This window comes from Oncorhynchus kisutch, linkage group LG10 (assembly GCF_002021735.2).
Source record: "Oncorhynchus kisutch isolate 150728-3 linkage group LG10, Okis_V2, whole genome shotgun sequence".
NCBI classification, from domain to species: domain Eukaryota; kingdom Metazoa; phylum Chordata; class Actinopteri; order Salmoniformes; family Salmonidae; genus Oncorhynchus; species Oncorhynchus kisutch.
In genome coordinates, this window is record NC_034183.2 from 19,444,384 (window position 1) to 19,507,297 (window position 62,914).

Consider the following 62,914-nt stretch of genomic DNA (forward strand, 5'->3'; position numbering starts at 1 on the left):
CCGCAGTGGAGAAGGTGAAAAGCTTAAAGTTCCTCATCGTACACATAACTGACCATCTGAAATGGTCCACCCACACAGACAGTGTGGTGAAGAAGGCGCTGTTGCGCCTTTTCAACCTCAGGAGGCTGAAGAGATTTGGCTTGGTCCCTGAGACCCTTACAGATGAACCATTGAGAGCTGTATCACCGCCTGGTATTGCAACTGCACCGCCCCACAACCGCAGGGCTCTCCGGAGAGTGATGCAGTCTGCCTAACGCATCACTGGGGGCACACTGCCTGCCCTCTACAGCACCCAATGTCATCAAAGGAAGGCCAAAAAGATCATCAAGGACATTAACCACCCGAGCCACGGCCTGTTCACCCTGCTATCATCCAGAAGGCGAGGTCAGTACAGGTGCGTCAAAGCTGGGACCGAGAGACTGAAAAGCTGCTTCTATCTCAAGGCCATCAGACTGTTAAATAGCCATCATTAGCCAGCTACCAACCGGTTACTCAACCCTGCACCTTAGAGGCTGCTGTCCTATATACATAGACATGGAATCACTGGTCACTTTAATAATGTTTACATACTGTTTCGCTCATCACATATATACATATGTATTGGGGTGGCAGGTAGCCTAGTAGTTAGAGCGTTGGGCCAGTAATCGAAAGGTTGCTGGATTGAATCCCCGAGTTGACAAGGTAAAAATCTGTCATTCTGCCCCTGAACAAGGCAGTTAACCCACTGTTCCCTGGTAGGCCGTCACTGTAAATAAGAATTTGTTCTTAACTGACTTGCCTAGTTAAATAAAGGTTAAATGAAATTAAAAATATATATACGTATTCTACTGTATTATATTCAATGCCACTCTGACGTTGCTCGTCCTAATATTTATATATTTTTTAATTCCCTTATTTTACTTTTAGATTTGTGTGTATTGTTGTGAATTGTTAGATACTACTGCACTGTTGGAGCAAGAAACATGTCACGTCCTGTCCTTAGTTCCTTTTGTATGTTTCTATTTTAGATTGGTCAGGGCATGAGTTGGGGTGGGCATTCAATGTTTTTGTTCTATGTTTGGTATTTCTATGTGTTTGGCCTAGTATGGTACCCAATCAGAGGCAGCTGTCAATCGTTGTCTCTGATTTAGAACCATACTTAGGTAGCCTGTTTTCCCACTCTTGTTTGTGGGTGGTTGTTTTCTGTTTAGTGTATGTCACCTTACAGAACTGTATTGTGGCTTCCATTTCACTTTGTTATTTTGTTTTTGTGCGTTCAGTCAATAAATTATGACGGACACTTGCCACGCTGCATATTGGTCCGATCCTTCTTACTTTTCCTCAGAAGAAGAGGACGAAAATCGTTACAAAACATAAGTATATTTCTACACCGGCAATAACATCTGCTAAATATGTGCATGTGACCAATAACATTTAATATGATTTTGATTTGATATAATGTAATGTAGCCTCTTACGGTACAATTTGATGGTTTTACATGCAAAATAGCTTTTGTTGCTTGACGCTAAATACCACTGATTGAATAGCCTCAGGATATATGCACTATTCATTTGACGTAATTGGTGAATGTGTTTGAATTGGATTATGTATGGAGATAGCTGTTTGAATTTGAGACCTTTATTTTTTATAAAAGACTTAATACTACAATGCAGTTGTAATTTATAATTGATTTTGGCAGCATAAAAAATGATCAAAAAAAGAACTATTTTAATCAATCTTGGAGAATGCCTAATACTGAACACTACTAACTTTTCTCCATCTAATCATCCCACCCTGTTAATTCAGGTCTATTTCCTGCTGACCACGTCTCAGTCTGGCCGCAGACAGTGGAAGGAACAATGTGTCAGAGCTGGGCCGGCCTGCTGGAATGCCCTCTGTGTAAACACTGGCATTATCTTCATGAGCTCATCCTTTCCTATGGATTTAAAATATATATATTTAACCTTTATTAAACTAGGCAAGTCAGTTAAGAACAAATCCTTATTTATAATGACTGTCTACTCCGGCCAAACCCAGATGACGCTGGGCCAATCGTGCGCTGCCCTATGTGACTCCCAATCACGGCAAGATGTGATACAGCCTGGATTCGAACCATGTACTATAGTGATGCCTCTTGCACTGAGATGCAGTGCCTTAGACTGCTGAGATGCAGTGCCTTAGACCGCTAGGATGGACTGGACTAGAGCAGCTTTCACTATTGCTACATAACACTACAGACAACCTCAGCACCAAACCCAGCCACAACCGTACTGTTGAGGAGAGCAAAGTGAATGGTTCCCCTCACAGCTAGAATAATACACTATATGTCATTCTTACACTATGCACAGTGGATGTGCTCATACTAACACAACACAAAATGATGATGATGAATAATGTTTTGATTATATTAATATTGATTGTGAGCACTAGCATGGGAGATCTACATTATACATCATTTTGATGAGTGGAGATATTTCTCCAATCTCTACTTGTCACATTTGAACACTCTCCAGTAGTATTTGACTATACACCTCATAACTAGTGGTAGAACACTGATGAGGAGGCCCTCAGGAAATACTTCTATCAAATCTGTGTTTTGAAATGGGTCATTGAACATAATAGTTTCCATACAGCATCAGGCCTGAAGAATTGTTTTCCATGGATGAGAACCAAAATATTAAGATGTTATGTGAGTAAGCTGCTTTAAGTGTACAGTGTTTTACCAGACTGCCACCACAGCACATTCACTCACTTTAAATTCTTGTTGCCCTTTAAAAATAAAGGAAAAGCATTGTACTTGAAGAGCGACAACTACCTAAAGATTTTATAACATAGTTCCCACCAAACATTGGATAGTGCTCTCTAAAATGAATCAATGTCTAACACCACAAACATATTTTCAGACGTCACAACATTATTTGATAACCACAATGATGTGGCAAAGTATGGTTTGTTCAATCAAATAGTTTTGTTGGATTTTGCTTGACAGTGTCTGTTCTTGAACTGGCATCAACAGTGATTTGACAAGGACAAGGTGATTAAACTGGCTTTAACAGAAAATACATGGTTTTGTTAATTAGTTTATAGCTTAAATCTGACAGTCATGTAGTTTTGCTATGAGCATGGCCTGACTTTGTTTACTTGCCAAGTAAACCCATTCCCAGAACATTTAAATCTGTACCAGTTGTATTATATTGTTAGTCATGTTATTAATAATGATAAACAGTACACGTTTAAGTGCTGTTAAATGAAACCGCTGCCAAAATTAGAACCTTTTAACCTTTTAAGAGAAAAGCGTTAATACTTCCGAACCGCTCAGACTTTCAACCTGACAATATTGTATGGACAGACAGCAGGTCATGTTAGATTAGGTCGAGATCCTAACAGGGGAGTGACTGTGTCCAGGGTCTATGCCACATGTGTATACACAAGTCCTCTAAGTTTGTGAAAGCCCCATGTGTCTGGGCGTCACTGACTTACTCCCTAATTCACACTCAGGTCGGTGAGCTTGTTTGAAGAAACAGCATAGACATTGAGCCAACACAGAATCTCTCAGTGTTGAGGTGGATACATCCACTGATATGTCTGGGGTTTTCTTGATCGTCGAACTCACTAGCCTGTTTTCATAGCAGAGGTGTGAAATGTGTTCTCAATGCATTCTTTTCAATCCAATTCAGCCTACGGCTTATGGATTGTGTTGTGGGTATAAAAAACTAAGTGGATGGAAAACAAAACACTGAACTCGTTCACAGGGAGGACAGTGAGAGGGAGAGAAGGAAACAGGACATGACAGGGCAGAGCCGAATACGTCTTTCCACTGTAGTGTTTTTATTTGAGCCGATTGCGTCTCGCAGGAAATGCCCTCCAATGTTTCCACAAGTAGATCTTCTAGTAACAGCAGCCTGCTAATAAGACATTGGTACACTAAGTACTGCCAAGTAGCACAACCCTAATCAAATCAAAAATCTAAATGTATTCACCTTCTTTGTAAACAACAGGTGTGGACTAACAGTGAAATGCTTACTTACAGGCCCTTCCCAACAATGGAGATAGAGAAATAATAGAAAAGTAAAACAAGTCATAATAAATACACAATGAGTAATGATAACTTGGCTATGTACAAGGGGCACCAGTGCTGAGTTGATGTGCAGGGGTAAAAGGTAATTGAGATAGATATGCACATTTAACAAGGAATAAAGTGACAGATAGTAAACAATAGCAGCAGCGTATGTCGGTCAAAAAAGTTAACTAGCTATTTAGAAGTTATTACTCAGGTGTAGAAGCCATTATTGTCCTGTTGGTTCCGGATTTGGTGCATCAGTACCTCTTGCTGTGCATCAGTACCTCTTGCTGTGTGGTAGCAGAGAGAACAGTTTATGACTTGGGTGTCTGGAGCATCTAACAATTCTTAGGGCCTTCCCCTGTCACCGCTTGGTATAGAGGTGGTCCTGGATGGCAGGGAGCTCGGCCCCAGTGATGTACTGGGCTGTTCGCACTACCCTCTGTAGCGCCTTGCAAAGCAGTTGCCATACCAAGCGGTGATGCAGCCAGTCAATATGCTCTCAATGGTACAGCTGTAGAACTTTGATGATCTGAGGGCCCATGCCAAATCATTTCAGCCTCCTAAGGGGGAAGAGGCGTTGTCTCACGACCTTGTTGGTGTGTGTGAACCATGATAGATACTTAGTAGTGTGGACACCATGGAACTTGACACTCTCGAACCCGCTACACTACAGTCCCGTCGATGTGAATGTATGCGTGCCAGGCACTCCATTTCCTGTAGTCCACTATCAGCTCCTTTGTCTTACTGACGTTGAGAGAGAGGCTGCTGTCCTGGCACCACACTGCCAGGTTTCTGACCTCCTCCCTATAGGTTGTATCATCAACATCAGTAATCAGGCCTACCACGTCATGTCGTCTGCAAACATAATGATGGTGTTGGAGTCGTGTGTGCCCACACAGTCTTTTGTGAACAATGAGTACAGGAGGGGACTCATCATTCAACCCTGAGGGCCCCCCATGTTGAGGGTCAGCATGGCGAATATACTGTTGCCTACCCTCACTGTCTGGAGACGGCCCGTCAGGAAGTCTAGGATCCAGTTGCAGAGGGAGGTTTTCAATCCCAGGGTCCTTAGCTTAGTGATGAGCTTGGAGGGCACTATGGTTTTGAACTCTGTAGTCAATGAACAGCATTCTCACATAGGTGTTTCTCCAGGTGGGAAAGGCCAGTGTGGAATGAAATAGAGATTGCGTCATCTGTGGAACTGTTGGGGCGGTTTGCGAATCGGAGTGGGTCCAGTGTGTTTGGGATGATGGTGTTGATGTGAGCCATGACCAGCCTTTCAAAGCATTTCTTGACTGGAGATGTGACTGACGATTTAGACAGGTTACCTTGGCATTCTTGGGCATGGGGGGTATGGTGGTCTGCTTGAAACATGTAGTTATTACAGACGGGGTCGGGGAGAGGTTGAAAATGTCAGTGAAGACACTTGGTAGCTGGTCAGCGCATGCTCTGAGTACGGTCCTAGTAATCCATCTGCCTTGTGAATGTTAACCTATTTAAAGGTCTTACTCACAACGGCTACAGAGAGTGGGATCACATTGTCGTCCATAACAGCTGGTGCTCTCATGAATGGCTCAGTGTTGCTTGCCTTGAAGCGAGCAACAAGGCATTTAGATCCTCTAGTAGGCTCGCATCACTGGGCAGCTTGTGGCCCAGTTTCCCTTTGTAATCCATGATAGTTTGGAAAACCTGCCACGTGACGTGTGTCAGAGATGGTGTATTAGGATTCGATCTTAGTAATGTATTGAAGCTTTTCTTATTTGATGATTTGTCGGAGGGCGTAGAGGGATTACTTATCAGCGTCTGGATTAGTGTCCTGCTCCTTGAAAGCGGCTGCTCTAGCTCAGTGCGAATGTTCTTCTCTGTCCTGATGTGCAAGGAAAATCCTGCCAGCTCTATATCATTCATGTCGTCGTTCAGCCATGACTCGGTGAAACATAAGATATTACAGTTTTTATTGTCCCATTGGTAGGATAATCTTGATATATCTTCCATTTTATTTTTCAGTGATGTTATTTTTACCTTTATTTGGCTAGGCAAGTCAGTTAAGAACAAATTCTTATTTTCAATGACAGCCTAGGAACAGTGGGTTAACTGCCTGTTCAGGGGCAGAACGACAGGTTTGAACTTGCAACCTTCCGGTTACTAGTCCAACGCTCTAACCACTAGGCTACCCTGCCACCCGTTGGCCAATAGAATGGATGGCGGTGGGGGTTTACTCACTCGCCAAACAAATTCTCAGAAGGCAGCCGAACCTCCACCCTCTTTTTCTCAGTCTTTTCTTCACTCAAATGACAGGGATTTGGGCCCATTCCCGAGAAATCAGTATATCCTTTGCGTCAGACTCGTTAAAGAAAAAATCTTCTTCCAGTTCGAGGTGAGTAATCGCTGTTCTGATGTTATAAGAGACGGTAGCAGCAACATTATGTATAAAATAAGAAAGAAATGATTTACAAACATCACAAAAAAATAATAAAATAACACAGTTGGTTAGGAGCACGTAACATTTCAGCCATTCGCTCCAGCGCCATTCAACGATATCATCACTAGTGATATCATAACCATTTTATCACCACCATTATTCATTCATGATGACTCCTCAGATTGTTGAAGCTTGTTGAGAGAATGGCAAGAGTGTGTAGAGCTGTCATCAAGGCAAAGGGTGTCTACTTTAAAGAATCTCAAATATAACATATATTTTTATTTGTTTATCACTTTTTGGATTACTACATGATTCCATATGTGTTATTTCATAGTTTTGACGTCTTCACTATAATTAGTCAAATAAAATAGTAAAAATAAAGAAAAACATTGAATAAGTAGGTGTGTCCAAACTTTTGACTGGTACTGTACATTATCCATGTCCTTGTTCAGCCACGACTCGAAGAAATATAGGATATTTACAGTTCTTCACATCCCGTTGATAGGATAGTCTTGAACAGAGCTCGTCCAGTTTGTTCTCCAATAATTGTACGTTCGCCAACAGAACAGAGGGTAGAGGCTCTTTTCTCTTTCGAGTCCTGGGATTAGCGCCTGGTCCGGGGTTGAGCTGTATGTCCTGTGCCTCCGACTCGTTGAAGTCTAAATCTTCATCCAAATCGAGGTTAGTGATCGCTGTTCTGATATCCAGATGCTTTTTTCGAAACGATGGTGGAAACATTATGTGCAAAAAAAACACAAAACAGCAGAGTTGGTCGGGAGCCCGTAAAACGGCTACTATACATTGCAGTGCCATTACTGTAATATCATCACTGGTCCTCAATAGTGACCCCAGAACCATGACCATTTTATCGCCACCCGTAATCATTTATGATGACCCCTCAGGTTGTTGAAGTGGGGCTCACTTGTTTGGAAATGTTTGTTTCAGATTATTAGAGTTTTTTGCACTTCATGGTGACATGAATTCTGCTGTGGCACAGTGACTCAAAAACCACTTCAAACCACAAGCAGCTGATCTGCCATATGATGTGTGGTTACTAAAGAATGGACATGACGGAGTTTTTGTAAGATGTCCAAAGGTTTAATACCTTTGTCTCTTCATCAACAGATTGATGGTGATCAGTCAAATCTGTCCAAATGTTTGATGTCTCTTTCCTAGTCACACAAAGGATGTCTTCGTCTTATAAGTGATTGTTAGTGGTGATAGCCTACATATAAACAGTCACTCCAATACCAGGACTATGTGCACCAGTGTGCCCCTGGCCTGCTGCGACACTGTTCGTAATAAACATGGAATGACCGATAGTGATCTTAGCGGGGGGCTCGATCGTCAGGGCAACAATGGCCAGGCCAGAGGAAGCGTGAGCATGCGGTTGGCTGGGTGACCTGTGCTGTGTTGCTTTAGAGGCCAGCAGAATGGAACCTTTAAATCCTAGTTAATCTGCACTAGGAATGGGAGAGCAGGGGAACAGTGGGAGCTGAGCTCTCTACTCCTCTATGCTACTATCTGATCATCAGTGTTGTGCTCTTCTGACTGCGGCCCACAGAGGCATTAACATCCTGTTTATACTAGCACAGGCAGAGTGAGAGAGAGGCTGCATGTGGGGAGAACAAGGGATGGGGGGACCTAAGAGGAGGGAGAGGGAATGGGGAAGAGGAGGCGAAAAAGAGGAAGGTGGGAGGACATGTGATGAAAGAGAAAGCGACAAAGAGAGAGAGATGAGATAGCACTCTATTCTTCATACAGGAGGAGTAAGAATGATTTAAAAAGTTAAAAATAAAAATGAGAGAACATGTATTTGTTTGTTTTGAGTGGGAAGAGACGCATCATTTCCACCAGTAAGTGATACAATTGTGGAACAACATTATGGAAGAATGCATGCAATGTTAGTGGGAGCAGTGACATTGAGAGGTCTCGTATAAAAGGGCATGCAAAGAAGACAGGTCCAAATTGAACCAAATTACAACTGTGCTCTGCAGCCAATCTAAGTACAGCCCACAGACAATAAATATTGTACAGAGTCCACCAAAGATGTAGGTCTACACTTCTCACACAGCCTAGATGGAGTTTAGGGTGCTGTTGTGTAAACTGTATGTTGGATCTTGCACCTTTGTCTCCCTGTGTTGAGACTGTATTGCCCCCTTGTGGGGTGATGTCGACATTCACATTATCTGCCCGTCACAGGATTGCACAACTAAAGTGCCTTTTTTCGAAAGCCAGAATGCAAGTCAAACAGAAGAAGGAACAAGATTATAAATCAAAGCTTGCTACAATAATAGGTTTCACACTAGAGTTGTTGTATAATCATGTCCATGATTTATGTTCCAATAGAGAAGACATCTGACGGCTTGGTTCAGTTTATTTGTTTTTGTAGGATTCATTCACAACCGCAGACTATGACTATACAAACAGGATGTGTTGAAATCAAGTTGACAGATCACACCATACTCTGCCAGAAGATAAAGGTTCATGTGATGACCCGAGGTCTGGATGAAACCAAAATCAAATTGTTTTTTGTCACATGTCTCCTTACAGTGAAATGCTTACTTAGAAGCCTTTAACCAACAATGCAGGTTTAAGAAAATAGCTAAAGAAGTAACAAATAAAAGTAACAAATAATTAAGGAGCCGCAGTAAAATAACAATTGCGAGGCTATATACAGGGGGTACCGGTACCGAGTCAATGTGCGGGGCACTGCTTAGTCGAGGTAATATGTACATGTAGGTAGAGTTATTAACGTGACTATGCATAGATAATAAACAGAGAAAAGCAGCAGCGTAAAAGACGGGGGGGGGGGCAATGCAAATAGTCGGGTTGCCATTTGATTAGCAGTTCAGGAGTCTTATGGCTTGGGGGTAGAAGCTGTTTAGAAACCTCTTGGTCCTAGACTTGGCGCTCTGGTACCGCTTGCTGTGCGGGAAACTTTTGAGGGTCTGAAGACCCATGCCAAATCTTTTCAGTCTCCTGAGGGGGAATAGGTTTGGTCGTGGCCCCTTCACGACTGTCTTGGTGTGCTTGGACCACGTTAGTTTGTAGGTGATATGGAAGCCAAGAAACTTGAAGCTCTCATCCTGCTCCACTACAGCCCTGTCGATGAGAATAAGGGCATGCTCGCTCCTCCTTTTCTTATAGTCCACAATTATCTCCTTTGTCTTGATCATGTTGAGGGAGCGGTTGTTGTCCTTGCACAACATGGTCAGGTCTCTGACCTCCTCCCTATAGGCTGTCTCGTCGTTGTCGGTGATCAGGCCTACCAATGTTGTGTCATCGGCAAACTTAATGATGGTGTTGGAGTCGTGCCTGGCCATGCAGTCATGAGTGAACAGGAAGTACAGGAGGGAACTGAGCATGCACCCCTGAGCGGGCCCCTTGTTGAGGATCAGCATGTCGGATGTGTCGTTACCTACCCTTACCACCTGAGGGTGGCCCATCAGGAAGTCCAGGATCCAGTTGCAGAGGGATGTGTTCAGTCCCAGGGTCCTTAGCTTAGTCATGAGCTTTGTGGGCACTATGGTGTTGAACGCTGAGCTGTAGTCAATGAATAGCATTCTCACATAGATGTTCCTTTTGTCCAGGTGTGAAAGGGCAGTGTGGAGTGCAGTAGAGATTCCATCATCTGTGGATCTGTTGGGGCGGTATGCAAATTTGACTGGGTCTAGGGTTTCTGGGATAATGGTGTCTGTAGCCACTTCATGGCTACAGACGTGAGTGCTACAAGTCGGTAGTCATTTAGGCAGGTTACCCTGTGGTCTGACACTGCATGTGGCCATTGTATAGTGCCACCACATTTTGTTTTGTCTCATTGATCTGTAACTTTTGATAAATGTACCCATATAGAACATGCAGAATTGACCCTTCGCCAAGCCACACCCCAGAATTTTGGGTAACCAATCGCAGTGCTCCATTGGATAGCAACCATCTCTAACCAAGCTCGTGTCCAACGTCCTCGGACAAGCTTTTGTTTCAAAAGCATGGAAGCCAATGGGTCCACAGATAGCCCTATACACTACATGGTTACAGCCTCTACTCTTTTGGGAAGACATTCCACAAGATGTTGGAACATTGCTGCAGGGACTTGCTTCCATTCAGCCACAAGAGCATTAGTGAGGTCAGGCACTGATGTTGAGCAATTAGGCCTGGCTCGCAATCTGCGTTCCAATTCATCATTGAGGTCAGGGCTCTGTGCAGGCGAATTTGACGAACTGACTTGTTGAAAAGGTGGCATCCTATGACGGTGCCACGTTGAAAGTCACAGAGCTATTTAGTACAGGCCATCCACTGCCAATGTTTGTCTATGGAGATTGCATGGCTGTGTCCTCAATTTTATACACCTGTCAGCAACAGATGTGGCTGAAATAGCCTAATCCACTAATTTGAAGGGGTGTCCACATGCTAGTGTATATATATATATATGTATGTATTCATACCCCTTGACTTATTCCTTGAGTTACAGCCTGAATTCAAAATGGATTAAATCTTCTTTTTTTTCTCTCTCACCCATCTACACACAATACCCGATAATGACAAAGACATATCTCAGTTACAAAATTATTCACACCCCAGAATCAATACTTTGTAGAAGCACCTTTGGCAACGATTACAGCTGTGAGGTTTTCTGGGTAAGTCTCTAAGAACTTTATAGACCTGAATTGTGTAACATTTTTGTCACGCCCTGGTCTTAGTATGTTGTGTTTTCTTTCTTTATTTTGTCAGGCCAGGGTGTGACATGGGTTTATTTTGTGGTGTGTTTTTGTATTGGGGTTTTAGTAGGTATTGGGATTGTGGCTTAGTAGGGTTGTCTAGAAAAGTCTATGGTTGCCTAAGGCGGTTCTCAATCAGAGGCAGGTGATTATCGTTGTCTCTGATTGGGAACCATATTTAGGCAGCCATATTCTTTGAGTGTTTCGTGGGTGATTGTTCCTGTCTCTGTGTTTGTTGTCACAAAATAGGCTCAGTTTTTATTTTTTCCTTGTTTTGGAAGAGAAGAGAACGTGAGCCGGGTGCGCCATTCTCCTTGCGGAGATGGTGCTAAATCCATCAACACGGTCGGTCCCTGGGATTGGGCTGGCCAACACGATTCGGTTTGCTTGGAAGGAAAAGGAGTTGGAGCCTTTTGGACGGGAAACTTTTGGAAGGATAATATTGATGGGGATTCTGAAGCTGATGGTGAAGGACGTGTTTTGTTTCCAAGGCAACTCCTTGGAGGGAGCATACGACGTGGCACTATATACAGAGGAGAAACACGATGATATCCTGAGAAGGGCAAGAGCAGTGGGAGGTGAGAGGCCGATGAGCCACTATGAAATAACAAGCCTGGCGAGGAACAACTTTAGGGTTGTAACTGTCAACATATACAACCCATACGTTAAGGACGAAGAGGTGAGGGCCTTTCTGGGGAGATACATGGATAACGTCTCCTCAGCAAGGCACCTCAAAGACTCCCTTGGGTTTTGGAATGGGAGGAGAGGCTTCCAGGATCTCCTCGGGGAGGACCCAAAGGGACATGGTGGCTACCTCCATCCTCCTGCTATGTTCTCCCTAGGGGCTGACAGGGGGACGTTGTTTTATGCACGTCAACCTCCATTTTGCAAGCGCTGTATGGCCTATGGCCACATCTTCGCCTCGTGCAGCGCAAGAAAATGCAGATTTTGTGGATCTGGGGAGCACGAGGCGAAGGACACCTTCGCCGAGCCTAAGGACGAGCCTAAGGCGTGCCACGGGTGTGGCTCGTTAGCACACCTGTGGCGGGGGTGCCCGGCTCGTCAGAGGTCATACGCGTCTGTGGCTGGGGGGGGAGCAGGAGCGGGGGATGGGGGAAGAAGAGGAGGGGAAGGAAGAATGCCAGAGTACAGGTCCAGAGGGGAGGGTCGCAAGGAAGGATGAGGAGCAAGAAGCGGCGGATGGAAGAGAGAAGGAAACGGAAGGCACGGGAGTAGGAGAACCAGGAAAAGCGGCGGAAGAAGGCAAGTGAGTGGAGGAGCATGAGAGAGAAGAAAGCGAGGGAGGAGTGGTGGAGAAGGAGACGGTGGAAGAGCAAGTGGGGTGGGGGGAAAGTGCCCTGGTGGAAGAGATGAGGGGTATGGTGGAGGAGCTGGCGGGGGGGAGGGTGGTATCTCTCCACTGCCGCCATCACCAAAGAAGAGAATGAAGAGGAGGGTGCGATTGGCCGACAGTGAGAGGGAGGGGATGGTCAAGAGAGTGATGGGGGTGGGAGAAACCTCTGGTTTGCTGCTGGTTTCCCCAGGCCCTCAACTTCTGTTGGGTGGGGACACACCTAACAAGACTCAGGACTGGGTACAGGAGGAGGTGGGGAGTTTTTTGTTTGGGGACTCAGCCTCCCCTATTTTTTTCCAAACCAGCTGCAGCACTGGGGAGGGGGAGGAGTGTGGGGGTAGACCCAGGGTGCAGGGCACCCCGGAACCAAACACTATTCCTGCATCCTGGGTTGGTGAGATGGAGGAAGAGGAGGGGATATCGGGAGTACGGATGGTGTTTTCACAGGTAGATATGGAGCAGGGGAGCATCGGGTGAGTCTCCTGTTTTTGTTTTTTTCTGTCTGGGTTTAGAATTTGAGTGCATTACATGTTTTTATTTTATTCTTTCATGGGGTCTAATTTGACTTTTGTTAGTTTAAATGTCAGGGGTTTAAGGGATTTTGTTAAGAGGAGGGCGGTTTTTAGTTATTTGGAGGGTGTGGGGGTTGATTTTTGTTTTTTACAGGAGGTTCACCTGAGGGATGGAGGGGATGTTAGTAGGTTTAAGAGGGAGTGGGACAAGGGGGAGTCGGTTTGGGGTATTGGGGGGGGGGTGCACTCATCAGGGGTAGGGATTTTGTGTGGGCACAGGGAGGTAAAAGTGGAGGGTTCTTTTGTGGTGATGCAGGGGAGGGTTATAGGGGTGGATGTCACGATAAGGGATTGTAAATGTAGATTAGTGGTGGTGTATGGGCCACAGGTGGTGGCAGACAGGAGGGAGATGGTGGACTGTCTGACGCCCCTGTGTGTCACAAATAGGAAATTAGTGATAGGGGGGGATTTTAATACAGATTTAGGAATAGGGGGGGATAGCAGTGCAGGCGCCATCACCGGGCTAATGGCTTGCCATGGTCTGGTTGATGGTGGCCTACACACTACTCCGAAAATGGCCGATCCTATATGACGCAACTCCAGGGGGGTTGCTCGACTATATTTTTGTACCCAGGTCTTTGGGTAAGTTGTCTGGGCGGCTGTTGCCTGTTTTCTTTTCAGATCACGATGGGGTGCTCCTGCAGGTGGGGTCGCCAGTCTGCCTCTTTGGTAGGGGGTACTGGAAGTTAGATCGGGATGTGCTGGAGGAGCAGGCTTTTGTTGACAGGTTTTTTGGTTTCTTTTGGAGGCTTGAAGGCCTCCGGTCCATGTGCGAGGGGGTGTTAGAGTGGTGGGAATTAGTTAAGGTGAGGATTAGGGCTTTTATAATAGGGTATTGCAAGAGGGAAAAAAGGGAGGAGAGGAGGGAGGTGCATCATATCCAAAGGTTAATTGAACTCGAGTACGAGGCAGGCAACCTCGGCGGGTCGTTTGACTGGGAGAGATCCGCAACCCTAAAGGCGCAGCTCAGGGAGTTGCAGGAGCGGAAGGCTCGAGCTTTCCTGGACATAGCTTTCTATGTTCTTTAAATCGGTTAGGGCCAGACAGAGTAGGAAGCTAATGCATGGCGTTAGGGAAGAAAATGGTAGTATAGTTAGAGAACCAGAGGATATGGTCAGAGTGACAACTGATCATTTCCAAGGTTTATTTAAGGAAAGGGAAATAGATGTAGAGCAGGGAAATGTGTTTTTAGAACACTTGTCCAGGCGGTTGCCGGAGGACATTAGAGAAGTCATGGAGGCCCAGATCTCACTAGAAGAGGTTGAGAGCGCTCTTAGGAGGATGGGAAAGGGGAAGGTGCCTGGGATGGATGGGCTGCCGGCTGAGTTTTATCTCAAGTTTTGGGGTATACTTGGACCAGTGGTCCTCGAAGTCTTGAAGGCCATCCTTGAGACGGGGGTCCCGGGGGGATCAATGGCTGTTGGTGTGCTGTCACTTTTATATAAGAAGGGGGAAGTAACAGACCTTGGCAACTGGCGGCCGTTGACCATGCTGTGTGTAGATTACAAGCTACTTGCAAAGGTTTTAGCAGACCGGTTGCGCACAGCCCTTCCCTACGTCGTCCATGAAGATCAGACATGCGGGGTAAAGGGCCGCTCTATTAGATGGAACCTACAGTTAATCAGGGACTCCATCGCTCGGGTTGAAGATAGAGGACTGCCTTTAATGGTAGCAGCGCTAGATCAGGCAAAAGCCTTTGATCGCGTGAATAGATCCTTTTTATTCAGAGTGTTAGGTCGATTAGGATTTGGGGAGAAGTTCATAGGATGGATTCGTACATTATATGTCGGAGCGGGGTGCAGAGTTAGTATAAATAGTCACTTGGGTGACGTTTTTGACCTCTCGTCTGGGGTCAGGCAGGGGTGCCCACTCTCGGCTCTCCTCTTCGTTCTGTACATGGAGCCTCTGGGGGCTGCCATTAGGGCAGACACAGGGGTGGAAGGCTTGTTGATCCCTGGAAGTGGTGGGCTGCGTGTTAAGATGACGCAGTACGCCGACGACACTTCCTTGCTGCTGTGCAAGGACTCGTGCCTGACAAGGTCCCTTGCCATCTTTGGGGATTTCACCCGAGCGTCGGGAGCAGTTCTGAACCATGCAAAGTCTTCCGTCAAGTTTTTCGGAAGATGGCATGGTAGAACGGATGTGCCCGGGGGGTTATCTCTCTGTGAGGGGGCCTTGAGGATTCTCGGGTCCACGCTAAACTGGAACATGCGTATCGCAGTGGTACAGAGGAAGCTAGCAATGTGGAAGGCTAGGTATTTGTCTTTTATGGGCAAAGTCCTGGTCCTAAAGGTGGATGTGTTGCCGTCTCTTTTGTATTTGGCGTACATCTACCCATTGCCGGCTTGTCTGAGGAGGCCTCTAGTGAGGCTTGTGTTTCAGTTCATGTGGAGTGGCAGGTGCGAGTGGGTCACCAGGGCACGCATGCTCTGTCCCATCGGGGAGGGAGGTAGGGGGGTACCACATTTCCCCCTCAAGCTGGATGCAATTTTTGTTTCTTTCTTGTTAACGGAGCTTGCTCATCCAGTGATACACCCGTCCGGTTACCTCCTGCGGGTGTTCTTCTCGTATCAGGCGAGAAGCGTAATGGTGTGGTCTAACACGGGTCCTCAGGCGGAACAGCTGCCGTGGCACTTTGGTCATGTGGCCAAGTGGCTGCGTGTGCACCCTGAGGTTGAAGTTGCCCGAGTAGGTTTAGATCACAGGCACCTGTACGAGGAGGTCAGAAAGACAGGGAGTCCGGCGCCTGTAGTGGGCATCTCGGAAGTGGTCTGGGAGGGAGTGCAGGCGCGGGGTCTGGACAACAGGCTCAAGGACCTGAATTGGTTGAGCCTCCATAAGTGCTTGCCGGTACGTTCCATCATGTACCGGTATAGTTTGGTGCAATCCCCCACCTGTCCAAGATCCTCTTGTGGCAGGGAGGAGACTGTGCGCCATGTCTTTTGGGACTGTGCCTTTGCCGGAGTAGTATGGGCTAGGGCACGGGTGTTGTTAGGTTTGGTAAGGGGGGATTTTGTATTGATGTGGGCCAGGTTAGAGAGAGGTGTAGGGAGAGCGAGAGGAACGGATAGGGACAGGTTTCTGCTCTGGCTTCTCATGAGTCTCTTTAAACGGGGGCTGTGGGAAGCCAGGCAGAACATGCTGAAGACAGGGAGAGATTGGGGGGTGGAAGGGATAGTGAGGAGGGTGGAAGGAGATTTGAGGGGGAGGATGAAGAGGGAGGAGAGGAAGTGGGGGCAGCATGCTGCTCGGAAGAGGTGGAAGGGGGGTTTAGGGCTGGGTGTCATTTAGATTTGTAAGGGGATAGATTAGGGACGGGGAGATAGGGAAAGGTAGTTTGTAGGGTGACGGGGAGGGAAGATGCTCCCCTGAGGTTTTGTTTGGGGATTTTGTTTAGTTAAATTAAAATACAATTTTTGGAGTTTGTATGAAAATTATGAGTTGTAAAGAATGAATGGTATCGAAGGTAATAAAAAAAATATAAAAAAACGTGTTTATTCGTTTATTAAACATGTATCAAAATTACCACGCTGCATTTTGGACCGACTCTCCTTCGACGGAAGAACACCGTAACAGAATCACCCACCACAACAGGACCAAGTGGCGTGGTGACAGGCAGCGGCAGGAGGAGCAGCGATCACAGGACTTCTGGACTTGGGAGGAGATATTGGACGGAAAGGGACCCTGGGCACAGCCTGGAGAATATCGCCGCCCCTGGAGAACTGGAGGCGGCGAAAGCGGAGAGGGGCTGGTATGAGGAGGCAGCACGGCGACGCGGATGGAAGCCCGAGAGTCAACCCCAAAAATGTATTGGGGGGGGGGGGGCTCACAGGGAGTATGGCTACGCCAGGTAGGGGACCTGCGCAAACTTCCTGTGCTTACCGGGGGGCTAGAGAGGCCGGGCAGGCACCGTGTTATGCTGTGGTGTGCACGCTGTCTCCAGTGCGGGTGCATAGCCCGGTGCGGTACATACCAGCTCCTCGTATCGGCCGGGCTAGAGTGGGCATCGAGCCAGGTAAGGTTGGCCAGGCTCGGTGCTCAAGAGCTCCAGTGCGCCTGCATGGTCCGGTCTATCCAGTGCCACCTCCACACACCAGTCCTCCGGTGGCAGCTCTCCGTACCAGGCTTCCTGTGCGTGTTCTCGGCCCAGTACCACCAGTGCAAGCACCACGCATCCGGCTTACAGTGCGCCTCGCCTGTCTAGCGCTGTCAGAGCCTTCCTCCTCTTCAGCGCTGCTGGAGTCTCCCGCTTGTTTAGCGCTGTCAGAGCCTTCCTCCTCTCCAGCGCTGCCGGAGTCTCCCGCCTGTCTATCGCTATCAGAGCCTTCCTCCTCTCCAGCGCTGCCGGAGTCTCCCGCCTGTTTAGCGCTGCCAGAGCCTTCCTCCTCTCCAGCGCTGCCGGAGTCTCGTGCCTGTTCAGCGCAGCCAGAGCTGCCAGTCTGCATGGAGCAGCCAGAGCTGCCAGTCTGCATGGAGCAGCCAGAGCTGCCAGTCTGCATGGAGCAGCCAGAGCTGCCAGTCTGCATGGAGCAGCCAGAGCTGCCAGTCTGCATGGAGCAGCCAGAGAAGCCAGATCCGCCAGTCAGCCAGGATCCGCCAGTCAGCCAGGATCTTCCAGTCGGCCAGGATCTGCCAGTCAGCCAGGATCTGCCGGAACCGCCAGTCAGCCAGGATGTGCCAGAACCACCAGCTAGCCAGGATCTGCCAGAGCCAACTACCTGCCTGAGCTTCCTCTCAGTACTGGGCTTCCTCTCGGTACTGGGCTTCCTCTCGGTACTGGGCTTCCTCTCGGTACTGGGCTTCCTCTCGGTACTGGGCTTCCTCTCGGTACTGGGCTTCCTCTCAGTACTGGGCTTCCTCTCAGTACTGGGCTTCCTCTCAGTACTGGGCTTCCCCTCAGTGCTGAGCTTCCCCTCAGTGCTGAGCTACCCCTCAGTCCCGAGCTACCCCTCAGTCCCGAGCTACCCCTCAGTCCCGAGCTTCTACCTCAGTCCCGAGCTGCCCCTCAGTCCAGTGGGGTCCTTGGTGAGGGTTATTAGGCCAAGGTCGGCGGCGAGGGTCGCCAATCTTAGGACGCGTTACAAGGGGACTAAGACTTGGTTGGAGTGGGGTCCACGTCCCGAGCCGGAGCCGTGGACAGTCGCCCACCCGGACCCTCCCCTATGGGTTTAGGTGTGCGGCCGGGAGTCCGCACCTTGGGGGGGCGTTCTGTCACGCCCTGGTCTTAGTATGTTGTGTTTTCTTTATTTATTTTGTCAGGCCAGGGTGTGACATGGGTTTATTTTGTGGTGTGTTTTTGTATTGGGGTTTTAGTAGGTATTGGGATTGTGGCTTAGTAGTGTTGTCTAGAAAAGTCTATGGTTGCCTGAGGCGGTTCTCAATCAGAGGCAGGTGATTATCGTTGTCTCTGATTGGGAACCATTTTAGGCAGCCATATTCTTTGAGTGTTTCGTGGGTGATTGTTCCTGTCTCCGTGTTTGTCACCAGATAGGCTGTATAGGTTTTCACGTTCCGTTTCTTGTTTTTGTATTATCGTGTTTATTTGTCTATTAAACATGTATCAAAATTACCACGCTGCATTTTGGTCCGACTCTCCTTCGACGGAAGAAAACCGTAACAATATTCCCATTATTATTTTCAAAATTCTTCAAATTTGTTGTTGATCATTGCTAGACAACCATTTTCAGGCCTTGCCATAGATTTTCAGGTAGATTTATGTCAAAACTGTAACTCAGACATTCACTGTCTTCTTGGTAAGCAACTCCAGTACAGATTTTGCCTTGTGTTTTCGGTTATTGTCCTGCTGATAGGTGAATTGATTTCCCGGTGTCTGGTGGAAAGCAGACTAAACCAGGTTTACCTCTAGGATTTTTGTGGTTGAATCGGTTTGAAATTCACTGCACGACTGAGGGACCTTACACATAATTGTATGTGTGGGGTACACAGATGAAGTAGTCATTCAAAATCATGTTAAACACTACTGCATGCAGGCTGAATCCATGCAATTTATTATGTGATTTAAACACATTTTTTCTCCTGAACTTATTTAGGCTTGCCAAACAAAGGGCTTGAGTACTTAGTGACTCAAGACATTTCAACTTTTCATTTTTTATTAGTTTGTAAACATTTAGAAAAACATAATTCAACTTTGACATTATGGGTATTGTTTGTAGGCCAGTGACAAAAAATCTCAATTTAATACATTTTAAAATTCAGGCTGTGTGGAATGTGGAAAAAGTCAAAGGTGTGAATACTTTCTGAAGACACTACATATAACCACAAAGTTGACATTACAAGTTAGCTATTCATCGCTACGAATTCTCTAATGCCTCGCCTCCTCCATTGGGCTCCTGAGTGGCGCAGCAATCTAAGGCACTGCATCTCAGTGCTAGATGCATCATTACAGATCCTGGTTCAATTCCAGGCTGTATCACAACTGACTGTGATTGAGAGTCCCATAGGGGGGCGCACAATTGGCTCAGTGTCGTTAGGGTTTGGCCAGGGTAGGCCGTCATTGTAAATAATAATTTGTTCCTAACTGACTTGCTTGGTTGAATAAAATAATTAAGCTGAAGACTCACCAGGCATAATCTGATCTACACAAGGTCTTCCCATCCCTCAGGAAGCAGCTGACATGCTCTCCCAGGGGACACAGGACAGGAACCCTGTGTGCCACTGTTGGTCTGTGCACACTTGTAGCACCACAATGTCTCTGATAGGCTCTCCACAGCCAACACTGGGCCATGCTGCACCCTGGTTCTACTGGAATTACTGGTGTTAAACGTACTGGACTGAGAATGACCTTTGTGTGACACCGCCTCTGAAAAGGTCTCAAGAAGTTCATTTTTGTAACAGTTTGTTCATGATATGGAACTTCATAATCTCTCTATTAGCAGTAATCAAGGAAGGACATATCGTTTGAATATTTGAATTTTCTAAATAAAAACAAATGTTTTAGTCTTAGCATCATCTCATAGGTATTAAGTTTACAAGTTTGATCCAGAACATTTTTTTATATAATAATTTCGTAAATAAAGAAAATGCTTAATTTGTTATACTCAACAGAGGTCATATACACACACTGAGTTCATTGTAAATATTTTTTATTTTTATTTCACCTTTATTTAACCAGGTAGGCTAGTTGAGAACAAGTTCTCATTTGCAACTGCGACCTGGCCAAGATAAAGCATAGCAATTCAACACATACAACAACACACATGAAATAAACATACAGTCAATAATACAGTAAAAAAATAAAGTCTATATACAGTGAGTATATAAATATGAAAGGAAAACTTCCAGAGAACATGTTATGGTGTTGTAAATTATGATCTTATAGTATCAGACACATTTACCTGCATTTGAGTGTTCCTCCATGGTTTTCTTCTGTAACATCAGGGTGTATTCCTACAGGACATCAACCTTCCCCAGTGAGAGGAATTCCATCTGAGCTGGACTCAGTAGGTTCTTTTCCAACAATGGTCCATCACAAAGTATGTCGCTGCAAGAGTGTCTTGGAGCAACACTTGACTCCTCTAACTTTTTTATATAGGTATGCAATGCCCCTACAACCCCCACGTTGACACACACACACACACACACACACACACACACACACACACACACACACACACACACACAAGCACATACTTACTTTTCAAAGCAATCTATAAATTAACTTTCAACAAACACCCTTCCTCTCTAATAGTAAAACAATGCAAAAGTTCCCTGCCCTTGAGTTATTAAAATAAGACCTAATTTACGCTGGGCTCTGAGTAGAGGTGGTTGGTGGCACAGATGGGCTGAGCTGGAAGAGGGAAGGATGGGGGAATCCATACCACAGATAACATTGACATCAGTACCAACCTGTGAACCAGGGTTGGGCTCAATTCCATTGAAATTCCAGTCAATTCAGGAAGTACAATGATATTCAAATTATCCTCAATGCTTTTCATTTTGGAATTGGAATTTGGTTTCATTTCTGATTTGACTGTCATTTTAATATGTTGATTTTTTTGAATGAGGTTTACTGAAACCTTTGTCTCTTCCATCAAGGGCCAACAGTTTTCCAGGAGTTTTCCCTAGCCATTTGTCTGGGTAAAACCCTACAGGTACGTATATAACCTTTAAACCTCAAAGGTTGACGTTTATTGTATTGAATATTACCCTGGAGGCAGAACTGAGCGATTTCTGCTAGATGAGCCAGCTGCAAAGTAAAAATTGGCTATATAAAAAAAAAGAATTTAAAACAAAAATGAACTTTTTGGTCTTAATTTTGGGTTATGATGAGGCATTGGCTTTAGCAGTGTGGGTTAAGGTTCGAGATAGGTTTAAAATCAGATTTTATGACTTTGTGGCTGTGCTAGCTAGTGACCACTCTGGAGAGCTGCCTCCAGCCTCCAGATTTAGGTATAAGCGACATGGGCATCTTGCGGGGGGCGGCATGGGACGCCCGCACCCAAAAATTTGGACTGGTGACATTTGCGCGACCGGTTTTCTATCGCTCATTTGCACATCATCACACGTCAATGATATCATGTCACCGTGTGGGACTGTGGGTCAATTAACCTTGTCGGTGTGGGCGCCATGATTCTAGGGGGTGTGTCACGCCCTGACCTTAGTATTCTTTGTTTTCTTTATTATTTTGGTTAGGTCAGGGTGTGACATGGGTGATGTATGTGTTTTTGTACTGTCTAGGGGTTTTGTATGTTTATGGTTGCCTAGATTGGTTCTCAATCAGAGGCAGCTGTTTATCGTTGTCTCTGATTGGGAACCATATTTAGGCAGCCATATTCTTTGGGTAATTCGTGGGTTATTGTCTATGTCTAGTTGTCTGTGTCTGCACATTTATATTACAGCTTCACGTTTGTTTTGTTATTTTGTATAGTTTGTTTAGTGTCCGTCTTTATTAAAAGTAACATGTATTCATATCACGCTGCGCCTTGGGCTCCTCCATTCAACGAACGTGACAGGGTGCTGAAGGAGGGGGGTTCGCCCTCCTTCAGAAGGAACCGCCACTGGCCTCCAGAAAAAGATTCATGATGAAAAATGCTTACCTGCCCAATCCTCTGTGTCCTGCCAGGCAAACTCCATTCCCAGTCTTTCATATGGGACTCTACTGTCAGAGATAATACAATAAGGCACCTCTGCTGTCTTACTGCGAGCATGGTCTATATTGTTAGGGCGGTGCTTTGTCCTTGGATCCTCCCCTCTCATAATAAATCTGTCCCCATAGGTCAAGACCAATTAACTTGTTTCTGGTGTCTGTGGGCAATTTCCTTCCAAATTGTAGTCAACATTTACACACGTAACAAACAGTGCATCTGCCCCAAAAGCTTAATTGATCTGGACAACCTGAAAAACACACACAATAAGAGGCTAGTAGAAGGAGCTACAGGAGGATGGAATGGAATAAATGGAACGGCATCAAATATATGGAAACCACATGTTTGACTCCGTTCCATTTATTCAATTTCAGTTATTACAATGAGCCTGTCCTCCTATAGCCACTCCCATCAGCCTCCTCTTACACACACACACACACACACACACACACACACACACACACACACACACACACACACACACACACACACACACACACACACAAAGAAACAAACAAAACTAATTAAGGACCCCTGGCAAGGCAAAAGATGCCTCTCCATGTCCCAGCCCATAACCCCTTTTAAAGTTATTTAACCAGGAGTAATTGAAAGCATCCAGTGTGTGTGTGAGGGAGGAGCTTCCTATTAAGGAATACTCTACATACTGTACTGATCAAACCCCGGGACACGCCCACGAATTTGCACAGCCTGGCTGCCACCAGCATCATCCCTAACTTGACCCTCCCCTTTCCCCACCCTCTGGCTAATGGAAACACGGAGCAGCGGAATGAAGTGGCCGGCTCTTTTCATTTAACGGACGTATAGAAGACCAGAATTATGTACACTACCGGTCAAAAGTCATTCAAGGTTTTACATTGTAGAATAATAGTGAAGACATCAAAACTATGAAATAACACATGGAATCATGTAGTAACCAAAAAAGTATCAAAATCAAAATATATTTTATATTTGAGATTCTTCAAATAGCCACCCTTTGCCTTGATGACAGCTTTGCACACTCTTGGCATTCTCTCAACAAGCTTCACCTGGAATGCTTTTCCAACAGTCTTGAAAGAGTTCCCATATATGTGACTCACCACCTGGATTCGGTCTTATGTAGAGACTCAGAGCTAAAAGTAGAGACTCAGAGCTACAAAATGGTATATCATACAATGGGACAGTAATTCTGCTTTGAAAGTTGATCAACTTGTAAACTCACTTTTTAGAAAACCGTCTTTCAATGTTTTGGTACAACTATTGCAGAGCCCTTCTTTGTCTACACCCATTCAACATTGTTCACACCCTCTTAAGCCTTAGCCCCACCCATATCTTTAAGGGTTGATCCAACCGTTCTGTACTAACTTACCAGCTACTTCCAGACATCTAAGAGAGAGAGAACAGCTCACTGAACATTACTCGCCCTATCGCTCTATCTGTGATTTCGTGTACAGACCGCACACTGGACACTCTGGCCAATAAGTAGGGTTGTTCCGAAAGCTATGACCTCACAGATACAGTCAAGCACCCAAGCTAACTGGCTAACATTGGCTAGCTACTTCCAGACACATAATGAGAGAACACCCCACTCTGACCATTTTACTTGCCCTAACAGAGCTGGTTAGGATTGTTTCATGTTATCCAGAGCGTTGGTGACTGTAACTGTGCTGCTGACAACAACTGAATTGCGCTTTGTTGCCAACGTTTACTGACACCAGACATATTCAAAAATTAATCAGTTATTCTGCGCTCTGGCACACTAAGATGAGAGTCTTTTGTTAAGAAATGTAGCTAGATAGCTAGCTAGGTAAACAATGAATCCCAGCGCATGACATAATGCTAGTTAGCGAGCCAGCCAGCTAACGTTAGCTAGCTAACTTTAACTTGAAATGAAAATACTTTGTCAAAATTAGAGTGGAGTCTTTTGTTAAGACATGTAGCTAGCTAGCTAAACAATAGACCATAATCACAACTCATTACGTTATTACCCTGCAGGTAGCTAATCAACCAGGTTATATGGCTATAACTAGTCAAGCAAGTGTGTCTGAGATACGAAGAATAAGATCATACAGATAAAGTTAGCTAGCAACCCAGGCAGCTAACAGTACACTTTAAATGAAACCACACTCTGTAAAAATTAGAAACGTGTAATATCTGAAAATCTTACCTGTATACATCGTGGTTGGACGCATCTCCTGTCTGATGCCATGCATGGTTGCCTTAGTTTGATGATGTAATCCAGACCCGGATGTTTTCTCCAACTCCTTAGCTATCATACTCGAATTCCACTGATTTCAAAACTCGGTCCTCCAGAAAGTGGAACGCATACACATAACGTTAGCTAGCGATCCAGCCAGCTAACGTTAGCTAGCTACACTTTAACTTAACATTAACACAAGTTTGTTATTAAGGAAGATGAAAGTTCACATGTTCGAGAAGGAAATTCTGCAAAAAACGCATTTTGATCAAAATATATATATATTTTTAATTTTATTTTTTTATCCCTTTTTCTCCCCAATTTCGTGGTATCCAATTGTTGTAGTAGCTACTATCTTGTCTCATCGCTACAACTTCCGTACGGGCTCGGGAGAGACGAAGGTTGAAAGTCATGCGTCCTCCGATACACAACCCAACCAGCCGCACTGCTTCTTAACACAGCACTATCCAACCCGGAAGCCAGTCGCACCAATGTGTCAGAGGCTGTGCACCTGGCAACCTTGGTTAGCGCGCACTGCGCCCGGCCCGCCACAGGAGTCGCTGGTGCGCGATGAGACAAGGACATCCCTACCGACCAAGCCCTCCCTAACCCGGACGACGCTAGGCCAATTGTGCATCGCCCCACGGACCTCCCGGTCGCGGCCGGTTACGACAGAGCCTGGGCGCGAACCCAGGGACTCTGATGGCACAGCTGGCGCTGCAGTACAGCGCCCTTAACGACTGCGCCACCCTGGAGGCCCAAAATATTTTTTTACGTTCAAACAACTCTCCTGTGAAGTCGTGACTTGCAACATACGCCTAGTTTCTTGAATCGGGTCACATATGCTGAGCACTTGTTGGCTGCTTTTCCTTCACTCTGCGGTCCGACTCATCCCAAACCATCTCAATTTGGTTGAGGTCAGGCGACTGTGGAGGCCAGGTCATCTGATGCAGCACTCCATCACTCTCGTTCTTGGTCAAATAGCCCTTACACAGTCTGGAGTTGTGTTGGGTCATTGTGTTGTTGAAAAACAAATGATAGTCCCACCAAGCCCAAACCAGATGTGATGGCGTATTGCTGCAGAATGCTGTGGTAGCCATGCTGGTTACGTGTGCCTTGAATTCTAACTAAATCACTGACAGTGTCACCAGTAAAGCATCTCCAGACCATAACACCTCCTCCTCCATGATTTACGGTGGGAAATACACATGAAGAGATCATCCGTTCAACCACACCGTGTCTCACAAAGACACGGTGGTTGGAACCAAAAATCTCCAATTTGGACTCCAAACCAAAGGACACATTTCCACCAGTCTAATGTCCATTGCTTGTGTTTCTTGGTGTCATGTCGTGTATGTAGGTGGCAGGGAAGTCAAGCGCAGGAGAAGTAAACTTGTTATAATTGGAGTATTTTAATAACTTAAAACAAACTCAAAAACCAAAGTCCATAATAAAATAAATGTGGGTACAAGAACCCGTCGCACACCAATCCATAAAACATGAACATAACAATGAACAATCTCTGACAAGTATATGAGGGGAAACAGAGGGTTAAATACACAACAATTAATGAATGGGATTGGAACCAGGTGTGTAAGAAAACCAGACAAAACCAATGGAAAATGAAACATAGATCAATGATGGCTAGAAGACCGGTGACGTCGACCGCCGAGCACCGCCCGAACAAGGAGAGGCATCGACTTCGGTAGATGTCGTGACACTTGGCCCAAGTAAGACTGTGTCTGTTACTTGAACTCTGAAGCATTTATTTGGCCTGCAATTTCTGAGGCTGGTAACTCTAATGAACTTATCTTCTGCAGCAGAGGGAACTCTTGAGAGACAGTTTCATCATAGCGTTTGATGGTTTTTGTGACTGCACTTGAAGAAACTTTCAAGAATAGTTATTGAAATGTTCTGTGTTCTGTATTGACTGACCTTCATGTCTTAAAGTAATGATGGACGGTCGTTTCTCCTTGTTTTTTTTCTCTGTTCTTGCCATAATATGGACTTGGTCTTTTACCAAATAGGGCTATCTTCTGTTTACCCCCCTACCTTGTCACAACACAACTGATTGGCTCAAACATATTAAGAAGGAAAGAAGTTCCACAAATTCACTTAACAAGGCACACCTGTTAACTTCTAGCGACGAGCAATCCCGTATCCGGGAGCGCAATCATAGCCTCAAGTGCATTGCGCACGTTTGTTCATCCAGCTTGGCTTAGAAATCGAAAGAAAAATACTTAAACTATAATGCATTAGCATAAAGCAACTTTTTCTATTCATGAAAATCGCAAATGAAATGAAATAAATATACTGAAACACAAACTTAGCCTTTTGTTAACAACACTGTCATCTCAGATTTTCAAAATATGCTTTTCAACCAAAGCTACACAAGCATTTGTGTAAGAGTATTGATAGCCTAGCATAGCATTAAGCCTAGCATTCAGCAGGCAACATTTTCACAAAAACAAGAAAAGTATTCAAATAAAATTATTTACCTTTGAAGAACTTTGGATGATTTCAATGACGAGACTCTCAGTTAGATAGCAAATGTTCATTTTTTCCAAAAATATTATTTGTGTTGGCGAAATAGCTCCGTTTTGTTCATCATGTTTGGCTAAGAAAAAGACCGGAAAATGCAGTCACTACAACGCCAAACTTTTGTCCAAATTAGCTCCATAATATCGACAGAAACATGGCAAACGTTGTTTAGAATCAATCATCAAGGTGTTTTTCACATATCTATTCGATAATATATCAGTCGTGACAGTTGGTTTCTCATCAGAAGCAAACGGAAAAATACTGCAGCTGGAGATTATGCAATAATTGCAACAGAAGACACCAAGCGACCACCTGGTAGATGTAGTCTCTTATGGTCAATCTTCCAATGATATGCCTACAAATACGTCACAATGCTGTCGACACCTTGGGGAAGCGACAGAAAGCCTAAGCTCATTCGTGACCCATTCACAGCCATATAAGGAGTCATTGGCATGAGGCGGTTTTAAAAAATGCAGCACTTCCTGATTGGATTTTTATCTGGGTTTCGCCTGTAACATCAGTTCTGTGGCACTCACAGACAATATCTTTGCAGTTTTGGAAACGTCAGTGTTTTCTTTCCAAAGCTGTCAATTATATGCATAGTCGAGCATCTTTTCGTGACAAAATATCTTGTTTAAAACGGGAATGTTTTTCATCCAAAAATTTAAATAGCGCCCCCTATATCCAAGAAGTTAATTGAAATGCATTCCAGGTGAATACCTCATGAAGCTGGTTGAGAGAATGCCAAGAGTTTGCAAAGCTGTCATCAAGGCAAACGGTGGCCATTCAAAGAATCTCAAATATAAATATATTTTGATTTAACACTTTTTTGGTTACTACATGATTCCATAAGAGTTCTTTCATAGTTTTGATGTCTTCACTATTATTCTACAATGTATAAACTAGTAAAACTAAAGAAAAACCCTTGAATGAGTAGGTGTTCTAAAACTTTTGACCAGTAGTGTATGTATATCAATGAAGGCAGCAGATGTTTGGCTATGTCTCTGTTCCTCATCCTTTATCTCCTGTGTCCTTCTCATTACTGATGAAAGCCATTTGCAGGGGCAATGAGACTGAGGGGAGGGATGGGAGAGGGACCACATACGTGTTATGATTTATTCATGTTTGTATACATAGCAATTTGACAGAGCAGTGTAATCTGCAGGTATCTTGTACAGCACAAATAAATGAATGAGAGACATCTTTTACTCCTGATTAATTAACCCCTTGTGTAGTTGTCTGGATTAATTGTACCGGCTATATGTGTGTGTGTGTGTGTGTGTGTGTGTGTGTGTGTGTGTGTGTGTGTGTGTGTGTGTGTGTCACTGTGACCCTATTCCATGGGCAATATAGTCTCAGCAGCTCTATAGATTAACCCTTATGTCAGCACCTGTCACAGTGACAAATGGCAGCATGTGGCCACCACACACAACATTCTGTGGCTATGTCACAGTGTGCAAGACAATTTACTAAATTAAGATTAAAATGATTGAGTTATCACAGTACATTAAGAAAAATCTTGTCTGATCCTTATCAATTGAATTCTTATCCTATATGCTGCAATTTTGATCGCACTGCACAAGGAAAACAATGTAGAAAAAGATTGAGAATACATGCACATTGACACCTTTCTTTCTGTTTGAAATCCCTTTCTTTCTCCCCCATTGCTCACTGTTTTGTCCCTTTACAGAGCATGTACAATACACTGTCTACTTCAGCATGTTTCTCTTCACGCTCCCTCTCTCTTTTTAGCACGTAGTAAAAGTTTTGCTTGGACATTTTTGACTTGGTCATAAACTCAGCAAAAAAAGAACCCCTTTTTCAGGACCCTGTCTTTCAAAGATAATTAGTAAAAATCCAAATAACTTCTCAGATCTTCATTGTAAAGGGTATAAACACTGTTTCCCATGCTTGTTCAATATACCATAAACAATTAATGAACATGCACCTGTGGAACAGTCGTAAGACACTAACAGCTTACAGATGGTAGGCAATTAAGGTCACAGTTATGAAAACTTAGAACACTAAAGAAGCCTTTCTTCTGACTCTGAAAAACATCAAATGAAAGATGCCCAGAGACCCTGCTCATCTGTGTGAACGTGCCTTAGGCATGCTGTAAGAAGGCATGAGGACTGCAGATGTGGCCAGGACAATACATTGCAATGTCCATACTGTGAGACGCCTAAGACAGCGCTACAGGGAGACAGGACAGACAGCTGATCGTCCTCACAGTGGCAGACCACATGTAACAAGACCTGCACAGGATCAGTACATCAGAACATCACACCTGCGGAACAGGTACAGGATGGCAACAACTGCCCGAGTTACACCAGGAACGAACAATCCCTCCATCAGTGCTCAGACTGTCCACAATAGGCTGAGAGAGGCTGGACTGGGGGCTTGTAGACCTGTTGTAAGGCAGGTCCTCACCAGACATCACCAGCTACAATGTCGCCTATGGGCACAAACCCACCGTCGCTGGACCAGACCGGACTGGCTAAAAGTGCTCTTCACTGACGAGTCACCAGACATCACCAGGGGTGATGGTCGGATACACTTTTATTGTCGAAGGAGTGAGCGTTACACCGAGGCCTGTACTCTGGAGCGGGATCGATTTGGAGGTGGAGGGTATGTCATGGTCTTGGGTGGTGTGTCACAGCATCATCGGACTGAGCTTGTTGTCATTGCAGGCAATCTCAACACTGTGCGTTACAGGGAAGACATCCTCCTGCCTCATGTTGTACCCTTCCTGCAGGCTCATCCTGACATGACCCTCCAGCATGACAATGCCACCAGCCATACTGCTCGTTCTGTGCGTGATTTCCTGCAAGACAGGAACGTCAGTGTTCTGCCATGGCCAGCGAAGAGCCCGGATCTCAATCCCATTGAGCACGTCTGGGACCTGTTGGATCGGAGGGTGAGGGCTAGGCCCATTCCCCCCCAACATTTCTGGGAACTTGCAGGTGCATTGGTGGAAGTGTGGGGTAGCATCTCACAGCAAGAACTGGCAAATCTGGTGCAGTCCATGAGGAGGAGATGGACTGCAGTACTTAATGCAGCTGGTGGCCACACCAGATACTGACTGTTACTTTTGATTTTGAACCCCCCCCCCCTTTGTTCAGGGACACATTATTCCATTTCTGTTAGTCACATGTCTGTGGAACCTGTTCAGGTTATGTCTCAGTTGTTGAATCTTGTTATATTCATACAAATATTGGCACGTTAAGTTTGCTGAAAATAAGCGTAGTTGACAGCGAGAGGAAGTTTCTTTTTTTTCTTTTTTTGAGTTTAGTAAGTTGGCACTTAGAAATCGTAGACATCTTTCACCACACAACTATTGATCCAAATTATACTTGTACTGTGAAATATAATGAGTACATTTGCTTTAATCACCAAAACACATCATAATGATAACTTCTCAATTTATGTAGTTATTTTAACAACCAGTTAATCCAATCGCAAAACAATGTCTAATTGCTGACACAAAAAAACAATATTTGAAAAAAAATTGGTACGTGTAATTGTGTAATGTAGATGCAGGGAGTCAGGCAGCAAGTGCAATTTTGTGAGTTTAATGACAAAGGAAATTGAACAATACAAAACAAGAAAAGGTTCTAAACATGGAAACAAACAATATTGCCTGGTGGGTGATGACAACGGAGTACTACATAAAGGGGAACTAATCAGGGAGGTGATGAAGTCCAGGTGTGCCTAATGAGGTGCAGGTGTTCGCAATGAAGGTTGCCAGGTGTGCGTAAGGATGGGTTGCCAGGACCAGTGGTTGGGAGACCGGTGACGTTGAGCGCCTGAGAGGGGGAGCAGGAGTGGACGTTAAAGTCTGTGGATGAAGGCGAATACACTTTAAAGATAAATAAATGGCTACAGTTGACTTTTTTTTTATTTTATGAAATTGTGTTTTTAGAAAAGGGGTTAGAAAAGTTTCTTCAAGTGCTTCAGTTGCTTTCTCGGGAAACGGGCCCAAATTCCAGTCATTTGCTTGAAGAAAAGACTGAGAAAAAGGGGGCGGAGGTCGGGCTGCCTTCTGAGAATTTGTCGGCGAGTGAGTAAACCCCCTCTACCATCAGTCCTATTAGCCAACGTGCAATCATTGGAGAACAAAATGAATGAGCTCTGATCAAGGATATCCTTGTGACTAACAGCCAGTGCGCAAAATCTATTATTAAGAAAGTCACAAGGTTTTGCTCGCTGAGTATCTCATGATAAGCTGTAGACCACACTATTGACCAAGGGAATTTTCATCTATATTTTTCGTAGCTGTCTTTTTACCACTGCACACCGATGCTGGCACTAAGATGGCAGTCAACGAGCTATTAAGCAAACAGGAAAATGCTCATCCAGAGGCGGTGCTCCTAGTAGCCGGGGACTTTAATGCAGGGAAACTTAAATCCGTTTTACCTAATTTCTATCAGCATGTTAAATGTGCAACCAGAGGAAAAAAAACTCTAGACCACCTTTACTCAACACAAAGAGATATGTACAAAGCTCTCCCTTGCCCTCCATTTGGCAAATCTGACCATAATTCTATCCTCCTGATTCCTGCTTACAAGCAAAAACTAAAGCAGGAAGTACCAGTGACTTGCTCAATAAGGAAGTGGTCAGGGGATGCAGATGCTAAGCTACAGAACTGTTTTGCTAGCACAGACTGGAATATGTTACGGGATTCTTTCGATGGCATTGAGGAGTACACCACATCAGTTACCGGCTTCATCAATAAGTGCATCGCTGATGTCGTCCCCACAGTAACAGTACATACATCCCCCAACCAGAAGCCATGGATTACAGGCAACATCCACACGAACGCTAAAGGCTAGAGCTGCTGCTTTCAACCAACCCGGATGCTTATAAGAAATCCTGCTATGCTCTCCGATGAACCATCAAACAGGCAAAGTGCGAGCTGCCCAGTGACACGAGCATACCAGATGAGCTAAATAACATTTATGCTCGCTTCGAGGCAAGCAACACTGAAGCATGCATGAGAGCATCAGCTGTTCCGGAAGACTGTGTGATCACGCTCTCCGTAGCCGATGTGAGTAAGACCTTTAAACAGGTCAACATTCACAAGGCCGCAGGGCCAGATGGATTACCAGGGTGTGTACTCCGAGCATGCGCTCGCAGGTGTCTTCACTGACATTTTCAACCTGTCCCTGACCGAGTTTGTAACACCAACATGTTTCAAGCAGACCACCTGTGCGCAAAAACTCCAAGGTAACCTGCCTAAATGACTACCGACCCGTAGCACTGACGTCTTTAGCCATGAAGTGCTTTGAAAGCTGGTCATGGCTCACATCAACACCATTATCTCAGAAACCCTAGACCCACCCCAATTTGCATACTGCGCCAACAGATTCACAGATGATGAAATCTCTATTGCACTCCACACTGCCCTTTCCCACCTGGACAAAAGGAAAACATTAAGTGAGAATGCTATTCATTGACTACAGCCCAGCGTTCAACACCATACTGCCCTCAAAGCTCATCACTAAAATAAGGACCCTGGGACAAAACACCTCCCTCTGCAACTGGATCTTGGACTTCCTGACGGACCACCCCAGGTGGTAAGGGTAGGTAACAACACATCCACCACGCTGATCCTCAAAATAGGGACCCCTCAGGGGTGAGTGCTCAGTTCTCTCCTGGACTCCTTGTTCACCCATGACTGCATGGCCAAGCACAACTCCAACACCATCATTAAGTTTGCCAACGACACAACAGTGGTAGGCCTGATCACTGATAGCGATGAGACAGCCTATAGGGAGGAGGTCAGAGACCTGGTAGTGTGGTGCCAGGATAACAACCTCTCCCTCAACGTGATCAAGACAAAGGAGATGATTGTGGACTACAGAAAAAGGAGGACCGAGCATGCCCCCATTCTCATTGACAGGGCTTTAGTGGAGCAGGTTGAGAGCTTCAAGTGCCTTGGTGTCCACATCACCAACAAACTATCATGGTCCAAGCACACCAAGACAGTCATGAAGAGGGCATGACAAAACCTATTCCCCCTCAGGAGACTGAAAGGTTCTACAGCTGCACTATCGAGAGTGACTGGTTGCATCTCCGCCTGGTATGGCAACTGCACGGCCTCCGACCGCAAGGCACTACAGAGAGTAGTGCGTACAGCCCAGTACATCACTGGGGCCAAGCTTCCTTCCATCCAAGACCTCTATACCAGATGGTGTCAGAGGAAGGCCCAAAGAAATGCCATGGACTCCAGCCACCCTAATCATAGACTGTTCTCTCTGCTCCCACACAGAAAGCGGTACCAGAGCGCAAAGTCTCTGTTTATTATCCATGCATAGTCACTTTACCTCTACCTACTGGACATATACATATTACCTCAATTACCTCGACTAACTGGTGCCCCCTCACAGTGACTCTGTACCGGAACCCCCTGTATATAGCCTCGCTACTGTTATTCTATTGTTGCTCCTTAATTATTTATTATATTTCACTTTTTATTTTATTTATTTTTTCTTAAAACTGCATTGTTGGTTAAGGGCTTGAAAGTAAGCATTTCACCGTAAGGTCTACACTTGTTGTATTCAGCGCAAATGATGAATAAAACTTGATTCGGTTTTAAACGTTCTCTCATGAAGAACGCCACAGGAAAGGAAGACCCAGAGTTACATCTGCTGCAGAGAATAAGTTCATTAGAGTTAACTGCAACTCAGATTGCAGCTTCGCAGAGTTCAAGTAACATCAACTGTTCAGAGCAGACTGTGTGAATCCGGCTTTCATGGTCGAATTGTTGCAAAGAAACCACTACTAAATGACACCAATAATAAGAAGAGACTTGCTTGGGCCAAAAAAACACAAGCAATGGACATTAAGTGGAAATCTGTCCTTTTGAGATGTTTGGTTCCAACCGCCGTACCTTTGTGAGAAGCAGAGTAGGTGAACGGATGATCTCCGCATGTGTGGTTCCCACCGTGAAGCATGGAGGAGAAGGTGGGATATTGTGGGGGTGCTTTGCTGGTGACACAGTCAGTGATTTATTTGCAATTCAAGGCACACTTAACCAGCATGACTACCACAGCATTCTGCAGTGATACGCCATCCCATCCGGTTTGCGCTTAGTGGGACTATCATTTGTTTTTCAACTGGACAATGACCCAAACTTACCTCCAGGCTGTGTAAGGGCTATTTGACCAAGAGAGATAGTGATGCAGGGCTGCATCAGATGACCTGGCCTCCACAATTACACGACCTAAACCCAATTGAGATGGTTTGGGATTAGTTGGACCGCAGACGGAAGGAAAAACAGCCAACAAGTGCTCAGCATATGTGGGAACTGCTTCAAGACTGTTGGAAAAGTATTCAAAGTGAAGCTGGTTGAGAGAGTGTGTGCAAAGCTGTCATCAAGGCAAAGGGTGGCTACTTTGAAGAATCTAAAATCTAAAACATAGGCACTATCAGTCACAAATTGTATATTGTTCACCCCCCCCCCCCCCACACACACACACACACACAGACACACACACACACACACACACACTGACTGAGAATCTCACTCTCAGATTCCAACTGAATCTATCGAACGTCCTACAGAGGGTTCAATCAGGACTTATTTGTGGATGAGATTAAGAATGTGCAATGGTTAGAAGTATGAAATGTCACTAAATTTGTTTATGAAATGATTTGTGAGTATAGCTGATAAGCCCCTTTAAGAAAATGCACTGTGAGGTCAAACGGTAGATAGATTAATAGATTAATGATGAGCTGAGAAATGTAATGATTCAGCGTTATGATGACAAAAAAGCAGCAGATAAATCTGGCACTCTGTTTGATAAGCAAAGTTATTGTAAATAAAGAAATCTTGTGACCAAACTAAACACGGAGTATATTTCTTACAAAACTAATCACGGAGTATATTTCTTACAAAACCACACGACATCGCAAACTACTTTAATTAATATTTTACAGGCAAAGTAGAAAAGTTGAGGAATGCTATGATTCCAACTGATAGCTCCATGTCATATGCCCTTATAAAAGATTGTATCATGAAGGAGAGGCAATGCATGTTCGAATTTCACCAACTAGAAAGGGAAGAGGTAGAAAGGATGCTGTTGTATCTTTCGGATGACAAGTCACCAAGTCACAAATACTTATTTTCCACCATAATTTGCAAATAAATTCATAAAAAATCCTACAATGTGATTTTCTGGATTTTTTTTCTCATTTTGTCTGTCATAGTTGAAGTGTACCTATGATGAAAATTACAGGCCTCTCTCATCTTTTTAAGTGGGAGAACCTGCACAATTGGTGGCTGACTAAATACTTTTTTGCCCCACTGTATATTCTTGCTAATGATCCCCAATTGAATTTGCGATGAATAGAATGCAGGTAGAGCAAGTGAAAAAAACAAAAGTACTAGGTGTCTTGGACGCAGCTTTATCATGGTCAGAACACATAGATAATATTGTTATTAAGATAGATAAGGGAATTGCTTTTACAAGAAAATGTTCAGAGTACTTAGAGCACTGTCCAGTTATAAGGTCATCTGCAGCAAAGAATGATAAAACAAAACATCTCAAAATGGCTCAAAACAGGGCTGCCAGATTAGGTCTTCATTGCTCTATCCGTATGAATATCAATATGATCAATATGATCAGGGCATCTAAGACAGCCCAAGCCAAGGACAAATCACCTTAAATCTACAGTTTTATATAGAGTCATAGCTGAATGGAACTCTTTACCAATCTATATTTCTCAGGCAAAACACATCTAATCCTATAAGACCATATGACTGGACAGGAAATAGAAAGCATCAACTGAATGTTTAATGTGTTTCCTGTCAGGTATTTTAATTGTCTGTATTGTTTATTTGTAAAGTTTTTGTAAAGTCTTAATTTGTAATTGTTTGTAATGTCTTATTCATTGGTGTTGGACCCCAGGAAGATTAGCTAACGCTATGGCGTTAGCTAATGTGGAACCTAATAAAAATGCACAAATTTACAACTCATCCTATACCATCTCAATTGGGTTGAGGTCGGGTGATTGTGGAGGCCAGGTCATCTGATGCAGCACTCCATCACTCTCCTTGGTCAGATAGCCCTTACACAGCCTGGAGGTGTATGTTGGGTCATTGTCCTGTTGAAAAACAAATGATAGTCCCAGTAAACCCAAACCAGATGGGATGGCGTATCGCTGCAGAATGCTGTGGTAGCCATGCTGGTTAAGTGTGCCTTGAATTCTAAATAAATCACAGACAATGTCACCAGCAAAGCACCCACACCTCCTCCTCCACACTTCACAATGGGAACCACACATGTGGAGATCATCTGTTCACCTGCTCCGCATCTCACACAGCGGGTTGGAACCAAAAATCTCAAATTTAGACTCATCAGACCAAAGGACAGATTTCCCCGGGTCTAATGTCCATTGCTTATGTTTATTGGCCCAAGCAAGTCTCTTATTATTATTGGTGTCCTTTAGTAGTGGTTTCTTCCAATTCGACCATGAAGGCCTGATTCACGCAGTCTCCTCTGAACAGTTGATGTTGAGATGTGTCTGTTACCTGAACTCTGTGAAGCATTTATTTGGGCTGCAATTTCGGAGGCTGTAACTCTAATGAATTTATCATCTGCAGCAAAGGTAACCCTGGGTCTTCCTATTCTGTGGCGGTCCTCATGAGAGCCAGTTTCATCATAGCGCTTGATGGTTTTTGTGACTGCACTTGAAGAAACTTTCAAGAAAATGTTCCGTATTGAATGACCTTCATGTCTTATAGTCATGAAGGACTGTCGTTTCTCTTTGCTTATTTGAACTGTTCTTGCCATATTATGGACATGGTGTTTTACCAAATAGGGCTATCTTCTGTATACTACCCTTACCTTGTCACAACACAAGTGATTGGCTCAAACACATTAAGAAGGAAAGAAATTCCACAAATTAACTTTTACCAAGCCACACCTGTTAATTGAAATGCATTCCAGGTGACTACCTCGTGAAGTTGGTTGAGAGAATGTCAAGAGTGTGCAAAGCTGTCATCAGGCAAAGGGTGGCTATTTCAAGAATATCAAATATCAAATATATTTGGATTTGTTTAACACTTTTTTGGTTACTACATGATTCCATGTGTGTTATTTCATAGTTTTGATGTCTTCACTATTATTCTACAATGTAGAAAATAGTACAAATAAAGAAAAACCCTTGAATGAGTAGGGGTCCAAACTTTTGACTGGTAGTGTATGTTTTCAAAACTGTTATGATTCAATGAATTCTGATTATTTCCAGGGATACACAACATCCTGAAATATATGTAGATAGATTTGTTAGAAACAATACTATATTTCCCTTGACATAGTGATGCTGAATGTTATTTTAAAAAACAGCTAAATTTACCCCACTCTCCCCTAGACCATGACAATCAGATTGGCTACAATGACTATTCAGGGTCATAGGTGAACAAACATGTGATATTAAGTTCAAAGGGCAACTTTACAAACATCTGAACTTCAATCATTGTCCTTTGTTAGTTATTTTCACAAAGAGCTAGAGGGATGGCAAGTTTATGAAAGCCTGTACCAATACCAGACGTGAATAGTACACGTCGTACTCTCTCATTTCAGAATTTTTCATGTAGTTTACTGTCATCATTGTTGCTGAAACGTTGCGGCAGTAAACTAGGTCTGTAGGCTGTACATACTGTAGAATAGAGCCATAGCGCTACAACATCCGGGCATTCCTCAGCCTGCGCAGAAACGGAATGGCGGAGGTAAGTGAGCAAAAGGGCTTGGGTAGGAATGTGAGGACTAAATGATACTGGAACAGCTCTGAGTTTGAGAGCCTCTGTCGTCCAAGACGGTAGCTATCGATGTTTACAATCGTATCAACGGGTTACAGAAGGTTGTGAATGTAATATGTGTTGATAATTAAGGAAGTAAAATGGGGGCATTTTGTCCCAGGCTCGCCTCTCCGCGTTCTTCGCATTAAAGAGCCATTCCCAATTTGCCGGATAGTGCGCTATAGAACACAATCCGAGACCACCTCGACGGTGGTGCTGAAGAAATGGTCCAGGTGTGCTCCGTTAGTAATGTATTTTGACTGCAAACTTTGAGAGAAGTCCGAATTATTTCAGATACTCTGTCGGTGTCTTTTCGGGTGGAAACGCAATAGCCAGAACTATTTCCTTCTCTCGCGTGCCATTTGTGAGTCAGAGGAAAGAACGTTCAGCACCAAGTTACAGGAAAGCGCCCTGGTCATTGCGTCCTGAAGTGGAGTGGACCAAGCTTTTCAAAGTTAAAATGGCCATAAACGTACCTGTCACTAATGTAGAGTTTTAAGTAGACCACAGCTGTATTTGCTTGAGGTGAAAACTAACTCTTGACTGTTGGTTCATAGGTCAACTCTATTTTAATGGATGTTCTATTTTGACAAAAAGTCTAATTCAGTTTTTCTAATACCATTAGTGTCCACTGTTGTATTAACTTCAACCATTCTTTAATTCATGAGTGGTCGTAAGGCGACTTTGAATTACAGAACAAGTAAAAAGACTTGTAAACACTTTACACAACAGCAGGTAAGCCTATAATGTATTGCCTGAGAGCCATTGTATATCAGATATACGTGTACCATGGGTATGACAAAACATTTATTTTTACTGTTCTAATAACGTTGGTAACCATTTTATAACAGCAATAAGGCACCTCAGGGTTTTGTGATATATGGCCTATATACCACGGCTAAGGGCTGTATCCAGGCACTCGTGCATATGAACAGCCCTTAGCTGTGGTATATTGGCCATATGCCACACCCCCTTGGGCCTTATCGCTTAATTATACTGCTATAATGCATTGTAGGGCTAGTCATTAGCATGTATGACAGGCCTTATAATGTTTTATTATAATCGCATAATGATCCTGACTAAATTAAAGCCATGTTGAATTGACACTTGACTGTTTGTGCACAAATTTGTTTACATCACCGTTAGTGAGCATTTTATCCTTAGTCAAGATAATCCATCCACCTGACAGGTGTGGCATATCAAGAAGCTGATTAAACAGCATGATCATTAAACCGTTTTGTCACATAACACAATGTCACAGATGTCTCAATTCTTGAGGGAGTGTGCAATTGGCATGCTGACTGCAGGAATTTCCACCAGAGCTTTTGCCAGAGAATTTAATGTATTTCTCAACCATAAGCCGCCTCCAATGTCGTTTTAGAGAATTTGATAGTACGTTCAACCAGCCCCACAACCGCAGACCACGTTTAACCACACCAGCCCAGGACCTCCACATCTTGCTTCTTCACCTGCGGGATTGTCCAAGGGGGAGGGGTGGGAGTGCTGAGGAGAATTTCTGTCTGTAATAAAGCCCTTTTGTAGGGAAAAACTCATCCTTATTAGCTGGGCCTGGCTCCCGAGTGGGTCGACCTGGCTCCCAAGTGGGTGGGCCTATGCTCTCCAAGGCCCACCCATGGCTGCGCCCCTGCCCAGTCATGTGAAATCCATAGATTAGGGCATTATTTATTTATTTCAAATGACTGATTTCCTTATATTTACTGTAACTAATTAAAATCTTTGAAATTGTTGCATGTTGCATGTATATTGTTGTTCAGTACATAATGGAATGAACAGGGATCAAGCACCTACTGGTCCTCCACGATGGTAACCCTTTGTGTGTGTGTATGTGTGTTTTAGCTAGTTCGATGGGCTCTGGAGATCACAGACGCAGCCTAGTGGAGATCCTGAGGCAGGGCTATGAGGAGTCCAGGGCCCTAGTGGAGCTGCAGAACAGCCTGGGGGCCTCGCAGTCACAGGGCCACCCAATGAAGATGGCAGCACGTCCCCAAAATGTGAGTACAGCTCCTCTGGCATCTGGTGTGGTGTATTGACCCATTAGAGGCAGCAGTAGGCAACCACAACTTTAGTGCTGGGCTGGGACAAAAGCCTGACCTCACTGCATCCCTCTAGACCAGGAGTGAATAATATTATTCTATGTAATAGATTGTCAATTATTCCATAATGTGATGAATTAATGCAGGGCGAAGGCCGGCCTGGGTGCTGTATGCAGCCCGTGACCTGATTCAATACAGCCTGCGGGAATCATGCTCAGATCACATGAAGACTTTGCTATAGTAACATTTAAAAAAATATATTTGTTATTCAAATTAAAAGCCCAATTATTTAACTCACACCGCTTGTGGGACATTTATTTTGAAGGCACGTATAAATAACAACTGCACAAGGACAGACAGTGACTGACAGGCGGACACACGTCACAGTTACAAATAGTAGCTAGCTAGAAATTGAGCAAACATTTTTTTTCAAAGAGAAAAAAAAAGGAAAGTAGACAATGAATGTAGGGTGTTCCAGCAAGAGTGGGCATCTAAATATGTATTTATTGAGGTATCAGGGAAAGCGGTGTGCTTAGTGTGCAAAGAGCATCGCTGTCTTGAAAGACCACAACTTCTCCTGACACTTCCAGACAAAGCATGTAGAGAAATATAGGAATATGTCTTCTGAGCAGAGGGCAAGTGTATCGAAAGAGTTGCTTTCACAGTTGCAAAAGCCGCAAGGACTTTTCACAAAACTGCATTCAGCATACGACGGAATTACGAGAACTATCTTTGTACTGTATACAAATACCTAGGTGTCTGGTTAGACTGTAAACTCTCCTTCCAGACTCACATTAAGCATCTCCAATCCAAAATTAAATCTAGAATCGTCTTCCTATTTCGTAACAAAGCATCCTTCACTCATGCTGCCAAACATACCCTCGTAAAACTGACTATCCTACCGATCCTTGACTTCGGCGATGTCATTTTCAAAATAGCCTCCAACACTACTCAGCAAATTGGATGCATTCTATCACAGTGCCATCTGTTTTGTCACCAAAGCCCCATATACTACCCACCATTGCGACCTGTATGCTCTCGTTGGCTGGCCCTCGCTTCATATTCGTCCCAAACCCACTGGCTCCAGGTCATCTATAAGTCTTTGCTAGGTTAAGCCCCGCCTTATCTCACCTCACTGGTCACCATAGCAGCACCCACCCATAGCACGCGCTCCAGCAGGTATATTTCACTGGTCACCCCCAAAGCCAATTCCTCCTTTGGCTGCCTTTCTGTACAGTTCTCTGCTGCCAATGACTGGAACGATTTGCAAAAATCACTGAAGCTGGAGACTTATATATCTCCCTCACTAACTTTAAGCATCAGATGTCAGAGCAGCTCACAGATCATTGCACCTGTACATAGCCCATCTGTAAATAGTCCATCCAACTACCTCATCCCCATATTGTTATTTTTTTTGCTCCTTTGCACCCCAGTATCTCTACTTGTACATTCATCTTCTGCACATCTATCACTCCAGTGTTTAATTGCTAAATTGTAATTACTTCGCCACTAAGGCCTATTTATTGCCTTACCTCCCTAATCTTACCCCATTTGCACACACTGTATATATATTTTTTCTATTGTGTTATTGATTGTACTATTGTTTATCCCATGTGTAACTCTGTGTTGTTTTTGTCACACTGCTTTGCTTTATCTTGGCCAGGTCGCAGTTGTAAATGAGAACTTGTTCTCAACTGGCTTACCTGATTAAATTAAGGTGAAATATATAGTTTAAAAAAAATAGTCCCACAAAATGTCTAAACATAGCAAGCCATTCGCTGAGGGCGAATTCATTAAATAATGTTTAATTGACTGCAGCAATACTTTGCCCCGACAAGAAAGAGCTGTTTAAAATGTTTCCGTGTTAAGACAAACAGTGACACAGCGTGTTGTGGACATCGCAGAGAATATGGAACAACAGTTGAAAGACAAGGTAAATGTGGATTTCCCTCAACTGCAAGATAAAGAATGGTTGGCTGATTTTGCCTTCACCGTGGACATCATGGCCCTCATAAATTAGCTGAATTCCAAACTACAAGGGAAGGGCCTTTTTGCACATCAGATGTACAACCTTGTAAAAAGCCTTCAAGGGAAAATTACTCCTCCTGACCCGCCAAGTAGAAGCCAACAATCTCACCCACCTTCCGACAGTACTAGTCTGTTCCCTATCAGATGACCAGCAGGAGAAGTATACATCGCTGTGGCGTGCTTTGAACGGTGAGAATTCTCGTCATTTTGAGGATTAGAACGTTGGAAAATGACATGCTGTTGGTTTCCTCTCCTTCCACCTTTAATGTGGATAATGCTCCCACTGACCTGCAACTTGAGCTTATCGATCTTCAGTCTGATGCAGAGATTGCAGAACTATTCAAAACAATGTCACTTTCGAGGTTCTATGCATCTCTCGATGAACAAAAACTTTCCAAAGGAGGAGTCATGCTCAGAAGATGTTTGTACTGTTTGGGTCAACCTATGTATGTGAACAGACTTTTTTTTTTTTTTTTAAATAATTTTTACCCCCTTTTTTCCACAATTTCGTGGTATCCAATTGTTAGTAGTTACTATCTTGTCTCATCGCTACAACTTCCGTACGGGCTCGGGAGAGACGAAGGTCAAAAGCCATGTGTCCTCTGAAACACAGCCCAACCTAGCCGCACTGCTTCTTAACACAGCGCTCATCCAACCCGGAAGCCAGCCACACCAATGTGCACCTGGTGACCTGGTTTGCGTGCACTGCGCCCGGCCTGCCACAGGATTCGCTAGTGCACGATGAGACAAGGATATCCCTACCGGCCAAACCCTCCCTAACCCGGACGATGCTAGGCCAATTGTGCGTCGCCCCATGGACCTCCTGGGCGTGGCCAGCTGCGACAGAGCCTGGCCTCGAACCCAGAGTGTCAGGTGGCACAGCTAGCACTGCGCCACCCTCATGAACAGACATTTTCAGTGATGAAATATAACAAGTCAAGGCACAGATCATCTCTTACTGACTCTCACCTCTCAGCAATCCTGCATATAGCAACATCAGAAACTATACATGACTTCACTGCTCTAGTCAATGCCCATCAGACTTAACACTAATTGTTTTATATATATATTTACCCCTTTTTCTCCCCAATTGATAGTTAAAGTCTTGTCTCATCGCTGCAACTTGAGAGCCATGCATCCTCCAAAGCACGACCCAACCAAGCCACACTGCTTCTTGACATAATGCCTGCTTAACCCAGAAGCCAGCCACACCAATGTGTCGGAGGAAACACTGTACACCTGGCGACTGTGTCAGCGTGCATGCGCCCGGCCCACCAGTCACTAGAGTGCGATACCCGTTAACAAGAGTTCTGTCCGTGTTGCTGAATGCACAATGTACTTTTCCCTCCGTGTAGTTCATTGCATGTTTAATAATGAAAATGCCTACAAAAGGAGAACATGGATGTGGTTTATTTGTGTGCATGTAAAAAAAAAAAAGAAGTTAAATAAGTAGCATATCTGGACGTGATTTACAGTAGATATATCTATCAACACAGTCATACACATGACGTACAATCCTGTAATATGATTCTGGCCCGCGATGGAAAAAATATATTCTAATGTGGCCCTCCATGAAAAATAATTGCTCTCTCGCTTTCTCTCTCTCTGTCTCTCTCTATAGGGCAGTGAGATTCCCCTGGAGGACCTGCTGTCTCTGTGTGGGTATGAGGTGTCTGATCCCCTCCTGCAGCAGGACAGGGAGCCCAACGAGCTAGCAGCCAGTCTGCCTGACATGACACTGGACAAGGTGAGACCTGGGTATAACTAGACATACCTGAGACTGGAGTAATCCACAGATAAAACTGTAAACACAGCCAGGAAAGCATTGCAGAAGGGGTGAACAACTCAGGCCCTCCAGTTCCAGTCTGGCTGATTTTAGTTTTTTGTTTTGTTTCTTCGTAGTACTTAATTGATTAATATGTTAGTAAATCAAATCTAATTTATTTGTCATATGCTTTGTCATATGCTCCGAAAGCTTACATACGACCTTAGTCAACAATGCAGAGTTTTTTTTAAAGTACAAAAAATGGCTAAATAAACTAAAGGAAAAATAGTAGCATAATAACGAGGATATATGCAAGTGTCCCGGTACCAAGTCAATGTACGGGTTAGTTGAGGTAATTGGGGTAATATGTCCATGTAGGTAGGTGTAAAGTGACTATGTATAGAAAATAAATAGAGTAGCAGCAGCATGTGTGTGTGGTGTCAATATGCCTGTGTCTTTGTCCGTGTGTGTGTGTGTGTTGGAGTGTTAGTGTAGTATGTGTGGGTGTGTGGTTAGAGTCATTGCATATACAGTGCATTGAGAAAGTATTCAGTATCCCCTTGACTTTTTCCACATTTTGTTGTTCCAGCCTTATTCTAAAATTGATTCAATAGTTTTTTTCCCCTCTCATCAATCTACACACAATATATCATAATGACAGAGCAAAAACTGTTTTTTGCAAATTTATAAAAAAACAAATAAACAAAAAAACCAGATATCACATTTCCATAAGTATTCAGACCCTTTACTCAGTACTTTGTTGAAGCACCTTTGGCAGCGATTTCTGCCTTGAGTCTTCTTGGGTATGACGCTACAAGCTTGGCACACTTGTATTTGGGGAGTTTCTCCCATTCTTCTGTGCAGATCCTCTCAAGCTCTGTCAGGTTGGATGGGGAGCGTCACTGCACAGCTATTTTCTAGTCTCTCCATAGATGTTCGATCGGGTTCAAGTCTGGCCTCAGGCTGGGCCACACAAGGACATTCAGAGACTTGTCCTGATGGCCTGATTGGTGGAGTGCTGCAGAGATGGTTGTCCTTCTGGATGGTTCTTTCATCTCCACAGAGCTGGAGCTCTGTCAGCGTGACCATCGGGTTCTTGGTCACCTCCCTCACCAAGGTCCTTCTCCCCTGATTGCTCAGTTTGGCCGTGCGACCAGCTCAAGGAAGAGTCTTGGCGGTTCCAAACTTCTTCCATTTATGAATAATGGAGGCCGCTGTGTTCTTGGGGACCTTCAATGCTGCAGAAATGTTTTGGTAGCCTTCCCCAGATCTGTGCCTCGACACAATCCTGTCTCTGAGCTCTATGTACAATTCCTTCGACTTCATGGCATGTAAATGTAAAAACCTGTTTTTGCATTGTCATTATGGGGTATTGTGTGTATATTGATGAAGATTCTTTCACAATTGTGTCAGTGGCAAACATAATTATGGTGTTGGAGTGGTGCGTGGCCACGCAGTCGTGGGTGAACAGGGTGTACAGGAGGGTACTAAGCACACACCCCTGAGGGGCCCCGTGTTGAGGGTCAGCATGGCAGATGTGTTGTTGCCTACCCTCACCACCTGGGGTAGCCCATTTGGAAGTCCAGGATCTTGTTGCAAAGGGAGGTGTTCAGTCCCAGGGTCCTTAGCTTAGTGATGAGCTTGGAGGGGACTATGGTGTTGAACGATGGAACATAGGCATTCCATTTGTCCAGGTGGGATAGGGCAGTTTGGAGTGCAATAGAGATTGCGGCGTCTGTGGATCTGTTGGTGGCTGTATGCAAATTGGAGTGGGTGCAGAGTTTCTGGGATGCTGGTGTTGTGAACCATGACCAGCACTTCAAAGCATTTCATGGCTACAGATGTAAGTGCTACGTGGCGATAGTCATTTAGGCAGGTTACCTTGGCGTTTTTGGGTACAATGGACTATGGTGGTTTGCTTGAAACAAGTAGGTATTACGGACTGGGTCAGGGAGAGGTTAAAAATGTCAGTGAAGACACTTGCCAGCTGGTCAGCGCATACTCTGAGTATGCGTCCTGGTAATCCGTCTTGCTCTGCGGCCTTGTGAATGTTAACCTGTTTAAAGGTCTTACTCACATCGGCTATGGAGAGCGTGATCACACATTCGGTGCTCTCATGCATGGTTCATTTAGCTCTTGTGGTAGGCTCGTGTCACTGGGCGGTTCGTGGCTGGGTTTCCATTTGTAATCCGTGATAGTTTGCTAGCCCTGCCACATCCGACAAGCATTAGAGCTGTTGTATGAGGATTCGATCTTAGTCATGTATTGACGCTTTGCCTATTTGATGGTTTGTTGTAGGGCGTAGCGGGATGTTTCCTGGAATCCATTGCTTCTGGTTTGGTATTGTACGTATGGTCACGGTGGGGATGACGTCGTCGATGCACTTATTAATGAAGCCGGTGACTGATGTGGTATAATTGGTTAGTGGTGCACCAACCTGGTTTTCCAAGCAGAAATCAATCACTAGTTAAAAGGCAAGAAGGTAAACCAGCATAGAGTACACTGTGATTGTCGCGGAGCTGTGCAGTTCTGCATTCAAGAGCATTATAGGATACATGTTCTGGCGTTGACATGATGTCTATTGATTCTTGTATGAGTAATTACGACTTGGCCCTTAAGGAATTGAGTTAAGATGGGCTCTAGATGCCCTGTCTAGTCTACAAACACTCAGAAAACATGAAAAATACAAAATCACGTTTATGTATCATAAATTCCATTAACTTCACTGAGTGTGATGCTTAGAGAAGGTAGTGAACTATTCCATTGAGACAGTAATGGACTGTTCCATTCTTCCAGGACCAGATTGCTAAAGATCTGTTCTCAGGAGAGGATGAAGAGGAGTCATCAGCTGATGACCTCACTCTCTCTGTCACCTCCCACGCCTCTGACCTCCTCTTCCGCCGCCACCTAAGAGGTATGACCAATAATGTCAAATAGAGTATTAGGGCTGTGACGATACCAGTATCGCAATATTTTTTTCAATGGCAAAAATGAAAAGCACCTGTATTGAAAGCACCTGCTCAATATACTTTGTATCCCTCATTTACCCAAGTGTTTCCTTTATTTTTGGCAGTTACCTTTCATATAATGGGTATGACACACTCCTACTTTTGGAGCACAGCTACCACTTCCCGTAAACAGACCCCCACCCACCCAGCTCACCACTCAGGAGAATCCTCTTATCATATCACATCGATATATTTTTTAAATGGCCTGAGGGCCCCTTTATGCCGAAACTAATTTGTTGTACCTTGAAGTTGTTTACTGGTGGTGTTATGAGAATGCTACATATTGATGTAATAAATGTTCCCATGTGCCAGCCCATTCCATGGCAGATGGAGACAAAGGCACCTTCGTCAGCTCCTCAGAAGATGTCTCAGATGATGATGACGACAACACCTCCATTCCATCCAATGATGAACGCAAGGTGAGACACTGGGGCCTACTGAACAGAGCTCAAATATTCTACAATTACTATTTAGGGAAATATAACAACCTGTTTTCTGTAGTTTGCCTTTGTGACTGACACTGTGGTTGTTATTTTTCCAGGACATCATGGTGGGCTCAATGTACCAAGCCAAAATCCCTCCTCTCAGCCCATACTCATACCAGGAGAGAGGTAACCCCCAATTGACCCTTTCAGAATCCGTGTACATTTTGGATTAGTGTATTGACACTTTGCCTCAGTCTCACACACATCCTTATACCTGTGTCTCTATCACTATCTTTCCATCTCCTGTTCCCAGTCTATGAGAATGAGGACCAGCTCCTGTGGACCCCAGACATGTTGCCAGGCCAGGCTGTAAAGGAGTTCCTGCTAAGTGCCCAGAGACGGGGAGGTCAGGACGGGACTGTAGACACCCTCATCAACGGGGACATAATCAAAGACAATGAACAAGTAATGTAGTGGGTTGGGTCATTTACTTTATGTTCGTATTCTTATCTTTTATTACAGTTGAAGTCGGAAGTTTACATACAAAAAATTACGTCTTAGGTCAGTTAGGATCACCACTTTATTTTAGAATGTGAAATGTCAGAATAATAGTACAGAGAATTATTTATTTGAGCTTTTATTTCTTTCATCACATTCCCAGTGGGTCAGAGGTTTACATACACTCAATTAGTATTTGGTAGCATTGCTTTTAAATTGTTTAACTTGGGTCAAACGGTTTGGGTAGCCTTCCACAAGCTTCCCACAATAAGTTGGGTGAATTTTGGCCCATTCCTCCTGACAGAGCTGGTTTAACTGAGTCAGGTTTGTAGGCCTCCTTTCTCGCACACACTTTTTCAGTTCTGCCCACATATTTTCTATAGGATTGAGGTCAGGGCTTTTGGATGGCCACTCCAATTCCTTGACATTGTAGTCCTTGCCACAACTTTGGAAGTATGCTTGGGGTCATTGTCCATTTGGAAGACCCACCCGGTTGGGATGGTTTTCTTTCGGCTTGCAAGCCTCCCCCTTTTTCCTCCAAACATAACGATGGTCATTATGGCCAAACAGTTCTATTTTTGTTTCATCAGACCAGAGGACATTTCTCCAAAAAGTACGATCTTTGTCCCCATGTGCAGTTGCAAATCGTAGTCTGGCTTTTTAATGCGGTTTTGGAGCAGTGGCTTCTTCCTTGCTGAGCAGCCTTTCAGGTTATGTCGATATAGGACTTGTTTTACTGTGGATATAGATACTTTTTCCTCCAGCATCTTCACAAGATGTTTTGCTGCTGTTCTGAGATTGATTTGCACTTTTCACACCAAAGTACATTCATCTCTAGGAGACAAAACGCGTCTCCTTCCTGAGCGGTATGATGGCTGCGTGGTCCCATGGTGCTTATATTATTGTTTGTAAAGATGAATGTGGTACCTTCAGGTGTTTGGAAATTGCTCCCAAGGATGAACCAGACTTGTGGAGGTCTGCATTTGTTTTCTGAGGTCTTGGCTGACTTCTTTTGATTTTTCCATGATGTTAAGCAAAGAGGCACTAAGTTTGAAGGTAGGCTTTGAAATACATCCACAGGTACACAGACTCAAATGATGTCAATTAGCCTATCAGAAGCTTCTAAAGCCATGACATCATTTTCTGGAATTTTCCAAGCTGTTTAAAGGCACAGTCAACTTAGTGTATGTTAACTTCTGACCCACTGGAATTGTGATACAGTGAATTATAAATTAAGTAATCTGTCTGCTAACCATTGTTGGAAAAATTACTTGTTTCATACATAAAGTAGATGTCCTAAACGACTTGCCAAAACTATAGTTTGTTAACAAAAAATGTGTGGAGTGGTTGAAAAAGGAGTTTTAATGACTCCAACCTAAGTGCATGTAAACTTCTGACTTCAACTGTATTTCTTATTGTTGTTGCATTGTCGAGGAGGAACCTGCAAGTCATCATTTAGTTGGACGGTGTATACCATATGTATCTTGTACATACGACTGAATGAACTTGAATCTGGGTGGTAAAGCAGAAACAGAGTGGGACTTAGTAGGGCTGGATCGTCATATGTAAATCTATTAACTTTGTTTGCATGTCGAGTGATTTCTGCACAGTTCATAATGTGGTTGAGGTCACAGACTTCTGTCACAACTGTTTGCTTTCTTTTCTCTTTCTTTCCATCTCTCAGGCTCTGTATGAGCTGGTGAAATGCAGCTTTAATGCAGAGGAGGCACTCAGACGAATGCGCTTTAATGTGAAAGTATTCAGCGGTAAGACCGTCCACGACACATTTATTACTGATATATAGTAGGTTATATGTCATCTTACTCGTGGCAACAACTCTTTTGGATTTTATTAGGATCTCTTATAGTCCTCATTTAGACTAATCTTTCAAGAGTCTATTAACTCATATCAATGACTCATTAACGGAACCAAATTATTATTGACATTTTTATATTTTTGGTATTTTACCCTTTTCTCCCCAATTTCGTGATATACAATTGCTATCCAATCACGACCTTGTCTCATTGCCGCACACTCAACGGGCTCGGGAGAGGCAAAGGTCGATTCATGCGGCCTCCGATAACATTCCCCGCCAAACAGCGTTTCTTAACACCCGCCCGCTTAACCCGGAAGCCAGCTGCACCAATGTGTCGGAGGAAACACTTGTTCAATTGCCGACCGAAGTCAGTCTGCAGGCACAAGGAGTCACTAGAGAGCGATGAGCCAAGTAAACCCTCCCCTGGCCAAACCCTTCCCTAACCCGGATGACGCTAGGCAAATTGTGCGCCTCTCTATGGGACTCCCGGTCACGGCCGGTTGTGACAGCCTGGGATCGAACCCAGGTCTGTAGTGACAGCTCAAGCACTGTGATGCAGTGCCTTAGACCGCTGCGCCACTCGTGAGGCCGGCATCGAATTATTAATTGGAATTTCAAATTTGAGGACAGACAGTGAAGCAACCACAATCCCTGTAGAGTCTTCTTAAGCAATAAGGCCTGAGTGGGTGTGGTATATAACCAATGTACCACGGCTAAAACTGTTCTTATGCACGGCACAACGCGGAGTGCTTGGATACAGCCCTTAGCCGCGGTATATTGGCCATATATCACAAACCCCAGAGGTGCCTTATTGCTATTATCAACTGGTTACCAACGTAATTAGAGCAGTACAAATAAAGGTTTTGTCATACACGTGGTATACGGTCTGATATACCACGGCTGTCAGCCAATCAGCATCCAGGGCTAAAATTACCCAGTTTCTAAAACTCAATGAACCACCCCTGTGTGTTAATTCTCTACAGCTGCTTAGTCTCTGAATGATGCTAGTATTCTACATTTCAGAGAATTAAAAATAAACATTTTGTGTGGGACCGTGGAACTTCTTTGGTTTCTTTGAAGCTTAATCTTTGCTTTCCCTTCGAAATTCAATTATTTGATAGACCCACCACCCTCCCTGTGCGCAGCTCGCTCTGCTCATGGCTCTTTGAGTCTGTGAGTATCCATAGCAATGGCTCAGCCATCAATGAAGAGTCATGAGAGAGCAGTTCGCAGTTACCTACTTTTCGTCACTCTAAACTCAGACAACTCAAGGAGCATTTATTATTTTCTGTTAAATAATGTCTCCTGTTTTATATTTGACGAGGTTGAAGCACTTCTGACACCATGTTATGATCTTAGTCTCTGTACTGCGTAGCAGAGCACAAGCAAATGGCTCAGCTTCAAAATGTTAGTGATCAATTTAGTGATATGTGAGCCCTGCTCATACCCTAGTTATCGATGAAAAAACAACCCCTACCTGGCCCTTAACCCAATGTGTAATGTCGGGGGTCAGGTAGCAGAGCTCTAGAGTGTAGGTTAAAATGTAGCCTATTGTGCCCTCTCCAGTGTAGGCTGACAAATCTACCAACTTACATTTGTTGCCTATGTTTTAGGCTTAATGCGGGTTTAGGCTTAATGCCAAGCGTCGGCTGGAGTGGTGTAAAGCTCGCCGCCATTGGACTCTGAAGCAGTGGAAACACGTTCCCTGGAGTGATGAATCACGCCTCACCATATGGCAATCCGACGGACAAATCTGGGTTTGGCGGATGCCAGGAGAACGCTACCTGCCACAATGCATAGTGCCAATTGCAAAGTTTGGTGGTGGAGGAATAATGGTCTGGCGCTGTTTTTCATGGTTCGGGCCCTTTAGTTCCAGTGAAGGAACTAAAGTTATAGTTATACTTAATGCTATAGCATACAATGACATTCTAGACTAATCTGTGCTTCCAACTGTGTGTTAACAGTTTGGGGAAGGCCCTTTCCTGTTTCAGCATGACAATCCCCCTGTGCACAAAGTGAGGTCCATACAGAAATGGTTTGTCAAGATCGGTGTGAAAGGTCTTGACTGGCCTTCACAGAGCCCTGACCTCAACCCAATCGAACACCTTTGTAATGAATTGGAACGCCGACTGTAAGCCAGGCCTCATCGCCCAGCATCAGTGCCCAACCTCACTAATGCTCTTGTGGCTGAATGGAAGCAAGTCCCCGCAGCAATGTTCCAACATCTAGTGGATAGCCTTCCCAGAAGAGTGGAGGCTGTTGTAGCGGCAAAGGAGGAACAACACCATATTAATGATTTTGGAATGAGATGTTCGACGAGCAGGTGTTGATATACTTTTGGTAATTTAGTGTAGCTAGATAATGGAAATCAAGCAGTCAGAGGAGTTTGTTTGATTTTAAAAAATAAATAAAAACTTTATTTATCTAGGCAAGTCAGTTACAATGACGGCCTACACCGGCCAAACCCGGACGACGCAGGGCAAGTTGTGCGCCGCCCCAATGCGGTGGTCTACGGGTGAATGGATTAATAGTAATCATCTTGACGTGATTAGCTCCTGTAATATAACTCCAAAACAATTCATTTAAGTCTGTTCAGAGACAACTGCTGTTGTCTTCTGTGCAGAGGAGCTGTGTGCCTGGAGCGAGGAGGAATGTCGAAACTTTGAACATGGCTATCGAGTTCATGGGAAGAACTTCCACCTCATTCAGGCCAATAAGGTGAGCAGCACAGAAACTACTAACGTCAGGTTTGGGGCGAACCTGATTTGCTACAAAGTTGAAATTCTCTTTTTTTAAGTAATGGCCAAGACTGGCATAGCCTGTGCAAACCTGCTTGTCTCCATTGATCAGACAAAAAAACTCACTGATTCATACCAGAGAAAACAGTAAACCACACTGTGTTTATATGTCAGGTACGCACGCGTTCGGTGGGGGAGTGTGTGGAGTATTACTACATGTGGAAGAAGTCGGATCGCCACGAGTACTTCACCCAGCAGACCACTAAGCTGGGCCGCAAGAAGTACAGTCTGCAGTCAGGGAGCATGTGAGTAGCACTGCAGATATGACCCTGTCTCGACCTGAGAGTCAAGCCACATTTCAATGCCAGCTGAGTTGGCAAATACTACCATCAAGTTGAGTAAAGTTTAGAATTGCAGGCACTACTATGACACTACCATCAAGTTGTTGTCATGATCATCTCCTTAGCCTGGCATCATTCCCAGAATAATAGCTTATTTAAATAGAGCGCAGGAAAAGGAAATCTTGACACTGGACACAGCGGACACATTTTAGTACCAGGTGTAGACGCACTGTACGGTGAATGTAATAGGATCATCTTGATCAGAATAAATAACAGGTGTAGACAAGCAGAAGTAGTGTATCTCAATATAACATCCCCATTGTCATTGTTTTCAGACTAGAGATGTTTGATATGTTTAGCTGATATCATGCTGGGAGTCCTGGGTCGTGTTCAGTACTCATAACAATAACAAAAAGGTTTGAATCTGAGAATGGAAATTAGTTTTCTTCTTGGACATGTTCAGGTGTAGTTGGAACGGTTTTTCCTTCACAAGCCGTTTCCTTCTGTTTTGTGTTTTCCAGGGAGGATGGAGAGCAGGATGGAGAGGTTGGGGAGATGGAGGGGTGCTCCCAGATTCAGCTCCCCTCACATCACCCAATCATAGATCTGGACAAGCAAGGTAACCCCTTCCCTGGTTATCCATAGCCCCAGCCCTGGACCCTGCCCTTAACCCCTTCTCTAGCCCCAGTCCTATACCACAGCCCTGGACCCTGCCCTTAGCCCCTTCTCTAGCCCCAGTCCTATACCACAGCCCTGGACCCTGCACTTAGCCCCTTCTCTAGCCCCAGTCCTATACCACAGCCCTGGACCCTGCCCTTAGCCCCTTCTCTAGCCCCAGTCCTATACCACAGCCCTGGACCCTGCCCTTAGCCCCTTCTCTAGCCCCAGTCCTATACCACAGCCCTGGACCCTGCCCTTAGCCCCTTCTCTAGCCCCAGTCCTATATCACAGCCCTGGACCCTGCCCTTAGCCCCTTCTCTAGCCCCAGTCCTATACCACAGCCCTGGACCCTGCCCATAGCCCCTTCTCTAGCCCCAGTCCTATACCACAGCCCTGGCCTTGATCCCTGCCCCAGATCATTCAAGTTTCAGAGTTTATTCGCCATGTGCACAGGATACAAAAGGTGTATAGTACAGTGCAATTCTTACCTTGAGAGCTCTTTCCCAACAATGCAGTGATGATAATAGAGAGAAAAATATAATAAATAATTTAAAAAAACATGTTTGTAAAGAAAAAAAACTGAAACCAACACTCCACAAACACTACAGATTGTTTTAAGAGGTAACGAGAGTTAGCTGGATACATAAGTAATAGTCATACATGCCATCGACCCTCTCACCATTTCATATCCACCCCACTCTTTGTCTTATTATTATTTGTTTTGATTACATTGTTTGCCTCAATTTGATGTGTTGTATTCATGAACATATGATTTGAAGCATTTTGTATTGTTTTATCCCACCTGTGTGCATCTGTGTTTTCCCATTGGTTTGCCTGTGGTGTTTCTACCTTTTGTATTGGCATGGCGTTCCAGAGGAGGAGGGCCGTCCCCGTCGCAGACGAACGCCCCGCTTTCTCTTAAAGCCCTGAGCTCACTGCACACAGGCCACTCTAACCAGGCAGGGCCACAAGGTAAAGAATCTAACCAGATGGAGCCACTAGGTAAAAACTCTTACCAGGCAGGGCCACCAGGTAAAGACTAACCAGGCAGGGCCACTAGGTAAAAACTACTACCAGGCAGGGCCACCAGGTAAAGACTAACCAGGCAGGGCCACTAGGTAAAAACTCTTACCAGGCAGGGCCACCAGGTAAAGACTAACCAGGCAGGGCCACTAGGTAAAAACTCTTACCAGGCAGGGCCACCAGGTAAAGACTCTAACCAGGCAGGGCCACCAGGTAAAGACTCTAACCAGGCAGGGCCACCAGGTAAAAACTCTAACCAGGCAGGGCCACCAGGTAAAGACTCTAACCAGGCAGGGCCACCAGGTAAAGACTAACCAGGCAGGGCCACCAGGTAAAGACTTTAACCAGGCAGGGCCACCAGGTAAAGACTTTAACCAGGCAGGGCCACCAGGTAAAGACTTTAACCAGGCAGGGCCACCAGGTAAAGACTCTAACCAGGCAGGGCCACCAGGTAAAGACTAACCAGGCAGGGCCACCAGGTAAAGTCTAACCAGGCAGGGCCACCAGGTAAAGACTAACCAGGCAGGGCCACCAGGTAAAGACTAACCAGGCAGGGCCACCAGGTAAAGACTAACCAGGCAGGGCCACCAGGCAAAGACTCTAACCAGGCAGGGCCACCAGGTAAAGACTTTAACCAGGCAGGGCCACCAGGTAAAGACTTTAACCAGGCAGGGCCACCAGGTAAAGACTCTAACCAGGCAGGGCCACCAGGCAAAGACTCTAACCAGGCAGGGCCACCAGGCAAAGACTAACCAGGCAGGGCCACCAGGCAAAGACTCTAACCAGGCAGGGCCACCAGGCAAAGACTAACCAGGCAGGGCCACCAGGTAAAGACTCTAACCAGGCAGGGCCACCAGTTAAAGACTAACCAGGCAGGGCCACCAGGTAAAGACTAACCAGGCAGGGCCACCAGGTAAAGACTAACCAGGCAGGGCCACCAGGTAAAGACTAACCAGGCAGGGCCACCAGGTAAAGACTAACCAGGCAGGGCCACCAGGTAAAGACTTTAACCAGGCAGGGCCACCAGGTAAAGACTAACCAGGCAGGGCCACCAGGTAAAGACTAACCAGGCAGGGCCACCAGATAAAGACCAACCAGGCAGGGCCACCAGGTAAAGACTCTAACCAGGCAGGGCCACCAGGTAAAGACTCTAACCAGGCAGGGCCACCAGGTAAAGACTCAAACTGTGCCTGACCTACCTAGCACATACTAACCCCACTGGAGTCCTGGGTGCACAGTGTTTAATAGGCAGTCAGATTCACCCAGTTCACACAAAATGTTTTGGGAGTCCCATAGGGCGGCGCACAGTTGGCCCAGTGTCATCCGGGTTTGGCTGGGGTAGGCTGTCATTGTAAATAAATAAGAAGGTTAAATACCAAATACAAGCATTATGCTTCTTAGGTCAGGAAGTTGCAGGAAATCTACCAAACCATAATTAAAACTTAGGGCTCATGAAAAGTCTCATTGGAGGGTTAGATTTTAAAGTTTTGTTTTGGCTTCCTCACAATAGTTTAACCTAAAATATTTAATGAATACTTTATTTAAATGATTTTATTAATTCTAATTCTATAACTGATCAAATAAAATGTTTTTTGTCACAAGCGCCAAATACAACAAGTGTAGACTTTACCTTGATGTGCTTACCATGTTCACCAGCTTTGTTATATTGTACTTTGAGTCTGAAACCATAACATTTTGTAAAGAGCTGATTGTCCCTTGTAGCTCAGTTGATAGAGCAGGTTGTGGGTTCAATCCTGGACTAGTGGAAACAAGTTCTCTGGACTGATGAATCACGCTTCACCATTTGGCAGTCCGACAGATTAATATGTATTTGGCGGATGCCAGGAGAATGCTGTCTGCTCCGATTCATATTGCAAATGGTACAGTTTGGTAGAGGAGGTATAATGATCTGGGGCTGTTTTTCATGGTTCGGGCTAGACCCCTTAGTTCCAGTGAAGGGAAATCTTAATGCTACAGCATATAATGACATTCTAGACAATTCTGTGCTTCCAACTTTGTGGCAACAGTTTGGGGAAGGCCCTTTCCGGTTTCAGCATGACAATATCTCTGTGCACAAAGTCAGGTCCATACAGAAATGGTTTGGCGAGATCGGTGTGGAAGAACTTGACTGGCCTGCACAGAACCCTGGCCTCAACTCCATCGAACACCTTTGAGATTAATCAAATAAAAGTTTATTTGTCACGTGTGCCAAATACAACAGGTGTAGACCTTACAGTGAAATGCTTACTTACAGGCTCTAACCAACAGTGCAAAAAAAGGTATTAGGTGAACAATAGGTCAGTAAAGAAATAAAAACAACAGTCAAAAAGACAGTGAAAAATAACAGTAGCGAGACTATATACAGTAGTGAGGCTACATACAGTAGTGAGGCTATATACAGTAGCGAGGCTATATACAGTAGTGAGGCTATATACAGTAGTGAGGCTATATACAGTAGTGAGGCTACATACAGTAGTGAGGCTATATACAGTAGCGAGGCTATATACAGTAGTGAGGCTACATACAGTAGTGAGGCTATATACAGTAGTGAGGCTATATACAGTAGTGAGGCTACATACAGTAGCGAGGCTATATACAGTAGCGAGGCTATATACAGTAGCGAGGCTACATACAGTAGCGAGGCTATATACAGTAGCGAGGCTACATACAGTAGTGAGACCATATACAGTAGCGAGGCTATAAACAGTAGCGAGGCTATATACAGTAGTGAGGCTACATACAGTAGTGAGGCTACATACAGTAGTGAGGCTATATACAGTAGCGAGGCTATATATAGTAGCGAGGCTATAACAGTAGCGAGGCTATAAACAGTAGGGAGGCTATATACAGTAGCGAGGCTATATACAGTAGTGAGGCTATATACAGTAGTGAGGCTATAAACAGTAGGGAGGCTATATACAGTAGCGAGGCTATATACAGTAGTGAGGCTATATACAGTAGCGAGGCTATATATAGTAGCGAGGCTATAACAGTAGCGAGGCTATAACAGTAGCGAGGCTATATACAGTAGCGAGGCTATAACAGTAGTGAGGCTATATAGAGTAGCAAGGCTATATACAGTAGCAAGGCTATATACAGAAGTGAGGCTACATACAGTAGTGAGGCTACATACAGTAGTGAGGCTATATACAGTAGCGAGGCTATATATAGTAGCAAGGCTATATACAGTAGTGAGGCTATATACAGTAGTGAGGCTATATACAGTAGCGAGGCTATATACAGTAGCGAGGCTATATACAGTAGTGAGGCTACATACAGTAGCGAGGCTATATACAGTAGTGAGGCTACATACAGTAGTGAGGCTATATACAGTAGCGAGGTTATATATAGTAGCAAGGCTATATACAGTAGTGAGGCTATATACAGTAGTGAGGCTATATACAGTAGCGAGGCTATATACAGTAGCAAGGCTATATACAGTAGTGAGGCTACATACAGTAGCGAGGCTATATACAGTAGTGAGGCTATATACAGTAGTGAGGCTATATACAGTAGCGAGGCTATATATAGTAGCGAGGCTATAACAGTAGTGAGGCTATATACAGTAGTGAGGCTATATACAGTAGTGAGGCTATATATAGTAGCGAGGCTATAACAGTAGTGAGGCTATATACAGTAGCAAGGCTATATACAGTAGAGAGGTTATATACAGGCACCGGTTAGTCGGGCTGATTGAGGTAGTATGTACATGTAGATATGGTTAAAGTGACTATGCATATATGATAAACAGAGAGTAGCAGTATCGTAAAAGTGGGGTTTGAACGCCGACTGTGAGCCAGGCCTCATTGCCCGACCTCTCTATTGCTCTTGTGGCTGAATGGAAGCAAGTCCCCTCAGCAATGTTCCATCATCTAGTGGAAAGCCTTTCCAGAAGAGTAGAGGCTGTTATAGCAGTAAAGGGGGGACCAACTCCATGTTAATTCCCATGATTTTGGAATGAGATGTTCGTTTGAACAGGCGTCCACATACTTTTGGTCATGTAGTGTATTTCATTTTCAAGAAATCTGCTAAACTTTCTAAAACATGTTTTCACTTCGTCATTATGTGGTATTGTGTCTAGATGGTTCAGTTTTTTTTTATGAAGTTCATAACTAATTTAATCTCCCTATTAACTGATTTTCCATGTTGTGGTGGTAGTACAACGTAACATTTGCTCATAAATGCATTTCCACCACAATTGTCGCATAATTTATTTCACAGACAAACATATATCCACCCTTGTCTAGCGTATTTTGTTTTGTCGACATTGGGAAATTTTACACAGCAAATGTGCTGTTTCCATCAGGCCGGTCAAGAGTTTTTTTTAATGCGTCAGGTAATTAATCAGCATGAAATGGTTGGATGGAAACCTGTTAGTGCCACATGTGCTCTGTCTGTTACCGTTGAGGTAGTGCTTGTTCGAGTCTCTCTTTAGTAATTCTTCTCTGCTTGTCTAGATGCTGAGATGGGGATGGAGGTGTTGGAGCTGTGTGGCGCTCCTTGCCCCAGCCCACTGAGGGAGCAGCTGTTCAGCCACTTCTCTCCACTCCCCCCTCTGGAGAACCTGCAGCAGGAGCCCTCTCTGAACTGTTCCAGCCCAGGCCACAGTCCCACCTCGCCTCCTGCCCAGCTCCACCTCTCCTCACTGCCCTGCTGCAGCTCCCCTTGCCCCCCAGCGGAGCCTCCTCTCCTGGGTTCTGGCTTCTACCAGCTGCAGCTAGGGCCTTTCCTTCCAGATGGCCTGTCCATGGGGCCAGAGGATGGGGACTCCCAGGGGTTGCAGATAGATTTCTCCCTGCCCTCCATCCCCCAGACCTCACCCGCCATTGCCCCCTCAGTCTCTATCACTTCTGACTTTGGGGCCATCAGCAGTTACCTGTGTCCCTCAGCCCTGTGCCCCTCTCCCGTCCAGCACCCCCGCTCTCTCACACAGTAAGGGGAGGAAGAAGGGTGTCTTTACTCTGGAGTACATTCCAATAACACCTGGGTTGTCTGTACTTCTAATTATTGCCTGTTGAAGTAAACTTGGACCAGAGCTTACTCATGTGTTGGTGTGAAACTCCTCAGGAGAGAAACTATGTTTTTACAGGGAGATGGGCATACCTGTATCATAGTGTTTACTAAGGGGGACTCCCACTGCACATAAGCACAATGGCTTACCTACCTGTCTGATCTGGAAGGCCAGTCGTTCTGCAGGGATGTTCCCAGTTCTTAGAGAATTCTTAGGTAATGTTGGTACTGGAAAAGCGGGTGGGCTTGTTGATAGCTCCAAGGCCAAAGCAACTGTCCTGATGTTCTTTGCAGTTGCCTCCTCCTCTTCCAGAGCAGAACTTGAGACAGATGTAACATCCCTCACTGATTTCCCAACATTTCCTGGGAACATTGAGCAGCAGACAGACAGCATGACCTGGATGCCATATTATAGCAGTATGTCCACAAGAGATGTTCTCCCGCTATCTGATCTGATAAGGCTGTTTCTATGAGCAGTGTTCAGTCTGCACTTGTATGTCTCTTCACCACTCTGACTTTGGACCTCTTAGGTAGGATCAGTCTCCCTAGTTCACTGTGGTTCCACCTCTTGAACATCCACAACTGAAACTGAAGGTTTTGTATACAGTCTGTTTAAAAGGAAAGATCTGTATAAGAATACCATGAAACAATGCTTTTGAGATTGTCACTGTTTTTATTTTCTTGTTCCTTGTTGTTCAGAAATGTCTTGGAAGGTTTGCAATAAGATACCAGAGTTTGTGATGGGAGTACTTTTGTGTTATTTCTAGTTTATGTTGACATTTGAAAGGTCTTGTACAGAACCAAACTCTCACAATTGCCTGACAACCATGATAGGCATGTTAGCCTGTGTTTTGCGCATTATTGTACATGTTACTGTAGGTAAGTCACTGAATACACAGTTACTCAGGTTTTGTAGCCTCTGGCTTCTTCCATGTATCTCAACACCTGTTGTGTGATTAAGTGTTGGATATTACCCTGAATCACACATGCAACCTTGGGGGTAATAGTCATTGAAAAAGCCCAATGGCATTGAAGGACATCAACCCAAAACATGTGTGTTCAGAAGGATGCAATATTAACAATGTTGCAGATGGAGAATGTGATATATAGCTAGCTATACAGTCCCCAGGTTTCAGTGATGCTCTACAGTATCCTGCCACTAGAGGATCTCGGCTGTCACATAGTCTGAAGAGAGCCTGCCTGCTTCACAACCCCTGCTCAGGTGGGCCCGGAGAGAATACGTCCCCTGTGCTCTCTGCCCTGACAGCAGGAAAACTCCATGTCTTTATTTATTTTTTATAGGTGGGGTCATCCTCTACTCCCTGCTCTGACCTAAGCTGTTCTAGATCTGTGTTTTCTCCAACCGTTTACAGGAGGTTCTGGATGTTGACTATCGGGGCAGGATAGGGAGTAGAAACACAGCTTTTGTTTATTATTTTTTAGCATTTATATCGTACTTCTTCTGTTTATGTTGGTTTGTAATTATAATTATTATATTTTGTAAAAAACAAAACAAAAAATAAGCTATTAAAAATACACATGTTGACATTGAAAGTCATTGCACACACACACACACTTTTTTTTTTTACAATCAAAGTGATAAAAAAATGTATACCGATTCAACATCCTATTTTCCCTAAACCCCTAAAACCCTTAAACTAAACACAACCCTAACTCCTAACACTAATCTTAATGCCTAACACGGAACCCAAACTGGCTGCACGCATGCGCCATCGTGCATAAATGTATTTTGTCCCCACACAAACACGATCACATCATGCAGGTTAAAATATCAAATACACTCTGAACCAATTACATTAATTTGGGGACATGTCGGAAAGCATTAAAACATTTATGGCAATTTAGCTAGCTAGCTTGCACTTGCTAGCTAATTTGTTCTATTTAGCTAGCTTGCTGTTGCTAGCTTATTTGTCCTGTGATATAAACACCAAGTTGTTATTTTGCCTGAAATGCACAAGGTCTTCTACTCCGACAATTAATCCACACATAAATGGTCAACCGAATCTTTTCTAGTCATCTCTCCTAGGCTTTTTCTTCTCTGGACTTTATTTTGCATAAATTAGGTGCATTACCACCACTGACCTCGTTCGTCTTTCAGTCACCCACGTGGGTATAACCAATGAGGAGATAAGAGAGGCAGGACTTGCAGCGCGATCAGTGTCACAAATAGAACTGACTTCTATTTTAGCCCTTGGCAACGCAGACACTCATTGGCCCGCGCGAGCAGGGTGGGTGCAATAATTGAATAATATAGATTTCAAAATGTATTTTGCAACGTTCACGCACGTGACACGAGCGGTGTAGTCAGCCTGTAACCCTAATTGTAACCCTAACCCTAATTGTAACCCTAACCCTAATTGTAACCCTAACCCTACAGTAATTGTAACCCTAACCCTAATTGTAACCCTAACCCTACAGTAATTGTAACCCTAACCCTAATTGTAACCCTAACCCTACAGTAATTGTAACCCTAACCCTAATTGTAACCCTAACCCTACAGTAATTGTAACCCTAATTGTAACCCTAACCCTACAGTAATTGTAACCCTAACCCTAATTGTAACCCTAACCCTACAGTAATTGTAACCCTAAATCTAACCACAGGAGGCTGTTGAGGGGAGCACAGCTCATAATAATATCTGGAACGGATGGAAACCATGTTTGATATATTTGATTCCATTCCACTAATCCCCCGCTCCAGCCATTACCATGAGCCCATGCTCCCAAATTAAGTTGCCACCAACCTCCTGTGAATCTAACCCCTAAACCTAAAATAGCATTTTTCCTTTTGGGGAATGTGAAATGTCCCCACTTTTTCCTTGTGAGGACTTTTGGAACCCAAAAGGATGGTAAGGTTAGACCACACACACACACAAGTACTTGAATCATAGTCTTGTGTGCAAAACTGCACATAAGACTTGAATCAAACTTACAACATTGTACCCAAATTTATCTTCATGGACAGACTACTTATCTGACCAAATTACAAGAGTTTCTAGTTCTGGGTTAACCAAGATTATACCCACATAGGCAATACAAAAAATCATTCCTGTGATTATGTGGTGCCATAATAGTAGTTGAATAACCCACTGTGTATATAACCATTTGGGTATAGGTTATTCAGCAGCAACTTGGTTAACATAGAACTGATACTAAATAACCCAGTAGCTGAAAAACCCAAACAGATCTCCAGAGGAGTGGTCTTTCTACTATGCCTATGGTATAACCAGGCTTCAAGTTCACCTGGATCCAGCAGCGTAGCCACAGGTAGGCCAATTTGATCTCAGGCCTACCCCCAAAAAGTTATTATTTGTATTATTCAATATACCATTTTTATTTATTTTATTACATGTTTAAAAGAAACGCATGTGATATGTATTATTCAATGGGTAATTTTAATATAATGTAACAAAGAAATAGTCCGCAACAATCAAGTTGGCTTCCGTCTATTGGTTAAATAAAAAATAAAAAATCATTCTGTGGTTTACCTGAACAACGTTGCGTGGATAAACTTTGTAGCGCATAAGCTAGCAAGCTCTACCACGCTAGCTTACTCAAATTGACTCATCAGCTAAGGTAATTTAGTAGTTCTAGCAATGGCAAACCAAATGTCGATTGCTAGGTAAAAAAAAAAAGAGAGACGTCTGGAGGAAAAAGAGTGTGTACCAGAATATAATTTGGATTAATCTACCGATAGCCTCCAGAATGAGACATTAAACAGGTGGCCCCAGGATAGAAACAACCGTAATCGCCATCACAGACGGCAAGTCACACTGC

At 44.4% G+C, this 62,914-nt stretch overlaps 1 protein-coding gene across 1 annotated transcript; it reads left to right on the forward strand.

Annotated features, from left to right (window-relative positions):
• The first annotated feature begins 37,420 nt into the window (after positions 1 to 37,420).
• On the forward strand, positions 37,421 to 60,661 carry LOC109897476 (mesoderm induction early response protein 2-like). The gene is made up of 13 exons (XM_020491966.2): positions 37,421 to 37,682; positions 39,609 to 39,763; positions 43,455 to 43,580; positions 46,395 to 46,512; positions 46,919 to 47,025; positions 47,148 to 47,217; positions 47,345 to 47,496; positions 49,214 to 49,295; positions 51,969 to 52,063; positions 52,258 to 52,388; positions 52,946 to 53,043; positions 53,961 to 54,056; positions 58,565 to 60,661. The coding sequence occupies exons 2-13, from the start codon at positions 39,617 to 39,619 to the stop codon at positions 59,041 to 59,043; spliced, it is 1,701 nt and encodes a 566-aa protein (XP_020347555.2). The 5' UTR covers positions 37,421 to 37,682; positions 39,609 to 39,616; the 3' UTR covers positions 59,044 to 60,661.
• Positions 60,662 to 62,914: the final 2,253 nt, after the last annotated feature.

Coding starts and splice junctions, on each gene's coding strand:
- LOC109897476 (XM_020491966.2), top strand. CDS start 39,617: ATGGGCTCTGGAGATCACAGACGCAGCCTAGTGGAGATCCTGAGGCAG. Junction 46,513..46,918: donor CTTCCGCCGCCACCTAAGAG/GTATGACCAATA, acceptor CCCATGTGCCAG/CCCATTCCATGGCAGATGGA. Junction 54,057..58,564: donor TAACCAGGCAGGGCCACAAG/GTAAAGAATCTA, acceptor CTGCTTGTCTAG/ATGCTGAGATGGGGATGGAG.